Here is a 60,948-nt window from a genome sequence, read left to right as displayed (position 1 = left end):
AACTACGGTCGGACATTCAAACCTTCTTGTAGCCGAACACATCCACTCCTGCTTTTGATGATGTATGGTTGGGCATTCGCACCTTTTCTTACCCATTTTTCAGTAATTATGGGTGGATATTCACACCTTCTTGCAGCGGAACACCTCCTCTCCCGCTTATGATTATGTGCGGTTTGATATTCGAAAATTTTCTTTCATGTTTTATAGCAATTATTGATGGACATTCATACCTTCTTGAAGCCGAACACATCCACTCCTGCTTTTGATGATGTATGGTTGGGCATTCTAACCTACTTGTTGCCCGTTTTTCATTAATTATGGGTGGACATTCACACCTTGTCGCAGCCAAACACCTCCGCTCCCTGTTTTGATCATGTATGTTTTGACATTCGCACCTTTTCTCACCTGCTTTTTACTATTGTCGGCCAATCACAGCTTCCTCTCCACCATACTCGTATGGTAGGAAATTCTCACCCACTCTCATCCGAAGACCTCTCCTCCCGCTTTTGTTAATATTTAGTCGGGCATTCGAACCTTTTCTTACCCACTTTTTACAAATTATGGTCGAACATTCACACCTACTTGCAGCTGAATACTTCCGCTCCACCTTTTAGCGATGTATGGTTGGCATTTGCACCTTTTGTTACCCTATTTTTATACTGATTGCTGAAGATTAAGTTGTTCTTTCTCAAACTACAATTTTTTTTTAATTGTTGAAACTTGATTTGAAGTGGATAAATAAGGAGGACAAACAGTTTTAAGTCACGCTGATAGAAGAAATTAATTTTATAGCAAAATCTGTATTTCGTCATATGTCGAGAGATGCTTATTGCTGAAGAAGTTCTTTCTCATTCTACAAAGTACAACGTTGTTTATCGTTGAAACTTGATTAGACATGAATAAATATGAAGGACAAAGCAGTCTTAACTTGGTTTGAGTTAATTAATTCGTTTTATAGGAGAATCCGAATTCGTGCTTATTTTCGGATTCCTGAAGAATGAGTCTGGTTCTTTCTCATAATACAAAGTTTGTTGTTTATTGTTGAAACTTCATCAGAAGTGAAGAAATAAATGAATGCCTATCAACAAATTTGGGATCTAAACTCTACTGCTTCCTCTAAAATAATTTCTTTTCTCAATTCAGAAATGTGTGTGTGTAAGTCACAACACCCGTGACACCAAAACGGCTTTCTTTTCTCTCTTTTCTCTACACTCTGCACTATGAGCACACACACCAAATCAGAAAGGCTTTTTTCTCTCTTTTCTACATTATGGACTGTGGGGACACAAAACCGCTCTCTCTTTTTTTTTTTTGATTGTGTGCCAGGGCGTTGTCTCACGTATTAGATTATGCTTACGATACGAATGGGTTTATCAGTCACATCAGAATCCATACATACTGATCCTCCCGTAATAAAATGGTCGGATCTTATCAAACACACTTTGTTTCTTGTGACAATCAAGTCAGCGAAACAGCGTATACACGTCAAGACACTGAATCAAGTTTGTCACAAGAACTCATAAGTTTGGCAGTATTGCTCTGCCGTCAGCAATCATACACCCATTTTATTTTCGTGAGACGTGCAGGCACCTGTTCATCTACTGTTCTATCACTATGAATTAGTTTATCTATTATCAATAAGGATACTTCTACAACTACTATCAAAGTATGTCCAGACTTCTTATGTTGTCAGTTGCTATATATGAATAAGTGGGTAGCTACTGACAAGCATTAAGCATGTCACACAGCCCAAACATATAACATTTCAGGACACACCACACAGTTAACAACCACAGTGAAGTGTCAAAGCCCAAACATTCAACAGGACACTTACACAACACATTTAAATCAAACAGTCAGACAACATACAAGAACATATACCCCAGCCGGCATTGCTCCCTGCCTATTTTCCTACAGCTCACTATGTGTGCGCACACCTTTATTCACAAACTCTTCAACTTATACTCTTTTACCGAAGCTGCTACAGCTCGATTGGCAGAATACCCTTAGATCCTATTTCGGTGAATTTGACATCTGCCTTACATGTAACAGATTAGCGGTTTAGCAGTTTTAATTTAGTTTGAGTGAAGGAATTCATTTTATAGCAAAATCCGAAATCGTGAAGCACTCATGAAAGTAAGCTTATTCTCGGATTCCTGAAACTTTAGATTTGCTCTTTCTTTTACTGCAAAGTACAACGTTGTTTTTTTTGTTTAAATCTTTCTAGACATGGTAAATATGAACGACAAAGCAGTTTTAACATAGTTTGAGTGAAGGAATTCATTTTATAGATAAAATCCCAAGAGTCTGCAGAGAAAAGAGAGTGAATGCGAAGTAGACTTTAACACGGCTATGGGAGCGAGCCGAGTGTCGGCTAACCGGGAGAATTGCTTGAAAGAAACGCGACACCGAATGAGCGGTCAGAACAAAGCCTCAATACGGGATTCTCGTGGTGTTTTTGTTGCTGCCTTGTCTTTTGCATAGAGTAAAAGACAAGGCAGCCATCGAATAGGGCCTGATTGTTCCTAGTTGGTCAGCCGAGGAGCAAGGGGGGGGGGGGGGCAAGCGTCTCAACCAAGCAAAGCTCACCATGGGGAAGGTGGCTATACCAACTAGCCTCATGCCCTGCTCCCGCAGTGACGGATAATCGTACTCTGGTTTCTTTTCATAACATACAAGTCTTTCGCCTTTTACTAAAGACTTCCGTGGAGAGCAGCATTAATGAGTTGTTTCTATTATTGGCAGAATTTACCTTTGCGGGTGAAGCCCTTTCTGGCTGTGCAAAAGAAATCTTGCTACTTTGCAGAGTTACTTCTCTGAGTAGAGTCGCCTTACTTGTTGCGACTGTGCCGATGTTCGAAGCTGGAGTGCAAAGTTGTTGCTTGAATGGTGCTTGCTGGAGCATGCGGGAGTGCAAAGTTATACCATTTAAAAGGGCTGAAGAGTGCTCAGTGCAGCGGGTGGGCGGAGGTGCAACGTGACACTCTGGCCACCTATGGCCATAAAAAGAACACTGCTACAAGTGCGCATTGTGCCAGCAAGGGCCCTCGGACCTGAAACAGTGGACAGTTATCGCTTCTCGGCCTTTTGGCTAAGATCAAGTGTAGTATCTGTTCTTATCAGTTTAATATGTCCTCTATACGAGGACAACATATTAAATGGATTTTTAAGAATAGGAGTTGAAAAAGAAGCTTGCTCCGTTCACTCCAAGCCTCGACCCGGTACTGCAGTGCCGCTGGGAACGGTGCACTCTACTCTGCTCTTGTGAAAAAGCAAACAGCGGTGCAGGATGGAAGTTTCAGGGAGCCCAAGATGAAACTTTCTTTTAATCTGCTGAGAAAAGAGAGTGAATGCGAAGTGGACTTTAACACGGCTCTGGGAGCGAGCCGAGTGCGGGCTAACCGGGAGAATTGCTTGAAAGAAACGCGACACCGAATGAGTGGTCGGAACAAAGCCTCAATACGGTGTTCCCGTGGTGTTTGTGGCTGCCTTGTCTTTTGCACAGAGTATAAGACAAGGCAGCCATCGAATAGATTGTTTCTACTTGGTCAGCCGAGGAGCAGGGGGGGGGGGGCAAGCGTCTCAACCAAGCAAAGCTCACCAAGTAGGAACAATCGGGCCCTTTTCGATGGCTGCAACACCTGAAAGAGATATTGATGCGAGACCCGATCAAATGCTTTTTCAAAGTCTAAATTTAAGATGACAAGCCGGGTGTTTCTGTCTCTAGCGTAATCAATGATGTCTCGAATCAGTACGAGGCTGTCGGTGAGTTGTCTCCCTGAGATGGCACAAGCTTGGTCTGGGTGAATTACCTCCTCTAAAACAGAGGACATCCGTGTCGCTAAAACCTTGCTAAAAAGTTTACAGTCAAAGTTTAAAAGTGTGATGGGCCTCCAATTCTTTAGGTCAGTCTTATAATTTTTTTTATAAAGTAGAGTCACTATTCCCACTCTAAAACTGTCAGGCAGTCGGTCGAGTTTTTCAAAATCTTTAAAAACATCTAAAATGTCTGATGATAAAAGGTCCCAATAGGTCAGATAGAATTCTGCAGGAAGCCCGTCTAAACCCGGAGCTCGACTTCTCTTAAAACCTGTTAGGCATTTTTTTAACTCTAAAGCAGTAAAATTCTGTGTCAAGTGTGCATTCTCTTTTACGGTTTTGTCAACGAATTTTAAGATTTCTGCCGATGTTTCCAAGTGCACTGGTTTCTCTTTGTACATGTTACTATAAAAGGTATGTACAGTTTCAATCATCTCTTGTGTGGATTTTGTTAAAAACCCATCTTCTCTTTTTAGATTTTGAATACACTCCTTTTTATTTATAACTTTCTTTCTTTTTCACCTTCCTCAATTTCCTGCTCCCTGCTTCTTACAAAAATTCCTTTACTCTTTATTTCTGCTAAAACTGACATTTCCTTTTTGACATCTTTGATTTCTTCTTTAAAGTCTATGCCACACTGATTTAGTTTAAAGTAGCGCTGTAAGCGTTTATGTAGTCCCATCATACATCTATTCTCTTTCCTTTTTTTACGTTTACCTTGCTGTTTAAAAAAAGTCTGGGTCGTTTCCTTCACCATTTCCCACCATTGTGCATGTGTTTCGTAGAGGTCTTGAAGGGTCTGCCACTCTTTATAACATTCCCTGTACTGACTGACTATGATTTCATCCTCCAACAGGGAACAGTTGAGTTTCCACAGACCACTTCCTACCGTCACACCAGAAGGGGGTGAAAGGGTGCAGGAGAGCATAAGGTGGTCTGAAAAGAAAACAGTGGTTAATCTAACATCAGTGGGTGGGCAATCTCTAGTAAAGAAATAATCAATGCGAGAGGCTCTGGTGCCATCATGACTAAACCAGGTGAAGCCCTCCTCTCTGGGATGCATGGTTTTAAAACAGTCAGTAAGCTTAAAATCCCTGCATATGCCCTGAAGTAAAATCGAAGTCTTATCCACTTTAAAATCTACCCCTGCTCTTTTTCTATCTTTCCTGCTCAAGATACAGTTAAAATCCCCTCCTACAACTAAAGGTACTTGCCCTAGCATGTAAAGCTGTATATCTTCTAAAAGGTCATACCTTTCATTTTTTCCATTGAAACCATAAATATTTAAGAGGTTAAAGTCTTGCCCCATAAAATTCAAGTGTGCTAAAAGTGCCCGTCCGTCTCTCACCACTGTGCTACCTTTCACCAGAACATGCGGATTTTTAATTAGAATGGCCACACCATCATTTTTATTTTGATTTGAGCCACTCCATATCGATAAATGGGGCCACATTTCCTCCCATTGTCTATGGTTTTTTAAAAAAGGTAGTCCACATTCTTGTATTAAAAACACATCTGATTTTATGGAGTCTAAGAAGGATAAAATACTCTGGGCTCTTGTCTTTGATTTCACACTTCTCACATTTAGTGTTGAGAAGGTGAGAACCATTAAAAGCATAAAGGAAAGTAGGTATGTCATTTTCGTTTTTCTAAGTTATCAAAACAAATTACACACAGGTTATTTCTTGGGAAACTAGCTCTTCCTTCATTTCTTTAGGTGAAAAGTGAGTAGGGTGATCTATATTTCCTTTTCGGACTCTCGGTGTTGGCCTCTGACGCAATGTTGCATTTAACTTTGAGTCCCTGGGGGTTGATTGCAGAGCTGAAGTTAAAAAGGAGACCTCATTTGGTGAAGACTCTAGGTTCTTCCACTGAAGAACTGTCTGAAAGGGACCTAACCCTTCCCCTCTTCTCTGATACCACTGGGGAATCAGAGGCTCAGATGCCGTCCTCTTCGGCTGTTGACCTTCGGGGAGGTGAGTATCTTCACTAGACTCACCTGTCTGCTCTTCCTCCTCATTTAGCGTAGCTCCACCCTCTGCCTGTGAATTCTCACAGACTTCAACACTGAGTGGTGAGGCCTCTACAGGCCCCTCCCCTTTTTGCTCCTCACTTCCAATCCAAGCTTTTGGCGGGAAGTTTGAATTTATTGGGTCAACCTCTTCACTTTGTTCACCAACTGCCACCTTTGGTCCTTCTCTTTGTTGGCTTGACTGTGGCTTTACCGTCTTTAATTTGTTGGCAAAAGATTTAGGGCAATCTCTGAAGAGGTGATTTATTTCTCCACAGAGATTACATTTCCTGCCATTTGGACACTCTCCAAAAGTTTGCCCAATTTCTCTGCTCTTCCCACATAACACCTTGGTACAAGCCTCAACCAGGTGCCCATGCTCACAACACTTGCGGCAGAACTTGGGCAGCCCCTGGTAGTGGATGTAACCTCGGTTTTCAAGGTGGCCAGAGTGTCGCCCACCCGCTGCACTGAGCACTCTTCAGCCCTTTTAAATGGTATAACTTTGCACTCCCGCACGCTCCAGCAAGCACCATTCAAGCAACAACTTTGCACTCCAGCTTCGAACATCGGCACAGTCGCAACAAGTAAGGCGACTCTACTCAGAGAAGTCACTCTGCACAGTAAGAAGATTTCTTTTGCACAGACAGAAAGGGCTTCACCCGCAAAGGTAAAGCCTGCCAAAAATAGAAACAACTCATTAGTGCTGCTCTCCACAGAAATCTTTAGTAAAAGGCGAAAGACTTACGTTATGAAGAGAAACCAGAGTACGATTATCCGTCACTGCGGGAGCAGGGCATCAGGCTAGTTGGCATAGCCACCTTCCCCATGGTGAGCTTTGCTTGGTTGAGACGCTTGCTCCCCCCCCCCCCTTGCTCCTCGGCTGACCAACTAGGAACAATCGGGCCCTATTCGATGGCTGCCTTGTCTTTTACTCTGTGCAAAAGACAAGGCAGCAACAAAAACACCACGAGAATCCCGTATTGAGGCTTTGTTCTGATCACTCATTCGGTGTCGCGTTTCTTTCAAGCAATTATCCCGGTTAGCCCGCACTCGGCTCGCTCCCATAGCCGTGTTAAAGTCTACTTCGCATTCACTCTCTTTTCTCAGCAGACTCTTGGGATTTTATCTATAAAATGAATTCCTTCACTCAAACTATGTGAAAACTGCTTTGTCCTTAATATTTACCATGTCTAGAAAGATTTAAACAAAAAAAAACAACGTTGTACTTTGCAGTAAAAGAAAGAGCAAATCTAAAGTTTCAGGAATCCGAGAATAAGCTTACTTTCATGAGTTCTTCACGATTTCGGATTTTGCTATAAAATGAATTCCTTCACTCAAACTAAATTAAAACTGCTAAACCGCTAATCTGTTATATGTAAGGCAGATGTCAAATTCACCGAAATAGGATCAAAGGGTATTCGGCCAATCGAGCTGTAGCAGCTTCGGTAAAAGAGTATAAGTTGAAGAGTTTGTGAATAAAGGTAAAAAAATAGGAAATAGGCAGGGAGCAATGCCGGCTGGGGTATATGTTCTTGTATGTTGTCTGACTGTTTGATTTGAATGTGTTGTGTAAGTGTCCTGTTGAATGTTACATGTTTGGGCTTTGACACGCTTCACTGTGGTTGTTAACTGTGTGGTGTGTCCTGAAATGTTATATGTTTGGGCTGTGTGACATGCTTAATGCTTGTCAGTAGCTACCCACTTATTCATATATAGCAACTGACAACATAAGAAGTCCGGACATACTTTGATAGTAGTTGTAGAAGTATCCTTATTGATAATAGATCACTAATTCATAGTGATAGAACAGTAGATGAACAGGTGCTTGCACATGTCTCACGAAAATAAAATGGGTGTATGATTGCTGACGGCAGAGCAATACTGCCAAACTTATGAGTTCTTGTGGCAAACTTGATTCAGTGTCTTGACGTGTATACGCTGTTTCGCTGACTTGATTGTCACAAGAAACAAAGTGTGTTTGATAAGATCCGACCATTTTATTACGGGAGGATCAGTATGTATGGATTCTGATGTGACTGATAAACCCATTCGTATCTTAAGCATAATCTAATACGTGAGACAACGCCCTGGCACACGATAAAAAAAAAAAAAGAAAGAGAGTGGTTTTGTGTCCCCACAGTCCATAATGTAGAAAAGAGAGAAAAAAGCCTTTCTGGTTTGGTGTGTGTGCTCATAGTGCAGAGTGTAGAGAAAAGAGAGAAAAGAAAGCCGTTTTGGTGTCACGGGTGTTGTGACTTACACACACACATTTCTGAATTGAGAAAGGAAATTATTTTAGAGGAAGCACTAGAGTTTAGATCCCACATTTGTTGATAGGCATTCATTTATTTCTTCACTTCTGATGAAGTTTCAACAATAAACAACAAACTTTGTATTATGAGAAAGAACCAGACTCATTCTTCAGGAATCCGAAAATAAGCTCTATTTTATGAGTTATGCACGAATTCGGATTCTCCTATAAAACGAATTTATTAACTCAAACCAAGTTAAGACTGCTTTGTCCTTCATATTTATTCATGTCTAATCAAGTTTCAACGATAAACAACGTTGTACTTTGTAGAATGAGAAAGAATTTCTTCAGCAATAAGCATCTCTCGACATATGACGAAATACAGATTTTGCTATAAAATTAATTCCTTCTATCAGCCTGACTTAAAACTGTTTGTCCTCCTTATTTATCCACTTCAAATCAAGTTTCAACAATTAAAAAAAAATTGTAGTTTGAGAAAGAACAACTTAATCTTCAGCAATCAGTATAAAAAGAGGTGCAAATGCCAACCATACATACCTAAAAGTTGGAGCGGAAGTATTCAGCTGCAAGTAGGTGTGAATGTTCGACCATAATTTGTAAAAAGTGGGTAAGAAAAGGTTCGAATGCCCGACTAAATATTAACAAAAGCGGGAGGAGAGGTCTTCGGATGAGAGTGGGTGAGAATTTCCAACCATAATCTATAAAATACGGTGAAAAAAAATATGTGAATGCCTCATAGAACACTAAAAGCGGAAGTGTTCGGCTGCAAGAAGGTGTGAATGTCCGACTATATTTGGTGAAAAGCAGGTGAAGCAAGGTCTGAATGCCCAACCTTACATCATCAAAAGCGAGATCAGAGGTGTTTGGCTGCAAGAAGGCCATAGTTTGCCAAAAGCGGGTAAGGTGCGAATGACCGACTAAATATCAACAAAAGTGGGGGCGGAGGTCTTCGGATGCAAGTGGGTGTGAATATCCCACCATACAAGTATGGTGGAGAGGAAGCTGTGAATGGCCGACCATAGTAAAAGGCGGGTGAGAGAAGGTGCGAATGTCAAAACCATACATAATCAAAACAGGGAGCGGAGGTGTTCTGCTGTAAGAAGGTGTGAATGTCCAACCATAGTTGGTAAAAAGCGGGTAAGAAAAGGTTAAAATACCCGACTGTACACAATCAATAGCGGGAGCGGAGTTGTTCGGCTACTAAAAGGTGTGAAAGTCCGACCATGGTTTGTAAAAAGCGGGTAAGAAAAGGTGCGAATGCCCGACAATGTATGATCAAAAGAGGGAGTGGAGGTTTTCGGCTGCAAGAAGGTCTGAATGTCCAACCATAATTTGTAAAAACCAGGGAAGAAAAGGCTCGAAAGCCCGACTATACACCATCAAAAGTGGGAGCGGAGTTGTTCAGCTGCAAGACGGTCTGAATGTCCATCAATAATTGCTAGAAAACATGAAAGAAAATTTTCGAATATCAAACTGCACATGATCATAAGCGGGAGAGGAGGTGTTCAGCTGCAAGAAGGTGTGAATGTCTACCCATAATTACTGAAAAATGGGTAAGAAAAGGTGCGAATGCCTAACCATACATCATCAAAAGAGGGAGCAGAGGTGTTCCGCTGTAAGACGGTGTGAATGTCCGACCATAGATGGTAAAAAGCGGGTAAGAAAAGGTTAAATTACCCGACTGTACACAATCAAAAGAGGGAGCGGAGTTGTTCAGCTAAGAGAAGGTGTGAAAGTCCGACCTTGGTTTGTAAAAAGCGGGTAAGAAAAGGTTTGTATGCCCGAATATACACCATCAAAAGCGGAAGCGGAGGTGTTCGGCTGCAAGATATTGTGAACGTCCGACCAAAGTTTGTAAAAAGCAGTTAAGAAAAGGTTCGAATATCTAACCAAACATAATCAAAAGCGGGAGCAGAGCTGTTCGACTGGAAGTAGGTGTGAATGTCAGATCATAATTTGCAAAAAGCTGATGAGAAAGGGTGAGAATGCCCGACTATACACTATCAAATGTGGGAGCGGAGGTGTTCGTCTGTGAGTAGGTGTGAATGTCCGACCATAATTGCTGAAAAATGTGTTAAAAAAGGTAAGAATGCCGGACCATATATCATCAAAGGTTGTGTTCGGCTGCAAGTAGGTGTGAATGTCCAGCCATAATTACTCACAAACGGGTAAGAAAAGGTACTATTGCCAGACCATATATGATCAAAACAGGGAGTAGAGGTGGTTCAGCTGCAAGAAGGTTTGAATGTCCGACTAAAGTTTGTAAAAAGCGGGTAAGACAAGGTGTGAATGCCCGACAATGTATGATCAAAAGAGGAGCGGAGGTTTTCGGCTGCAAGAAGGTCTGAATGTCCACCCATAATTACTGAAAAATGGGTAAGAAAAGGTGCGAAAGCCCAACCGCACATGATCATAAGTGGATGAGAAGGTGTTCGACTGCAAGTAGGTGTGAATGTAAGATCATGATTTGTAAAAAGCGGGTAAGAAAAGGTAAGAATGCCCAACCATAAATTATCAAAAGCGGCAGCAGTATCGGCTGGTATTTATCAATGTCTCGATAGATTTAAACAAAAAAAACAACGTTGTACTTTGCAATAAAAGAAAGAGCAAATCAAAAGTTTTAGGAATCCGAGAATAAGCTTATTTTCATGAGCTGCACGATTTCGGATTTTATGTATAAAATGAATTCATTCACTCAAACCAAGTTAAAACTGCTTTTTCCTTCATATTTATCAATGTCTAGATCGACTTCAACAAAGAACAACATTGCATTTTGCAGTAGAAGAAAGAGCAAAACTGAAGGATCAGGAATCCGAGAATAAGCTTCTTTTCATACGTTCTGCATGATTTGGGATTTTATGTATAAAATGAATTCCTTCACTCAAACTAAGTTAACACTGCTTTGTCCTTCATATGTACCCATTTCTACATATATTTCAAGCATAAACTTCCTCATACTACCGTGAATGAGAAAGAACCACACTTGTGATTAAGCCATACGCCCCTTTTGAGGAGTTCTGCATGATTTGGGATTTTATCTATAAAATCAATTCCTTCACTCAAACTATGTTAAAACGGCGTTTACCTTCATATTTATCAATGTCTCGATAGATTTAAACAAAAAAACAACGTTGTACTTTGCAGTAAAAGAAAGAGCCAATCAAAAGTTTTAGGAATCCGAGAATAAGCTTATTTTCATGAGTTCTGCACGATTTCGGATTTTATGTATAAAATGAATTCATTCACTCAAACCAAGTTAAAACTGCTTTTTCCTTCATATTTATCAATGTGTAGATGGATTTCAACTTCTTCTACTGCAAAGTCCAATGTTTTTCTTTGTTGAAGTCGATCTAGACATTGATGAATATGGAAGGACAAAGCAGTTTTAACTTGGTTTGAGCAAAGCAATTCATTTCATAGCAAAATCCGAAATCGTGCAGAACTCATGAAAGCAGGCCTATACTCGGATTCCTGAAACTTTAGATTTGCTCTTTCTTTTACTGCAAAGTACAACGTTGTTTTTTTGTTTAAATATTTCTAGACATGGTAAATATGAAGGACAAATCAGTTTTAACATAGTTTGAGTGAAGTAATGCATTTTATAAGCAAAATCCCAAATCATGCAGAACTCACGAAATGCTTTTTCTCGCTTTTCACTGCTTTTTACAAACTTTGGTCGGACGTTCACACCTTCTTGCATCCGAACACCTCCGCTTCCGCTTTTGATGATGTATATTCGGGCATTCGAACCTTTTTTTACCCGCTTTTTAAAAACCATTGTCGGACTTTCACACCTTCTTGCAGCCGAACACCACCTCTCCCGCTTTTGATGATGTATGGTCCAGTATTCTTACCTTTTCTAACACATTTTTCAGCAATTATGGTCGGACATTCACACCTACTCACAGCTGGACACCTCCGCTCCCGCTTTTGATCATACAATGTCGGGACATCGCTCCTTGTCTTACCAGCTTTTTACAAACTTTAGTCGAACATTCACACCTTCTTTCAGCTGAACACCTCCGCTCCCGCTTTTGATGATGTATAGTCGGGCTTTCGAGCCTTTTCTTACCCGGTTTTTACAAATTATGGTTGGACATTCAGACCTTGCAGCCGAACACCTCCGCTCTCTCTTTTGATCATACATTGTTGGGCATTCGCACCTTGTCTTACCCGCTTTTTACAAACTATAGTCAGACATTAACACCTTGCAGCTGAACCTCCGCTCCCTGTTTTGATCATGTATGGTCTGGCAATACTACCTTTTCTTCCCCCGTTTGTGAGTAATTATGGCTGGACATTCACACCTACTTGCAGTTGAACAGCTCTGCTCCCGCTTTTGATTATGTTTGGTTGGATATTCGAACCTTTTCTTAACTGCTTTTTACAAACCATGGTCGGACTTTCACACCTTCTTGTAGCCGAACAACTCCGCTCCCGCTATTGATTGTGTACAGTCGGGTATTTTAACCTTTTCTTACCCGCTTTTTACCAACTATGGTCGGACATTCACACCGTCTTACAGCGGAACACCTCCGCTCCCGCTTTTTATGGTGTATAAGTCGGGCATTCGAACCTTTTCTTACCCGCTATTTACAAACTATGGTAGGACATTCAAACCTTCGTGTATCCGAAAACCTCCGCTCTCTCTTTTGATCATACATTGTCGGACATTCGCACCTTTTCTTACCTGCTTTTTACAAACCATGGTCGGACTGTCACACCTTCTTGTAGCCGAACACATCCGCTACCGCTATTGATTGTGTACAGTTGGGTATTTTAACCTTTTCTTACCCGCTTTTTACCAAGTATGGTCGGACATTCACACCTTCGTACAGCGGAACACCTCCGCTCCCTCTTTTGATGGTGTATGTTCGGGCATTCAAACCTTTTCTTACCCGCTTTTTCCAAACTATGGTCGGCTATTCACAGCTTCCTCTCCACCATACTTGTATGGTGGGATATTCACACCCACTTGCATCCGAAAACCTCCGCCCCAAATTTTGTTGATATTTAGTCGGACATTCGCACCTTACCCGCTTTTGGCAAACTATGGCCTTCTTGCAGCCTAACAACTCTGATCTTGCTTTTGATGATGTAAGGTTGGGCATTCAGACCTTGCTTCACCTGCTTTTCACCAAATATAGTCGGACATTCACACCTTCTTGCAGCCGAACACTTCCGCTCCACCTTTTAGTGTTCTATCACACCTTTTTTTCACCGCATTTTATACATTTTGGTTGGAAATTTTCAACCACTTTCATCCGAAGACCTCTCCTCCCGCTTTTGTTAATATATTTGAACTTTAGTTTGACATTCAAACCTTCTTGCAGCTGAACCACCTCCGCTCCCTGTTTTGATCATATATGGTCTGGCAATACTACCTTTTCTTACCCGTTTGTGAGTAATTATGGCTGGACATTCACACCTACTTGCAGCCGAACACAACCTCTCTCGCTTTTGATGATGTATGGACCGGCATTTTTACCTTTTCTAACACATTTTTCAGCAATTATGGTCGGAGATTCACACCTACTCACAGCCGAACAACTCCGCTCCCGCATTTGATGATGTATAGTCGGGCATTCTCACCCTTTCTCATCAGCTTTTTGCAAATTATGATCTGACATTCACACCTACTTGCAGTCGAACAGCTCTGCTCCCGCTTTTGATTATGTTTGGTTGGATATTCGAACCTTTTCTTAACTTCTTTTTACATATTTTGGTTGGACGTTCACACCTTCTTGTAGCCGAACACTTCCACTCCTGCTTTTGATGATGTATGGTTGGGCATTCACACCTTTTTTTGCCCATTTTTCAGGAATTATGGGTGGACATTCACACCTTGCAGCTGAACACCTCCTATCCCACTTATGATCATGTGCGGTTTGATTTTCGAAAAGTTTCTTTCATGTTTTCTAGCAATTATTGATGGACATGTAGACCTTGTTGCAGCTGAACACCTCCGCACCCGCTTTTGATCATACATTGTCAGGCATTCGCACCTTGTCTTACCCACTTTTTACAAACTTTAGTCGAACAGTCACACCTTTTTGCAGCCGAACACCACCTCTACCGCTTTTGATGATGTATGGTCCAGCATTCTTACCTTTTCTAACACATTCTTCAGCAATTATGGTCGGACATTCACACCTACTCAAAGCCGAACACCTCCACTCCCGCATTTGATGGTCTATAGTCGGGCATTCTACAGCGGAAAAGACTCATTCTTATGTTTGGTTAGATATTCAAACCTTTTCTTAACTGCTTTTTACAAACTTTGGTCGGACGTTCACAATATCTTGCAGCCGAACACCTCCGCTTCCGCTTTTGATGGTGTATATTCGGGCATACGAACCTTTTCTTACCCGCTTTTTACAAACCAAGGTCGGACTTTCACACCTTCTCTTAGCTGAACAACTCCGCTCCCTCTTTTGATTGTGTACCAACTATGGTTGGACATTCACACCTTCTTACAGCAGAACACCTCCGCTCCCTGTTTTGATTATGTATGGTTTGACATTCGCACATTCTCTCACCCGCCTTTTACTATGGTCGGCCATTCACAGCTTCCTCTCCACCATACTTGTATGGTGGGATATTCACACCCACCTGCATCCGAAGGCCTCCGCCCCCACTTTTGTTGATATTTAGTCGGTCATTCGCACCTTACCCGCTTTTGGCAAACTATGGCCTTCTTGCAGCCAAACACCTCTGATCTCGCTTTTGATGATGTAAGGTTGGGCATTCAGACCTTGCTTCACCTGCTTTTCACCAAATATAGTCGGACATTCACACCCACTTGCATCCGAAGACCTCCGCCCCAAATTTTGTTGATATTTAGTCGGACATTCGCACCTTACCCGCTTTTGGCAAACTATGGCCTTCTTGCAGCCAAACACCTCTGATCTCGCTTTTGATGATGTAAGGTTGGGCATTCAGACCTTGCTTCACCTGCTTTTCACCAAATATAGTCGGACATTCACACCTTCTTGCAGCCGAACACTTCCGCTCCACCTTTTAGTGTTCTATCACACCTTTTTTTCACCGCATTTTATACATTATGGTTGGAAATTTTCAACCACTTTCATCCGAAGACCTCTCCTCCCGCTTTTGTTAATATATTTGAACTTTAGTCAGACATTCAAACCTTCTTGCAGCTGAACCACCTCCGCTCCCTGTTTTGATCATATATGGTCTGGCAATACTACCTTTTCTTACCCGTTTGTGAGTAATTATGGCTGGACATTCACACCTACTTGCAGCCGAACACAACCTCTCTCGCTTTTGATGATGTATGGACCGGCATTCTTACCTTTTCTAACACATTTTTCAGCAATTATGGTCGGAGATTCACACCTACTCACAGCCGAACAACTCCGCTCCCGCATTTGATGGTGTATAGTCGGGCATTCTCACCCTTTCTCATCAGCTTTTTGCAAATTATGATCTGACATTCACACCTACTTGCAGTCGAACAGCTCTGCTCCCGCTTTTGATTATGTTTGGTTGGATATTCGAACCTTTTCTTAACTGCTTTTTACAAACTTTGGTTGGACGTTCACACCTTCTTGTAGCCGAACACATGCACTCCTGCTTTTGATGATGTATGGTTGGGCATTCGCACCTTTTTTTTTTACCCATTTTTCAGGTATTATGGGTGGACATTCACACCTTCTTACAGCTGAACACCTCCTCTCCCACTTATGATCATGTGTGGTTTGATTTTCGAAAATTTTCTTTCATGTTTTCTAGCAATTATTGATGGACATTTAGACCTTCTTGCAGCTGAACACCACCTCTCCCGATTTTGATTATGTATGCACCGGCATTTTTACCTTTTCTAACACATTTTTCAGCAATTATGGTTGGAGATTCACACCTACTCACAGCCGAACAACTCCGCTACCGCATTTGATGGTGTATAGTCGGGCATTCTCACCCTTTCTCATCAGCTTTTTGCAAATTATGATCTGACATTCACACCTACTTGCAGTCGAACAGCTCTGCTCCCGCTTTTGATTATGTATGGTTGGATATTCGAACCTTTTCTTAACTGCTTTTTACAAACTTTGGTCGGACTTTCACACCTTTTAGTAGCGTAACAACTCTGCTCCCGCTATTGATTGTGTACAATCGGGTATTTTAACCTTTTCTTAACTGCTTTTTGCCAACTATGGTCGGACATTCACACCTTCTTACAGCGGAACACCTCCGCTCCCTCCTTTGATGGTGTATGTTTGGGCATTCGAACCTTTTCTTACCCGCTTTTTCAAACTATGGTCAGACATTCACACCTTCTTGCAGCCAAACACTTCCGCTCTACCTTTTAGTGTTCTATGGGGTATTCACACCTTTTTTTTCACTGCATTTTATAGATTATGGTTGTAAATTCTCACCCACTCTTATCCGAAGACCTCTCCTCCTGCTTTTGTTAATATATAGTCGGGCATTCGAACCTTTTCTTACCCGCTTTTTACAAATTATGGTCGAACCTTCACACCTACTTGCAGCCGAACACCTCCGCTCCCGCTTTTGATGGTGTATAGTCGGGCTTTCGAGCCTTTTCTTCCCCGGTTTTTACAAATTATGGTTGGACATTCAGACCTTGCAGCCGAAAACCTCCGCTCCCTCTTTTGATCATACATTGTCAGGCATTCGCACCTACTTGCAGCCGAATACTTCCGCTCCACCTTTTAGTGATGTATGGTTGGCATTTGCACCTTTTCTTACCCTTTCTTACCCTACTGATTGCTTAAGATGAAGTTGTTTTTTCTCAAACTACAACATTTTTTTAATTGTTGAAACTTGATTTGAAGTGGATAAATAAGGAGGACAAACAGTTTTAAGTCAGGCTGATAGAAGGAATTAATTTTATAGCAAAATCTGTATTTCGTCATATGTCGAGAGATGCTTATTGCTGAAAAAGTTCTTTCTCATTCTACAAAGTACAACGTTGTTTATCGTTGAAACTTGATTAGACATGAATAAATATGAAGGACAAAGCAGTCTTAACTTGGTTAGAGTTAAGGAATTCGTTTTATAGGAGAATCCGAATTCGTGCATAACTCGTCAAATAGAGCTTATTTTCGGATTCCTGAAGAATGAGTCTGGTTCTTTCTCATAATACAAAGTTTGTTGTTTATTGTTGAAACTTCATCAGAAGTGAAGAAATAAATGAATGCCTATCAACAAATGTGGGATCTAAACTCTAGTGCTTCCTCTAAAATAATTTCCTTTCTCAATTCAGAAATGTGTGTGTGTAAGTCACAACACCCGTGACACCAAAACAGCTTTCTTTTCTCTCTTTTCTCTACACTCTGCACTGTGAGCACACACACCAAATCAGAAAGGCTTTTTTCTCTCTTTTCTACATTATGGACTGTGGGGACACAAAACCGCTCTCTCTTTTTTTTTTTTTGATTGTGTGCCAGGGCGTTGTCTCACGTATTAGATTATGCTTATGATACGAATGGGTTTATCAGTCACATCAGAATCCATACATACTTATCCTCCCGTAATAAAATGGTCGGATCTTATCAAACACACTTTGTTTCTTGTGACAATCAAGTCAGCGAAACAGCGTATACACGTCAAGACACTGAATCAAGTTTGCCACAAGAACTCATAAGTTTGGCAGTATTGCTCTGCCGTCAGCAATCATACACCCATTTTATTTTCGTGAGACATGTGCAGGCACCTGTTCATCTACTGTTCTATCACTATGAATTAGTTTATCTATTATCAATAAGGATACTTCTACAACTACTATCAAAGTATGTCCAGACTTCTTATGTTGTCAGTTGCTATATATGAATAAGTGGGTAGCTACTGACAAGCATTAAGCATGTCACACAGCCCAAACATATAACATTTCAGGACACACCACACAGTTAACAACCACAGTGAAGTGTCAAAGCCCAAACATGTAACATTCAACAGGACACTTACACAACACATTCAAATCAAACACTCAGACAACATACAAGAACATATACCCCAGCCGGCATTGCTCCCTGCCTATTTTCCTACAGCTCACTATGTGTGCGCACACCTTTATTCACAAACTCTTCAACTTATACTCTTTTACCAAAGCTGCTACAGCTCGATTGGCCGAATACCCTTAGATCCTATTTCGGTGAATTTGACATCTGCCTTACATGTAACAGATTAGCGGTTTAGCAGTTTTAATTTAGTTTGAGTGAAGGAATTCATTTTATAGCAAAATCCGAAATCGTGAAGAACTCATGAAAGTAAGCTTATTCTCGGATTCCTGAAACTTTAGATTTGCTCTTTCTTTTACTGCAAAGTACAACGTTGTTTTTTTTTGTTTAAATCTTTCTAGACATGGTAAATATGAAGGACAAAGCAGTTTTAACATAGTTTGAGTGAAGGAATTCATTTTATAGATAAAATCCCAAGAGTCTGCTGAGAAAAGAGAGTGAATGCGAAGTAGACTTTAACACGGCTCTGGGAGCGAGCCGAGTGTGGGCTAACCGGGAGAATTGCTTGAAAGAAACGCGACACCGAATGAGCGGTCAGAACAAAGCCTCAATACGGTGTTCCCGTGGTGTTTTTGTTGCTGCCTTGTCGATTGCACAGGGGCAAGCATTTCAACCAAGCAACGCTCACCATGGGGAAGGTGGCTATGGCAACTAGCCTGATGCCCTGCTCCCGCAGTGATGGATAATCGTACTCTGGTTTCTCTTCATAACATACAAGTCTTTCGCCTTTTACTAAAGACTTTCGTGGAGAGCAGCACTAATGAGTTGTTTCTATTTTTGGCAGGCTTTACCTTTGCGGGTGAAGCCCTTTCTGTCTGTGCAAAAGAAATCTTGTTACTGTGCAGAGTGACTTCTCTGAGTAGAGTCGCCTTACTTGTTGCGATTGTGCTGATGTTCGAAGCTGGAGTGCAAAGTTGTTGCTTGAATGGTGCTTGCTGGAGCGTGCGGGAGTGCAAAGTTATACCATTTAAAAGGGCTGAAGAGTGCTCAGTGCAGCAGGTGGGCGGAGGTGCAAAGTGACACTCTGGCCACCTATGGCCATAAAAAGAACAGGGGTGTTAGCGGACAAGTGCGCATTGTGCCAGGAAGGGCCCTCGGACGTGAACCAGTGGACAGTTGTCGCTTCTCGGCCTTTTGGCTAAGATCAAGTGTAGTATCTGTTCTTATCAGTTTAATATCTGATATGTCCTCTATACGAGGACTACATATTAAATGGATTTTTAGCAATAGGAGTTGAAAAATTAGCTTGCTCCGTTCACTCCAAGCATTGACCCCGTACTGCAGTGCCGCTGGGAACGGTGCGCTCTTCTCTACTCTTGTGAAAAAGCAAACAGCGGTGCAGGATGCAAGTTACAGGGAGCCCAAGATGAAACTTTCTTTTAGTCTGCTGAGAAAAGAGAGTGAATGCGAAGTAGACTTTAACACGGCTCTGGGAGCGAGCCGAGTGCGGGCTAACCGGGAGAATTGCTTGAAAGAAACGCCATACCAAATGAGCGGTCAGAACAAAGCCTCAATACGGTGTTCCCGTTGTGTTTTTGTTGCTGCCGCTGTTTGCTTTTTCACAAGAGCGCACCTGTTGAGGGGGGGCCTGGGGGGGCCTGGGTGATGGTGGGTCTCAGGCCCGGGCTGCTGCGACTGGTGTGACCGGGTGGTTTGTTTGTTTGTTTTTTGTTGTTGTTTGTTTGTTTTTTGTAGAGGTCCTCCGGAGTGGGGTTGGGTTGAGTGGGGTGGGGCGGGATGGGTACCTTCTGGGGGTACAGTAGCTCCCAGAATATCGTCGCTGCAGGCCCCGAGCCTGGTGGACATCAGGCCCTCCTGTCCTGTGTTGGCTCCCTGGTAGCGGGGATGCCTATTGCAGCCAGTCCCTGGCTGCCCCCAGTGTATATCCCCATACCCCTCTCCCTTCTGGCTCCTGTACACAGCACACACTCACACATGAAGGGTTTTGGGGGCGTGTGTGTTCGGTGGGGTGTAGTGGACTCTGCAGTAGTTGCACTCTGCAGTTCCCACCCCTGTTTTAATTACACCTTAGACATTACTACTTATCAAACACACTCACACACACACATTAGGTCTTGGGGGGTGGTTACACTGAGTGGCATCTGGTGGGCGGGGCTCTTTGGGTATGTAGGCTGCCCAGAGGGCCACGCTCCCAGTTCTACAAGTTTGGCTGCCCCTCAATTTTAATTGCTCACTATTAGAAAATATTGAAGAGCCAGAAGGGTGAGGGGAGGGGTCTTCTTCGCACACCCCTGCTTCCTGGTTGCTGCTCGGGGCGGGAGGGGCCAGGAGGATTAATTAATTGTTCTGCTGGTTTGGGGTCTGTGGTGGCTGGGGGGCTGCTGGCCCCCTGGTGTGCCCGCTGCACTACACCCCAGCGGAGTCGAGGGAGGGAGGACGTGTGGATGTATGGGACATGAAAGTGTGTGTGGTAATGATTGGGCCTGGATCTTGGACTTGCTGTCGCCTGGCCTGCCTGTGCTTCTCCCGATGGGGGGGGCGGCGTGGCCTCTCTCCGCTGCTCGCGACTTCACCCACCTGTGGGCACGTCTTGACTCCCAGGGCACTTGGCCCGGGGTGCTGGGGCAGGCGCTGACCCACTGTGTGGCTGTCTGGGGCGCTTGGCCCTCCTGGGTATTGGGTGGGGTTTGGGGGCGCTCGGGCTCCTGGGGCCCGGATCCAGTGCACGGCCCATGTCTGGGCGGCTGGGGCCTGGCGACATCGGTGGGCTGTTGCCCCTGGCTCCCGGAGGGCCTCTGCGGACCCCCCCCCCCCCCCCAACCCCCCCCCCCCCCCCCCCCCCGCATTCACTCTCTTTTCTCAGCAGACTCTTGGGATTTTATCAATAAAATGAATTCCTTCACTCAAACTATGTTAAAACTGCTTTGTCCTTCATATTTACCATGTCTTGAAAGATTTAAACAAAAAAACCAACGTTGTACTTTGCAGTAAAAGAAATAGCAAATCTAAAGTTTCAGGAATCCGAGAATAAGCTTACTTTCATGAGTTCTTCACGATTTCGGATTTTGCTATAAAATGAATTCCTTCACTCAAACTAAATTAAAACTGCTAAACCGCTAATCTGTTACATGTAAGGCAGATGTCAAATTCACCGAAATAGGATCTAAGGGTATTCGGCCAATCGAGCTGTAGCAGCTTTGGTAAAAGAGTATAAGTTGAAGAGTTTGTGAATAAAGGTGTGCGCACACATAGTGAGCTGTAGGAAAATAGGCAGGGAGCAATGCCGGCTGGGGTATATGTTCTTGTATGTTGTCTGACTGTTTGATTTGAATGTGTTGTGTAAGTGTCCTGTTGAATGTTACATGTTTGGGCTTTGACACGCTTCACTGTGGTTGTTACTGTGTGGTGTGTCCTGAAATGTTATATGTTTGGGCTGTGTGACATGCTTAATGCTTGTCAGTAGCTACCCACTTATTCATATATAGCAACTGACAACATAAGAAGTCTGGACATACTTTGATAGAGTAGTTGTAGAAGTATCCTTATTGATAATAGATAAACTAATTCATAGTGATAGAACAGTAGATGAACAGGTGCCTGCACATGTCTCATGAAAATAAAATGGGTGTATGATTGCTGACGGCAGAGCAATACTGCCAAACTTATGAGTTATTGTGGCAAACTTGATTCAGTGTCTTGACGTGTATACGCTGTTTCGCTGACTTGATTGTCACAAGAAACAAAGTGTGTTTGATAAGATCCGACCATTTTATTACGGGAGGATCAGTATGTATGGATTCTGATGTGACTGATAAACCCATTCGTATCGTAAGCATAATCTAATACGTGAGACAACGCCCTGGCACACAATCAAAAAAAAAAAGAGAGTCCCCACAGTCCATAATGTAGAAAAGAGAGAAAAAAGCCTTTCTGATTTGGTGTGTGTGCTCACAGTGCAGAGTGTAGAGAAAAGAGAGAAAAGAAAGCCGTTTTGGTGTCACGGGTGTTGTGACTTACACACACACATTTCTGAATTGAGAAAGGAAATTATTTTAGAGGAAGCACTAGAGTTTAGATCCCACATTTGTTGATAGGCATTCATTTATTTCTTCACTTCTGATGAAGTTTCAACAATAAACAACAAACTTTGTATTATGAGAAAGAACCAGACTCATTCTTCAGGAATCCAAAAATAAGCTCTATTTTACGAGTTATGCACGAATTCGGATTCTCCTATTAAACGAATTCCTTAACTCTAACCAAGTTAAGACTGCTTTGTCCTTCATATTTATTCATGTCTAATCAAGTTTCAACGATAAACAACGTTGTACTTTGTAGAATGAGAAAGAACTTCTTCAGCAATAAACATCTCTCGACATATGACGAAATACAGATTTTGCTATAAAATTAATTCCTTCTATCAGCCTGACTTAAAACTGTTTGTCCTCCTTATTTATCCACTTCAAATCAAGTTTCAACAATTAAAAAAATGTTGTAGTTTGAGAAAAAACAACTTAATCTTAAGCAATCAGTAGGGTAAGAAAGGGTAAGAAAAGGTGCAAATGCCAACCATACATCACTAAAAGGTGGAGCGGAAGTATTCGGCTGCAAGTAGGTGCGAATGCCTGACAATGTATGATCAAAAGAGGGAGCGGAGGTTTTCGGCTGCAAGGTCTGAATGTCCAACCATAATTTGTAAAAACCGGGGAAGAAAAGGCTCGAAAGCCCGACTATACACCATCAAAAGTGGGAGCGGAGGTGTTCGGCTGCAAGTAGGTGTGAATGTCTGACCATAGTTTGTAAAAAGCGGGTAAGAAAAGGTTCGAATGCCCGAACATACACCATCAGAGGAGGGAGCGGAGGTGTTCCGCTGTAAGAAGGTGTGAATGTCCGACCATAGTTGGCAAAAAGCAGGTAAGAAAAGGTTAAAATACCCGATTGTACACAATCAATAGCGGGAGCAGAGTTGTTCCGCTACTAAAAGGTGTGAAAGTCCGACCATGGTTTGTAAAAAGCGGGTAAGAAAAAGTGCGAATGCCCGACAATGTATGATCAAAAGAGGGAGTGGAGGTTTTCGGCTGAAACAAGGTCTGAATGTCCATCCATATTTTGTAAAAATCTGGGAAGAATAGGCTCGAAAGCCCGACTATACACCATCAACAGCTGGAGCGGAGGTGTTCAGCTGCAAGAAGGTCTGAATGTCCATCAATAATTGCTAGAAAACATGGAAGAGAATTTTCGAATATCAAACCGCACATGATCATTAGCGAGAGAGGAGGTGTTCAAATGCAAGAAGGTGTGAATGTCCACCCATAATTACTGCAAAATGGGTAAGAAAAGGTACGAATGCCCAACCATACATTATCCTAACAGGGAGCGGAGGTGTTTGGCTGCGACAAGGTGTGTATGTCCACCCATAATTAATGAAAAGCGGGCAACAAGTAGGTTTGAATACCCATCATCAAAAGCAGGAGTGGATGTGTTCGGCTACAAGAAGGTTTGAATGTCTGACCATAGTTTGTAAAAAGCGGGTAAGAAAAGGTTCGAATGCCCGAACATACACCATCAAAAGAGGGAGCGGAGGTGTTCCACTGTAAGACAGTGTGAATGTCCAACAATAGTTGGTAAAAAGCGGGTAAGAAAAGGTTAAAATACCCGACGGTACACAATATATAGCGGGAGCGGAGTTGTTCGGCTACAAGAAGGTGTGAAAGTCCGACCATGGTTTGTAAAAAGCGGGTAAAAAAAGGTTCGAATGCCCGAATATACATCATCAAAAGCGGGAGCGGAGGTGTTCGGATGCAAGAAGGTGTGAACGTCCGACCAAAGTTTGTAAAAAGCAGTGAAAAGCGAGAAAAAGCATTTCGTGAGTTCTGCATGATTTGGGATTTTGCTTATAAATGCATTACTTCACTCAAACTATGTTAAAACTGATTTGTCCTTCATATTTACCATGTCTAGAAATATTTAAACAAAAAAACAACGTTGTACTTTGCAGTAAAAGAAAGAGCAAATCTAAAGTTTCAGGAATCCGAGTATAAGCCTGCTTTCATGAGTTCTGCACGATTTCGGATTTTGCTATAAAATGAATTGCTTTGCTCAAACCAAGTTAAAACTGATTTGTCCTTCCATATTCATCAATGTCTAGATCGACTTCAACAAAGAAAAACATTGGACTTTGCAGTAGAAGAAGTTGAAATCCATCTACACATTGATAAATATGAAGGACAAAGCAGTTCCCACTTGCCCATAAGAAAAGAAGCTTATTCTCGGATTCCTGATCCTTCAGTGTTGCTCTTTCTTCTACTGCAAAATACAATGTTGTTCTTTGTTGAAGTCGATCTAGACATCGATAAATATGAAGGAAAAAGCAGTTTTAACTTGGTTTGAGTGAATGAATTCATTTTATACATAAAATCCGAAATCATTCAGAACTCATGAAAATAAGCTTATTCTCGGATTCCTAAAACTTTTGATTGGCTCTTTCTTTTACTGCAAAGTACAACGTTGTTTTTTTGTTTAGATCTATCGAGACATTGATAAATATGAAGGTAAAAGCCGTTTTAACATAGTTTGAGTGAAGGAATTAATTTTATAGATAAAATCCCAAATCATGCAGAACTCCTCAAAAGGGAGGTATGGCTTAATCACAAGTGTGGCTCTTTCTCATTCAGGGTAATATGAGGAAGTTTATGCTTGAAATATATGTAGAAATGGGTACATATGAAGGACAAAGCAGTGTTAACTTAGTTTGCGTGAAGGAATTCATTTTATACATAAAATCCGAAATCGTGCAGAACTCATGAAAATAAGCTTATTCTCGGATTCCTAAAACTTTTGATTTGCACTTTCTTTTACTGCAAAGTACAACGTTGTTTTTTGTTGAAATCTATCTAGACATTGATAAATACCAGCCGAAACTCTGCTGCCGCTTTTGATAATTTATGGTTGGGCATTCTTACCTTTTCTTACCCGCTTTTTACAAATTATGATCTTACATTCACACCTACTTGCAGTCGAACACCTTCTCATCCACTTATGATCATGTGCGGTTGGGCTTTCGCACCTTTTCTTACCCATTTTTCAGTAATTATGGGTGGACATTCAGACCTTCTTGCAGCCGAAAACCTCCGCTCCTCTTTTGATCATACATTGTCGGGCATTCACACCTTGTCTTACCCGCTTTTTACAAACTTTAGTCGGACATTCAAACCTTCTTGCAGCTGAACCACCTCCGCTCCCTGTTTTGATCATATATGGTCTGGCAATAGTACCTTTTCTTACCCGTTTGTGAGTAATTATGGCTGGACATTCACACCTTCTTGCAGCCGAACACAACCTCTCCCGCTTTTGATGATATATGGTCCGGCATTCTTACCTTTTCTAACACATTTTTCAGCAATTATGGTCGGACATTCACACCTACTCACAGACGAACACCTCCGCTCCCACATTTGATAGTGTATAGTCGGGCATTCTCACCCTTTCTCAACAGCTTTTTGCAAATTATGATCTGATATTCACACCTACTTGCAGCCGAACTGCTCTGCTCCCGCTTTTGATTATGTTTGGTTTGATATTCGAAAATTTTCTTTCATGTTTTAAAGTAATTATTAATGGACATTCACACCTACTTGCAGCCGAACACCACCTCTCCCGCTTTTGATGATGTATGGACCGGCATTCTTACCTTTTCTTACACATTTTTCAGCAATTATCGTTGGAGAATCACACCTACTCACAGCCGAACAACTCCGCTACCGCATTTGATGGTGTATAGTCGGGATTTCTCACCCTTTCTCATCAGCTTTTTGCAAATTATTCTCTGACATTCACACCTACTTGCAGTCGAACTGCTCTGCTCCCGCTTTTGATTATGTTTGGTTAGATATTCGAACCTTTTCTTAACTGCTTTTTTACAAACTTTGGTCGGACGTTCACACCTTCTTGCAGCCGAACACCTACGCTTCCGGTTTTGATAGTGTATATTCGGGCATACGAACCTTTTCTTACCCGCTTTTTACAAACCATGGTTGGACTTTCACACCTTCTCTTAGCTGAACAACTCCGCTCCCTCTTTTGATTGTGTACAGTCGGGTATTTTAACCTTTTCTTACCCGCTTTTTACCAACTATGATAGGACATTCACACCGTCTTACAGCGGAACACCTCCGCTCCCTCTTTTGATGGTGTATGTTCGGGCATTCGAACCTTTTCTTACCCGCTTTTTACAAACCATGGTCGGACTTTCACACCTTTTAGTAGCCGAACAACTCCGCTCCCGCTATTGATTGTGTACAGTCGGGTATTTTAACCTTTTCTTACCCGCTTTTTACCAACTATGGTCGGACATTCACACCGTCTTACAGCAGAACACCTCTGCTCCCGCTTTTGATGGTGTATAGTCGGGCATTCGAACCTTTTCTTACCCGCTTTTTACAAACTATGGTGGGACATTCAAACCTTCTTGTATCCGAACACCTCCGCTCTCTCTTTTGATCATACATTGTCGGACATTCGCACCTTTTCTTACCCGCTTTTTACAAACCATGGTCGGACTTTCACACCTTCTTGTAGCCGAACACATCCGCTCCCGCTATTGATTGTGTACAGTCGGGTATTTTAACCTTTTCTTACCCGCTTTTTACCAACTATGGTCAGACATTCACACCTTCGTACAGCGGAACACCTCCGCTCCCTCTTTTGATGGTGTATGTTCGGGTATTCAAACCTTTTCTTACCCGCTTTTTCCAAACTATGATCGGCTATTCACAGCTTCCTCTCCACCATACTTGTATGGTTGGATATTCACACCCACTTGCATCCGAAGACCTCTGACCCAAATTTTGTTGATATTTAGTCGGACATTCGCACCTTACCCGCTTTTGGCAAACTATGGCCTTCTTGCAGCCAAACAACTCTGATCTCGCTTTTGATGATGTAAGGTTGGGCATTCAGACCTTGCTTCACCTGCTTTTCACCAAATATAGTCGGACATTCACACCTTCTTGCAGCCGAACACTTCTGCTCCACCTTATAGTGTTCTATCACACCTTTTTTTCACCGCATTTTATACATTATGGTCAGAAATTTTCAAACACTCTCATCCGAAGACCTCTCCTCCCGCTTTCTTTAATATATTTGAACTTTAGTCGGACATTCAAACCTTCTTGCAGCTGAACCACCTCCGCTCCCTGTTTTGATCATATATGGTCTGGCAATACTACCTTTTCTTACCCGTTTGTGAGTAATTATGGCTGGACATTCACACCTACTTGCAGCCGAACACAACCTCTCTCGCTTTTGATGATGTATGGACCGGCATTCTTACCTTTTCTAACACATTTTTCAGCAATTATGGTCGGAGATTCACACCTACTCACAGCCGAACAACTCCGCTCCCGCATTTGATGGTGTATAGTCGGGCATTCTCACCCTTTCTCATCAGCTTTTTGCAAATTATGATCTGACATTCACACCTACTTGCAGTCGAACAGCTCTGCTCCCGCTTTTGATTATGTATGGTTGGATATTCGAACCTTTTCTTAACTGCTTTTTACAAACTTTGGTTGGACGTTCACACCTTCTTATAGCCGAACACTTCCACTCCTGCTTTTGATGATGTATGGTTGGGCATTCGCACCTTTTTTTTACCCATTTTTCAGGGATTATGGGTGGACATTCACACCTTCTTGCAGCTGAACACCTCCTCTCCCACTTATGATCATGTGTGGTTTGATTTTCGAAAATTTTCTTTCATGTTTTCTAGCAATTATTGATGGACATTTAGACCTTTTTGCAGCTGAACACCACCTCTCCCGATTTTGATGATGTATGGACCGGCATTTTTACCTTTTCTAACACATTTTTCAGCAATTATGGTTGGAGATTCACACCTACTCACAGCCGAACAACTCCGCTATCGCATTTGATGGTGTATAGTCGGGCATTCTTACCCTTTCTCATCAGCTTTTTGCAAATTATGATCTGACATTTACACCTACTTCCAGTCGAACAGCTCTGCTCCCGCTTTTGATTATGTTTGGTTAGATATTCGAACCTTTTCTTAACTGCTTTTTACAAACTTTGGTCGGACGTTCACAATATCTTGCAGCCGAACACCTCCGCTTCCGCTTTTGATGGTGTATATTCGGGCATACGAACCTTTTCTTACCCGCTTTTTACAAACCAAGGTCGGACTTTCACACCTTCTCTTAGCTGAACAACTCCGCTCCCTCTTTTGATTGTGTACAGTCGGGTAATTTAACCTTTTCTTACCCGCTTTTTACCATCTATGGTTGGACATTCACACCGTCTTACAGCGGAACACCTCCGCTCCCTCTTTTGATGATGTATGGTTAGGCATTCGCACCTTTTCTTACCCATTTTTCAGTAATTATGGGTAGACATTCACACCTTCTTGCAGCTGAACACCTCCTCTCCCGCTTATGATCATGTGCAGTTTGATATTCGAAAATTTTCTTTCATGTTTTCTAGCAATTATTGATGGACATTCAGACCGTCTTGCAGCTGAACACCTCCGCTCCCACTTTTGATGGTGTATAGTCGGGCTTTCGAGCCTTTTCTTCCCCGGTTTTTACAAATTATGGTTGGACATTCAGACCTTCTTGCAGCCGAAAACCTCCACTCCCTCTTTTGATCATACATTGTCGGGCATTCGCACCTTTTCTTACCCGCTTTTTACAAACCATGGTCGGACTTTCACACCTTTTAGTAGCCAAACAACTCCACTCCCGCTATTGATTGTGTACAGTCGGGTATTTTAACCTTTTCTTACCCGCTTTTTACAAACCATGGTCGGACTTTCACACCTTTTAGTAGCCAAACAACTCCACTCCCGCTATTGATTGTGTACAGTCGGGTATTTTAACCTTTTCTTACCCGCTTTTTACCAACTATGGTTGGACATTCACACCTTCTTACAGCAGAACACGTCCGCTCCCTGTTTTGATTATGTATGGTTTGACATTCGCACCTTCTCTCACCCGCCTTTTACTATGGTCGGCCATTCACAGCTTCCTCTCCACCATACTTGTATGGTGGGATATTCACACCCACTTGTATCCGAAGACCTCCGCCCCCACTTTTGTTGATATTTAGTCGGTCATTCGCACCTTACCCGCTTTTGGCAAACTATGGCCTTCTTGCAGCCAAACACCTCTGATCTCGCTTTTGATGATGTAAGGTTGGGCATTCAGACCTTGCTTCACCTGCTTTTCACCAAATATAGTCAGAGATTCACACCTTCTTGCAGCCGAACACTTCCGCTTTTAGTGTTCTATGAGGCATTCACATATTTTTTTTCACCGTATTTTATAGATTATGGTTGGAAATTCTCACCCACTCATCCGAAGACCTCTCCTCCCGCTTTTGTTAATATATAGTCGGGCATTCGAACCTTTTCTTACCCGCTTTTTACAAATTATGGTCGAACATTCACACCTACTTGCAGCTGAATACTTCCGCTCCACCTTTTACGTATGTATGGTTGGCATTTGCACCTCTTTTTATACTGATTGCTGAAGATTAAGTTGTTCTTTCTCAAACTACAAATTGTTTTTAATTGTTGAAACTTGATTTGAAGTGGATAAATAAGGAGGACAAACAGTTTTAAGTCAGGCTGATAGAAGGAATTAATTTTATAGCAAAATCTGTATTTCGTCATATGTCGAGAGATGCTTATTGCTGAAGAAGTTCTTTCTCATTCTTCAAAGTACAACGTTGTTTATCGTTGAAACTTGAATAGACATGAATAAATATGAAGGACAAAGCAGTCTTAACTTGGTTTGAGTTAATGAATTCGTTTTATAGGAGAATCCGAATTCGTGCATAACTCATAAAATAGAGCTTATTTTCGGATTCCTGAAGAATGAGTCTGGTTCTTTCTCATAATACAAAGTTTGTTGTTTATTGTTGAAACTTCATCAGAAGTGAAGAAATAAATGAATGCCTATCAACAAATGTGGGATCTAAACTCTAGTGCTTCCTCTAAAATAATTTCCTTTCTCAATTTAGAAATGTGTGTGTGTAAGTCACAACACCCGTGACACCAAAACGGCTTTCTTTTCTCTACACTCTGCACTATGAGCACACACACCAAATCAGAAAGGCTTTTTTTCTCTCTTTTCTACATTATGGACTGTGGGGACACAAAACCGCTCTCTCTCTTTTTTTTTTTTTATCGTGTGCCAGGGCGTTGTCTCACGTATTAGATTATGCTTAAGATACGAATGGGTTTATCAGTCACATCAGAATCCATACATACTGATCCTCCCGTAATAAAATGGTCGGATCTTATCAAACACACTTTGTTTCTTGTGACAATCAAGTCAGCGAAACAGCGTATACACGTCAAGACACTGAATCAAGTTTGCCACAAGAACTCATAAGTTTGGCAGTATTGCTCTGCCGTCAGCAATCATACACCCATTTTATTTTCGTGAGACATGTGCAAGCACCTGTTCATCTACTGTTCTATCACTATGAATTAGTGATCTATTATCAATAAGGATACTTCTACAACTACTATCAAAGTATGTCCGGACTTCTTATGTTATCAGTTGCTATATATGAATAAGTGGGTAGCTACTGACAAGCATTAAGCATGTCAAACAGCCCAAACATATAACATTTCAGGACACACCACACAGTTAACAACCACAGTGAAGCGTGTCAAAGCCCAAACATGTAACATTCAACAGGACACTTACACAACACATTCAAATCAAACAGTCAGCCAACATACAAGAACATATACCCCAGCCGGCATTGCTCCCTGCCTATTTTCGTACAGCACACTATGTGTGCGCACACCTTTATTCACAAACTCTTCAACTTATACTCTTTTACTGAAGCTGCTACAGCTCGATTGGCCGAATACCCTTTGATCCTATTTCGGTGAATTTGACATCTGCCTTACATATAACAGATTAGCGGTTTAGCAGTTTTAATTTAGTTTGAGTGAAGGAATTCATTTTATAGCAAAATCCGAAATCGTGAAGAACTCATGAAAGTAAGCTTATTCTCGGATTCCTGAAACTTTAGATTTGCTCTTTCTTTTACTGCAAAGTACAACGTTGTTTTTTTTTGTTTAAATCTTTCTAGACATGGTAAATATGAAGGACAAAGCAGTTTTCACATAGTTTGAGTGAAGGAATTCATTTTATTGATAAAATCCCAAGAGTCTGCTGAGAAAAGAGAGTGAATGCGAAGTAGACTTTAACACGGCTATGGGAGCGAGCCGAGTGTGGGCTAACCGGGAGAATTGCTTGAAAGAAACGCGACACCGAATGAGCGATCAGAACAAAGCCTCAATATGGGATTCTCGTGGTGTTTTTGTTGCTGCCTTGTCTTTTGCACAGAGTAAAAGACAAGGCAGCCATCGAATAGGGCCCGATTGTTCCTAGTTGGTCAGCCGAGGAGCAAGGGGGGGGGAGCAAGCGTCTCAACCAAGCAAAGCTCACCATGGGGAAGGTGGCTATGCCAACTAGCCTGATGCCCTGCTCCCGCAGTGACGGATAATCGTACTCTGGTTTCTCTTCATAACGTACAAGTCTTTCGCCTTTTACTAAAGATTTCTGTGGAGAGCAGCACTAATGAGTTGTTTCTATTTTTGGCAGGCTTTACCTTTGCGGGTGAAGCCCTTTCTGTCTGTGCAAAAGAAATCTTGTTACTGTGCAGAGTGACTTCTCTGAGTAGAGTCGCCTTACTTGTTGCGACTGTGCCGATGTTCGAAGCTGGAGTGCAAAGTTGTTGCTTGAATGGTGCTTGCTGGAGCATGCGGGAGTGCAAAGTTATACCATTTAAAAGGGCTGAAGAGTGCTCAGTGCAGCGGGTGGGCGACACTCTGGCCACCTTGAAAACCGAGGTTACATCCACTACCAGGGGCAGCCCAAGTCCTGCCGCAAGTGTGGTGAGCATGGGCACCTGGTTGAGGCTTGTACCAAGGTGTTATGTGGGAAGAGCAGAGAAATTGGGCAAACTTTTGGAGAGTGTCCAAATGGCAGGAAATGTAATCTCTGTGGAGAATTAAATCACCTCTTCAGAGATTGCCCTAAATCTTTTGCCAACAAATTAAAGACGGTAAAGCCACAGTCAAGCCAACAAAGAGAAGGACCAAAGGTGGCAGTTGGTGAACAAAGTGAAGAGGTTGACCCAATAAATTCAAACTTCCCGCCAAAAGCTTGGATTGGAAGTGAGGAGCAAAAAGGGGAGGGGCCTGTAGAGGCCTCACCACTCAGTGTTGAAGTCTGTGAGAATTCACAGGCAGAGGGTGGAGCTACGCTAAATGAGGAGGAAGAGCAGACAGGTGAGTCTAGTGAAGATACTCACCTCCCCGAAGGTCAACAGCCGAAGAGGACGGCATCTGAGCCTCTGATTCCCCAGTGGTATCAGAGAAGAGGGGAAGGGTTAGGTCCCTTTCAGACAGTTCTTCAGTGGAAGAACCTAGAGTCTTCACCAAATGAGGTCTCCTTTTTAACTTCAGCTCTGCAATCAACCCCCAGGGACTCAAAGTTAAATGCAACATTGCGTCAGAGGCCAACACCGAGAGTCCGAAAAGGAAATATAGATCACCCTACTCACTTTTCACCTAAAGAAATGAAGGAAGAGCTAGTTTCCCAAGAAATAACCTGTGTGTAATTTGTTTTGATAACTTAGAAAAACGAAAATGACATACCTACTTTCCTTTATGCTTTTAATGGTTCTCACCTTCTCAACACTAAATGTGAGAAGTGTGAAATCAAAGACAAGAGCCCAGAGTATTTTATCCTTCTTAGACTCCATAAAATCAGATGTGTTTTTAATACAAGAATGTGGACTACCTTTTTTAAAAAACCATAGACAATGGGAGGAAATGTGGCCCCATTTATCGATATGGAGTGGCTCAAATAAAAATAAAAATGATGGTGTGGCCATTCTAATTAAAAATCCGCATGTTCTGGTGAAAGGTAGCACAGTGGTGAGAGACGGACGGGCACTTTTAGCACACTTGAATTTTATGGGGCAAGACTTTAACCTCTTAAATATTTATGGTTTCAATGGAAAAAATGAAAGGTATGACCTTTTAGAAGATATACAGCTTTACATGCTAGGGCAAGTACCTTTAGTTGTAGGAGGGGATTTTAACTGTATCTTGAGCAGGAAAGATAGAAAAAGAGCAGGGGTAGATTTTAAAGTGGATAAGACTTCGATTTTACTTCAGGGCATATGCAGGGATTTTAAGCTTACTGACTGTTTTAAAACCATGCATCCCAGAGAGGAGGGCTTCACCTGGTTTAGTCATGATGGCACCAGAGCCTCTCGCATTAATTATTTCTTTACTAGAGATTGCCCACCCACTGATGTTAGATTAACCCCTGTTTTCTTTTCAGACCACCTTATGCTCTCCAGCACCCTTTCACCCCCTTCTGGTGTGACGGTAGGAAGTGGTCTGTGGAAACTCAACTGTTCCCTGTTGGAGGATGAAATCATAGTCAGTCAGTACAGGGAATGTTATAAAGAGTGGCAGACCCTTCAAGACCTCTACGAAACACATGCACAATGGTGGGAAATGGTGAAGGAAACGACCCAGACTTTTTTTAAACAGCAAGGTAAACGTAAAAAAAGGAAAGAGAATAGATGTATGATGGGACTACATAAACGCTTACAGCGCTACTTTAAACTAAATCAGTGTGGCATAGACTTTAAAGAAGAAATCAAAGATGTCAAAAAGGAAATGTCAGTTTTAGCAGAAATAAAGAGTAAAGGAATTTTTGTAAGAAGCAGGGAGCAGGAAATTGAGGAAGGTGAAAAAGAAAGAAAGTTATAAATAAAAAGGAGTGTATTCAAAATCTAAAAAGAGAAGATGGGTTTTTAACAAAATCCACACAAGAGATGATTGAAACTGTACATACCTTTTATAGTAACATGTACAAAGAGAAACCAGTGCACTTGGAAACATCGGCAGAAATCTTAAAATTCGTTGACAAAACCGTAAAAGAGAATGCACACTTGACACAGAATTTTACTGCTTTAGAGTTAAAAAAATGCCTAACAGGTTTTAAGAGAAGTCGAGCTCCGGGTTTAGACGGGCTTCCTGCAGAATTCTATCTGACCTATTGGGACCTTTTATCATCAGACATTTTAGATGTTTTTAAAGATTTTGAAAAACTCGACCGACTGCCTGACAGTTTTAGAGTGGGAATAGTGACTCTACTTTATAAAAAAAATGATAAGACTGACCTAAAGAATTGGAGGCCCATCACACTTTGAAACTTTGACTGTAAACTTTTTAGCAAGGTTTTAGCGACACGGATGTCCTCTGTTTTAGAGGAGGTAATTCACCCAGACCAAGCTTGTGCCATCTCAGGGAGACAACTCACAGACAGCCTCGTACTGATTCGAGACATCATTGATTACGCTAGAGACAGAAACACCCGGCTTGTCATCTTAAATTTAGACTTTGAAAAAGCATTTGATCGGGTCTCGCATCAATATCTCTTTCAGGTGTTGCAGCCATCGAAAAGGGCCCGATTGTTCCTACTTGGTGAGCTTTGCTTGGTTGAGACGCTTGCCCCCCCCCCCTGCTTTAGAAACAATCAATTCGAAGGCTGCCTTGTCTTTTACTCTGTGCAAAAGACAAGGCAGCCACAAACACCACGGGAACACCGTATTGAGGCTTTGTTCTGACCACTCATTCGGTGTCGCGTTTCTTTCAAGCAATTCTCCCGGTTAGCCCGCACTCGGCTCGCTCCCAGAGCCGTGTTAAAGTCCACTTCGCATTCACTCTCTTTTCTCAGCAGATTAAAAGAAAGTTTCATCTTGGGCTCCCTGAAACTTGCATCCTGCACCGCTGTTTGCTTTTTCACAAGAGTAGAGAAGACCGCACCGTTCCCAGCGGCACTGCAGTACGGGGTCAATGCTTGGAGTGAACGGAGCAAGCTAATTTTTCAACTCCTATTCTTAAAAATCCATTTAATATGTTGTCCTCGTATAGAGGACATATTAAACTGATAAGAACAGATACTACACTTGATCTTAGCCAAAAGGCTGAGAAGCGATAACTGTCCACTGTTTCAGGTCCGAGGGCCCTTGCTGGCACAATGCGCACTTGTAGCAGTGTTCTTTTTATGGCCATAGGTGGCCAGAGTGTCACGTTGCACCTCCGCCCACCCGCTGCACTGAGCACTCTTCAGCCCTTTTAAATGGTATAACTTTGCACTCCCGCATGCTCCAGCAAGCACCATTCAAGCAACAACTTTGCACTCCAGCTTCGAACATCGGCACAGTCGCAACAAGTAAGGCGACTCTACTCAGAGAAGTCACTCTGCAAAGTAGCAAGATTTCTTTTGCACAGACAGAAAGGGCTTCACCCGCAAAGGTAAAGCCTGCCAATAATAGAAACAACTCATTAGTGCTGCTCTCCACGGAAGTCTTTAGTAAAAGGCGAAAGACTTGTATGTTATGAAGAGAAACCAGAGTACGATTATCCGTCACTGCGGGAGCAGGGCATCAGGCTAGTTGGTATAGCCACCTTCCCCATGGTGAGCTTTGCTTGGTTGAGACGCTTGCCCCCCCCCTCTTGCTCCTCGGCTGACCAAGTAGGAACAATCGGGCCCTATTCGATGGCTGCCTTGTCTTTTACTCTATGCAAAAGACAAGGCAGCAACAAAAACACCACGAGAATCCCGTATTGAGGCTTTGTTCTGACCGCTCATTCGGTGTCGCGTTTCTTTCAAGCAATTCTCCCGGTTAGCCGACACTCGGCTCGCTCCCATAGCCGTGTTAAAGTCTACTTCGCATTCACTCTCTTTTCTCTGCAGACTCTTGGGATTTTATCTATAAAATGAATTCCTTCACTCAAACTATGTTAAAACTGCTTTGTCGTTCATATTTACCATGTCTAGAAAGATTTAAACAAAAAAAACAACGTTGTACTTTGCAGTAAAAGAAAGAGCAAATCTAAAGTTTCAGGAATCCGAGAATAAGCTTACTTTCATGAGTGCTTCACGATTTCGGATTTTGCTATAAAATGAATTCCTTCACTCAAACTAAATTAAAACTGCTAAACCGCTAATCTGTTACATGTAAGGCAGATGTCAAATTCACCGAAATAGGATCTAAGGGTATTCGGCCAATCGAGCTGTAGGAGCTTCGGTAAAAGAGTATAAGTTGAAGAGTTTGTGAATAAAGGTGTGCGCACACATAGTGAGCTGTAGGAAAATAGGCAGGGAGCAATGCCGGCTGGGGTATATGTTCTTGTATGTTGTCTGACTGTTTGATTTGAATGTGTTGTGTAAGTGTCCTGTTGAATGTTTGGTTTTTGACACTTCACTGTGGTTGTTAACTGTGTGGTGTGTCCTGAAATGTTATATGTTTGGGCTGTGTGACATGCTTAATGCTTGTCAGTAGCTACCCACTTATTCATATATAGCAACTGACAACATAAGAAGTCTGGACATACTTTGATAGTAGTTGTAGAAGTATCCTTATTGATAATAGATAAACTAATTCATAGTGATAGAACAGTAGATGAACAGGTGCCTGCACGTCTCACGAAAATAAAATGGGTGTATGATTGCTGACGGCAGAGCAATACTGCCAAACTTATGAGTTCTTGTGGCAAACTTGATTCAGTGTCTTGACGTGTATACGCTGTTTCGCTGACTTGATTGTCACAAGAAACAAAGTGTGTTTGATAAGATCCGACCATTTTATTACGGGAGGATCAGTATGTATGGATTCTGATGTGACTGATAAACCCATTCGTATCTTAAGCATAATCTAATACGTGAGACAACGCCCTGGCACACAATCAAAAAAAAAAACACACATTACACACACACATTTCTGAATTGAGAAAAGAAATTATTTTAGAGGAAGCAGTAGAGTTTAGATCCCACATTTGTTGATAGGCATTCATTTATTTCTTCACTTCTGATGAAGTTTCAACAATAAACAACAAACTTTGTATTATGAGAAAGAACCAGACTCATTCTTCAGGAATCCGAAAATAAGCACGAATTCGGATTCTCCTATAAAACGAATTAATTAACTCAAACCAAGTTAAGACTGCTTTGTCCTTCATATTTATTCATGTCTAATCAAGTTTCAACGATAAACAACGTTGTACTTTGTAGAATGAGAAAGAACTTCTTCAGCAATAAGCATCTCTCGACATATGACGAAATACAGATTTTGCTATAAAATTAATTTCTTCTATCAGCGTGACTTAAAACTGTTTGTCCTCCTTATTTATCCACTTCAAATCAAGTTTCAACAATTAAAAAAAAATTGTAGTTTGAGAAAGAACAACTTTATCTTCAGCAATAAGTATAAAAAGAGGGTAACAAAAGGTGCAAATGCCAACCATACATGACTAAAAGGTGGAGCGGAAGTATTCAGCTGCAAGTAGGTGTGAATGTTCGACCATAATTTGTAAAAAGCGGGTAAGAAAAGGTTCGAATGCCCGACTAAATATTAACAAAAGCGGGAGGAGAGGTCTTCGGATGAGAGTGGGTGAGAATTTCCTACCATACAAGTATGGTGGAGAGGAAGCTGTGATTGGCCGACAATAGTAAAAAGCAGGTGAGAAAAGGTGCGAATGTCAAAACATACATGATCAAAACAGGGAGCGGAGGTGTTTGGCTGCGACAAGGTGTGAATGTCCACCCATAATTAATGAAAAACGGGCAACAAGTAGGTTCGAATGCCCAACCATACATCATCAAAAGCAGGAGTGGATGTGTTCGGCTTCAAGAAGGTATGAATGTCCATCAATAATTGCTATAAAACATGAAAGAAAATTTTCGAATATCAAACCGCACATAATCATAAGCGGGAGACGAGGTGTTCCGCTGCAAGAAAGTGTGAATATCCACCCATAATTACTGACAAATGGGTAAGAAAAGGTGCGAATGCCCAACCATACATCATCAAAAGCAAGAGTGGATGTGTTCGGCTACAAGAAGGTTTGAATGTCCGACCATAGTTTGTAAAAAGCGGGTAAGAACAGGTTTGTGTACCCGACTGTACACAATCAAAAGAGGGAGCGGAGTTGTTCAGCTACAAGAAGGTGTGAAAGTCCGACCATGGTTTGTAAAAAGCGGGTAAGAACAGGTTCGTATGCCCGAATATACACCATCAAATGCGGGAGCGGAGGTGTTCGGCTGTGAGTAGGTGTGAATCTCCAACCATAATTGCTGAAAAATGTGTTAGAAAAGGTAAGAATGCCGGTCCATACATCATCAAAAGCGGGAGAGGTGGTGTTCGGCTGCAAGTAGGTGTAAATGTCCAGCATTAATTACTCACAAATGGGTAAGAAAAGGTAGTATTGCCAGACCATACATGATCAAAACAGGGAGCGGAGGTGGTTAAGCTGCAAGAAGGTGTTAATGTCCGACTAAGGTTTATAAAAAGCGGGTAAGAAAAGGTGCGAATGCCCGACAATGTATGATCAAAAGAGGGAGCGGAGGTTTTCGGCTGAAAGAAGGTCTGAATGTCCAACCATAATTTGTAAAAACCGGGGAAGAAAAGGCTCGAAAGCCCGACTATACACCATCAAAAGCTGGAGCGGAGGTGTTCAGCTGCAAGAAGGTCTGAATGTCCATCAATAATTGCTAGAAAACATGAAAGAGAATTTTCGAATATCAAACCGCACATGATAATAAGCGGGAGAGGAGGTGTTCAGCTGCAAGAAGGTGTGAATGTCCACCCATAATTACTGAAAAATGGGTAAGAAAAGGTGCGAATTCCCAACCATACATCATCAAATGCACGAGTGGATGTGTTCGGCTACAAGAAGGTTTGAATGTCCGACCATAGTAAGTAATAGGCGGGTAAGAAAAGATTCGAATGCCCAAACATACACCATCAAAAGAGGGAGCGGAGGTGTTCCGCTGTAAGAAGGTGTGAATGTCCGACCATAGTTGGTAAAAAGCGGGTAAGAAAAGGTTAAAATACCCGACTGTACACAATCAATAGCGGGAGCGGAGTTGTTCGGCTACTAAAAGGTGTGAAAGTCCGACCCTGGTTTTAAAAAGCGGGTAAGAAAAGGTTCGAATGCCCGAACATACACCATCAAAAGAGGTAGCGGAGGTGTTCCGCTGTAAGACGGTGTGAATGTCCGATCATAGTTGGTAAAAAGCGGGTAAGAAAAGGTTAAAATACCCGACTGTACACAATCAAAAGAGGGAGCGGAGTTGTTCAGCTAAGAGAAGGTGTGAAAGTCCGACCATGGTTTGTAAAAAGCGGGTAAGAAAAGGTTCGTATGCCCGAATATACACTATCAAAACAGGGAAGCGTAGGTGTTCGGCTGCAAGAAGGTGTGAACGTCCGACCAAAGTTTGTGAAAAAGCAGTTAAGAAAAGGTTCGAATATCTAACCAAACATAATCAAAAGCGGGAGCAGAGCTGTTCGACTGCAAGTAGGTGTGAATGTCAGAGAATAATTTGCAAAAAGCTGATGAGAAAGGGTGAGAAATCCCGACTATACACCATCAAATGCGGTAGCGGAGTTGTTCGGCTGTGAGTAGGTGTGATTCTCCAACCATAATTGCTGAAAAATGTGTTAGAAAAGGTAAGAATGCCGGTCCATACATCATCAAAAGCGGGAGAGGTGGTGTTCGGCTGCAAGTAGGTGTGAATGTCCATTAATAATTGCTTTAAAACATGAAAGAAAATTTTCGAATATCAAACCTTACATGATCATTAGCGGGAGAGGAGGTGTTCAGCTGCAAGAAGGTGTGAATATCCACCCATAATTACTGAAAAATGGGTAGGAAAAGATGCGAATGTCCAACCATAAATCATCAAAAGCAGGAGTGGAGTTGTTCAGCTACAAGACGGTATGAAAGTCCAACCATGGTTTGTAAAAAGCGGGTAAGAGAAGGTTCGAATACCCGAATATATACCATCAAAAGCGGAAGCGGAGGTGTTCGGCTGCAAGACGGTGTGAACGTCCGACCAAAGTTTGTAAAAAGCAGTTAAGAAAATGTTCGAATATCCAACCAAACATAATCAAAAGCGGGAGCAGAGCTGTTCGACTGCAAGTAGGTGTGAATATCAGATCATAATTTGCAAAAAGCTGTTGAGAAAGGGTGAGATATCCCGACTATACACTATCAAATGTGGGAGCGGAGGTGTTCGTCTGTGAGTAGGTGTGAATGTCCGACCATAATTGCTGAAAAATGTGTTAGAAAAGGTAAGAATGCCGGACCATATATCATCAAAGGTTGTGTTCGGCTGCAAGTAGGTGTGAATGTCCAGCCATAATTACTCACAAACGGGTAAGAAAAGGTACTATTGCCAGACCATATATGATCAAAACAGGGAGCGGAGGTGGTTCAGCTGCAAGAAGGTTTGAATGTCCGACTAAAGTTTGTAAAAAGCGGGTAAGACAAGGTGTGAATGCCCGACAATGTATGATCAAAAGAGGAGCGGAGGTTTTCGGCTGCAAGAAGGTCTGAATGTCCACCCATAATTACTGAAAAATGGGTAAGAAAAGGTGCGAAAGCCCAACCGCACATGATCATAAGTGGATGAGAAGGTGTTCGACTGCAAGTAGGTGTGAATGTAAGATCATAATATTTAAAAAGCGGGTAAGAAAAGGTAAGAATGCCCAACCATAAATTATCAAAAGCGGCAGCAGAGTTTCGGCTGGTATTTATCAATGTCTAGATAGATTTCAACAAAAAACAACGTTGTACTTTGCAGTAAAAGAAAGTGCAAATCAAAAGTTTTAGGAATCCGAGAATAAGCTTATTTTCATGAGTTCTGCACGATTTCGGATTTTATGTATAAAATGAATTCCTTCACGCAAACTAAGTTAACACTGCTTTGTCCTTCATATGTACCCATTTCTACATATATTTCAAGCATAAACTTTCTCATACTACCCTGAATGAGAAAGAGCCACACTTGTGATTAAGCCATACGACCCTTTTGAGGAGTTCTGCATGGTTTGGGATTTTATCTATAAAATTAATTCCTTCACTCAAACTATGTTAAAACGGCTTTTACCTTCATATTTATCAATGTCTCGATAGATTTAAACAAAAAAACAACGTTGTACTTTGCAATAAACGAAAGAGCAAATCAAAAGTTTTAGGAATCCGAGAATAAGCTTATTTTCATGAGTTCTGCACGATTTCGGATTTTATGTATAAAATGAATTCATTCACTCAAACCAAGTTAAAACTGCTTTTTCCTTCATATTTATCAATGTCTAGATCGACTTCAACAAAGAACAACATTATATTTTGCAGTAGAAGAAAGAGCAAAACTGAAGGATCAGGAATCCGAGAATAAGCTTCTTTTCATACGTTCTGCATGATTTGGGATTTTATGTATAAAATTAATTTCTTCACTCAAACTAAGTTAACACTGCTTTGTCCTTCATATGTACCCATTTCTACATATATTTCAAGCATAAACTTCCTCATACTACCCTGAATGAGAAAGAGCCACACTTGTGATTAAGCCATACGCCCCTTTTGAGGAGTTCTGCATGATTTGGGATTTTATCTATAAAATCAATTCCTTCACTCAAACTATGTTAAAACGGCTTTTACCTTCATATTTATCAATGTCTCGATAGATTTAAACAAAAAAACAACGTTGTACTTTGCAGTAAAAGAAAGAGCCAATCAAAAGTTTTAGGAATCCGAGAATAAGCTTATTTTCATGAGTTCTGCACGATTTCGGATTTTATGTATAAAATGAATTCATTCACTCAAACCAAGTTAAAACTGCTTTTTCATTCATATTTATCAATGTCTAGATCGACTTCAACAAAGAAAAACATTGTATTTTGCAGTAGAAGAAAGAGCAAAACTGAAGGATCAGGAATCCGAGAATAAGCTTATTTTCTTATGGGCAAGTGGGAACTGCTTTGTCCTTCATATTTATCAATGTGTAGATGGATTTCAACTTCTTCTACTGCAAAGTCCAATGTTTTTCTTTGTTGAAGTCGATCTAGACATTGATGAATATGGAAGGACAAAGCAGTTTTAACTTGGTTTGAGCAAAGCAATTCATTTTATAGCAAAATCCGAAATCGTGCAGAACTCATGAAAGCAGGCTTATACTCGGATTCCTGAAACTTTAGATTTGCTCTTTCTTTTACTGCAAAGTACAACGTTGTTTTTTTGTTTAAATCTTTCTAGACATGGTAAATATGAAGGACAAATCAGTTTTAACATAGTTTGAGTGAAGTAATGCATTTTATAAGCAAAATCCCAAATCATGCAGAACTCACGAAAAGCTTTTTCTCGCTTTTCACTGCTTTTTACAAACTTTGGTCGGACGTTCACACCTTCTTGCATCCGAACACCTCCGCTTCCGCTTTTGATGATGTATATTCGGGCATTCGAACCTTTTATTACCCGCTTTTTACAAACCATTGTCGGACTTTCACACCTTCTTGCAGCCGAACACCACCTCTACCGCTTTTGATGATGTATGGTCCAGTATTCTTACCTTTTCTAACACATTTTAACAGCAATTATGGTCGGACATTCACACCTACTCACAGCTGGACACCTCCGCTCCCTCTTTTGATCATACATTGTCGGGCATTCGCACCTTGTCTTACCCGCTTTTTACAAACTATAGTCAGACATTCACACCTTGCAGCTGAACCTCCGCTCCCTGTTTTGATCATGTATGGTCTGGCAATACTACCTTTTCTTCCCCCGTTTGTGAGTAATTATGGCTGGACATTCACACCTACTTGCAGTCGAACAGCTCTGCTCCCGCTTTTGATTATGTTTGGTTGGATATTCGAACCTTTTCTTAACTGCTTTTTACAAACCATGGTCGGACTTTCATACCTTCTTGTAGCCGAACAACTCCGCTCCCGCTATTGATTTTGTACAGTCGGGTATTTTAACCTTTTCTTACCCGCTTTTTACCAAGTATGGTTGGACATTCACAACTTCGTACAGCGGAACACCTCCGCTCCCTCTTTTGATGGTGTATGTTCGGGCATTCAAACCTTTTCTTACCCGCTTTTTCCAAACTATGGTCGGCTATTCACAGCTTCCTCTCCACCATACTTGTATGGTGGGATATTCACACCCACTTGCATCCGAAGACCTCCGCCCCAAATTTTGTTGATATTTAGTCGGACATTCGCACCTTACCCGCTTTTGGCAAACTATGGCCTTCTTGCAGCCAAACAACTCTGATCTTGCTTTTGATGATGTAAGGTTGGGCATTCAGACCTTGCTTCACCTGCTTTTCACCAAATATAGTCGGACATTCACACCTTCTTGCAGCCGAACACTTCCGCTCCACCTTTTAGTGTTCTATCACACCTTTTTTTTCACCGCATTTTATAGATTATGGTTGGAAATTTTCAACCACTCTCATCCGAAGACCTCTCCTCCCGCTTTTGTTAATATATTTGAACTTTAGTTTGACATTCAAACCTTTTTGCAGCTGAACCACCTCCGCTCCCTGTTTTGATCATATATGGTCTGGCTACTACCTTTTCTTACCCGTTTGTGAGTAATTATGGCTGGACATTCACACCTACTTGCAGTCGAACACAACCTCTCTCGCTTTTGATGATGTATGGACCGGCATTTTTACCTTTTCTAACACATTTTTCAGCAATTATGGTCGGAGATTCACACCTACTCACAGCCGAACAACTCCGCTCCCGCATTTGATGATGTATAGTCGGGCATTCTCACCCTTTCTCATCAGCTTTTTGCAAATTATGATCTGACATTCACACCTACTTGCAGTCGAACAGCTCTGCTCCCGCTTTTGATTATGTTTGGTTGGATATTCGAACCTTTTCTTAACATCTTTTTACATATTTTGGTTGGACGTTCACACCTTCTTGTAGCCGAACACTTCCACTCCTGCTTTTGATGATGTATGGTCCAGCATTCTTACCTTTTCTAACACATTCTTCAGCAATTATGGTCGGACATTCACACCTACTCAGAGCCGAACACCTCCGCTCCCGCATTTGATGGTGTATAGTCGGGCATTCTCACCCTTTCTCATCAGCTCTTTACAAATTATGATCTGACATTCACACCTGCTTTTGATAATGTATTGTTAGGCATTCGCACCTTTTTTTTTACCCATTTTTCATGAATTATGGGTGGACATTCACACCTTCTTGCAGCCGAACACCTCCTCTCCCGCTTATGATCATGTGCGGTTTGATATTCGAAAATTTACTTTCTTGTTTTAAAGCAATTATTGATGGACATTCAAACCTTCTTTTTGATGGTGTATAGTCGGGCTTTCGAGCCTTTTCTTCCCGGTTTTTACAAACCATGGTCGGACTTTCACACCTTCTTGTAGCCGAACAACTCCGCTCCCGCTATTGATTGTGTACAGTCGGGTATTTTAACCTTTTCTTACCCGCTTTTTACCAACTATGGTCGGACATTCACACCGTCTTACAGCGGAACACCTCTGCTCCCGCTTTTGATGGTGTATAGTCGGGCATTCGAACCTTTTCTTACCCGCTTTTTACAAACTATGGTGGGACATTCAAACCTTCTTGTATCCGAAAACCTCCGCTCTCTCTTTTGATCATACATTGTCGGACATTCGCACCTTTTCTTACCCGCTTTTTACAAACCATGGTCGGACTTTCACATCTTCTTGTAGCCGAACACATCCGCTCCCGCTATTGATTGTGTACAGTCGGGTATTTTAACCTTTTCTTACCCGCTTTTTACCAAGTATGGTCGGACATTCACACCTTCGTACAGCGGAACACCTCCGCTCCCTCTTTTGATGGTGTATGTTCGGGCATTCAAACCTTTTCTTACCCGCTTTTTCCAAACTATGGTCGGCTATTCACAGCTTCCTCTCCACCATACTTGTATGGTGGGATATTCACACCCACTTGCATCCGAAGACCTCCGCCCCAAATTTTGTTGATATTTAGTCGGACATTCGCACCTTACCCGCTTTTGGCAAACTATGGCCTTCTTGCAGCCAAACACCTCTGATCTCGCTTTTGATGATGTAAGGTTGGGCATTCAGACCTTGCTTCACCTGCTTTTCACCAAATATAGTCGGACATTCACACCTTCTTGCAGCCGAACACTTCCGCTCCACCTTTTAGTGTTCTATCACACCTTTTTTTCACCGCATTTTATACATTATGGTCGAAAATTTTCAACCACTCTCATCCGAAGACCTCTCCTCCCGCTTTTGTTAATATATTTGAACTTTAGTCGGACATTCAAACCTACTTGCAGCTGAACCACCTCCGCTCCCTGTTTTGATCATATATGGTCTGGCAATACTACCTTTTCTTACCCGTTTGTGAGTAATTATGGCTGGACATTCACACCTACTTGCAGCCGAACACAACCTCTCTCGCTTTTGATGATGTATGGACCGGCATTTTTACCTTTTCTAACACATTTTTCAGCAATTATGGTCGGAGATTCACACCTACTCACAGCCGAACAACTCCGCTCCCGCATTTGATGGTGTATAGTCGGGCATTCTCACCCTTTCTCATCAGCTTTTTGCAAATTATGATCTGACATTCACACCTACTTGCAGTCGAACAGCTCTGCTCCCGCTTTTGATTATGTTTGGTTGGATATTCGAACATTTTCTTAACTTCTTTTTACATATTTTGGTTGGACGTTCACACCTTCTTGTAGCCGAACACTTCCACTCCTGCTTTTGATGATGTATGGTTGGGCATTCACACCTTTTTTTTGCCCATTTTTCAGGAATTATGGGTGGACATTCACACCTTGCAGCTGAACACCTCCTATCCCACTTATGATCATGTGCGGTTTGATTTTCGAAAAGTTTCTTTCATGTTTTCTAGCAATTATTGATGGACATGTAGACCTTCTTGCAGCTGAACACCTCCGCTCCCGCTTTTGATCATACATTGTCAGGCATTCGCACCTTGTCTTACCCTCTTTTTACAAACTTTAGTCGAACAGTCACACCTTTTTGCAGCCGAACACCACCTCTCCCGCTTTTGATGATGTATGGTCCAGCATTCTTACCTTTTCTAACACATTCTTCAGCAATTATGGTCGGACATTCACACCTACTCAGAGCCGAACACCTCCGCTCCCGCATTTGATGGTGTATAGTCGGGCATTCTCACCCTTTCTCATCAGCTTTTTACAAATTATGATCTGACATTCACACCTGCTTTTGATAATGTATTGTTAGGCATTCGCACCTTTTTTTTTACCCATTTTTCATGAATTATGGGTGGACATTCACACCTTCTTGCAGCCGAACACCTCCTCTCCCGCTTATGATCATGTGCGGTTTGATATTCGAAAATTTACTTTCTTGTTTTAAAGCAATTATTGATGGACATTCAAACCTTCTTATTGATGGTGTATAGTCGGGCTTTCGAGCCTTTTCTTCCCGGTTTTTACAAATCATGGTCGGACTTTCACACCTTCTTGTAGCCGAACAACTCCGCTCCCGCTATTGATTGTGTACAGTCGGGTATTTTAACCTTTTCTTACCCGCTTTTTACCAACTATGGTCGGACATTCACACCGTCTTACAGCGGAACACCTCTGCTCCCGCTTTTGATGGTGTATAGTCGGGCATTTGAACCTTTTCTTACCCGCTTTTTAAAAACTATGGTGGGACATTCAAACCTTCTTGTATCCGAAAACCTCCGCTCTCTCTTTTGATCATACATTGTCGGACATTCGCACCTTTTCTTACCCGCTTTTTACAAACCATGGTCGGACTTTCACACCGTCTTACAGCGGAACACCTCTGCTCCCGCTTTTGATGGTGTATATTCGGGCATACGAACCTTTTCTTACCCGCTTTTTACAAACCATGGTCGGACTTTCACACCTTCTCTTAGCTGAACAACTCCGCTCCCTCTTTTGATTGTGTACAGTCGGGTAATTTAACCTTTTCTTACCCGCTTTTTACCATCTATGGTCGGACATTCACACCGTCTTACAGCGGAACACCTCTGCTCCCTCTTTTGATGATGTATGGTTAGGCATTCGCACCTTTTCTTACCCATTTTTCAGTAATTATGGGTAGACATTCACACCTTCTTGCAGCTGAACACCTCCTCTCCCGCTTATGATCATGTGCAGTTTGATATTTGAAAATTTTCTTTCATGTTTTCTAGCAATTATTGATGGACATTCAGACCGTCTTGAAGCTGAACACCTCCGCTCCCACTTTTGATGGTGTATAGTCGGGCTTTCGAGCCTTTTCTTCCCCGGTTTTTACAAATTATGGTTGGACATTCAGACCTTCTTGCAGCCGAAAACCTCCACTCCCTCTTTTGATCATACATTGTCGGGCATTCGCACCTTTTCTTACCCGCTTTTTACAAACCATGGTCGGACTTTCACACCTTCTTGTAGCCGAACAACTCCGCTCCCGCTATTGATTGTGTACAGTCGGATATTTTAACCTTTGCTTACCCGCTTTTTACCAAATATTGTTTGACATTCACACCGTCTTACAGCGGAACACCTCCGCTCCCTCTTTTGATGGTGTATGTTCGGGCACTCGAACCTTTTCTTACCCGCTTTTTACAAACTATGGTCAGACATTCAAACCTTCTTGTAGCCGAACACATCCACTCCTGCTTTTGATGATGGGTATTCAAACCTACTTGTTGCCCGCTTTTCATTAATTATGGGTGGACATACACACCTTGTCGCAGCCAAACACCTCCGCTCCCTGTTTTGATCATGTATGATTGGACATTCGCACCTTTTCTCACCCGCTTTTTACTATGGTCGGCCATTCACAGCTTCCTCTCCACCATACTTGTATGGTGGGATATTCACACCCACTTGCATCCGAAGACCTCTGCCCCAAATTTTGTCTATATTTAGTCGGACATTCGCACCTTACCCGCTTTTGGCAAACTATGGCCTTCTTGCAGCCAAACACCTCTGATCTCGCTTTTGATGATGTAAGGTTGGGCATTCAGACCTTGCTTCACCTGCTTTTCACCAAATATAGTCGGACATTCACACCTTCTTGCAGCAGAACACTTCCGCTCCACCTTTTAGTGTTCTATCACACCTTTTTTTCACCGCATTTTATACATTATGGTCGGAAATTTTCAACCACTCTCATCCGAAGACCTCTCCTCCCGCTTTCTTTAATATATTTGAACTTTAGTCGGACATTCAAACCTTCTTGCAGCTGAACCACCTCCGCTTCCTGTTTTGATCATATATGGTCTGGCAATACTACCTTTTCTTTCCCGTTTGTGAGTAATTATGGCTGGACATTCACACCTACTTGCAGCCGAACACAACCTCTCTCGCTTTTGATGATGTAAGGACCGGCATTTTTACCTTTTCTAACACATTTTTCAGCAATTATGGTCGGAGATTCACACCTACTCACAGCCGAACAACTCCGCTCCCGCATTTGATGATGTATAGTCGGGCATTCTCACCCTTTCTCATCAGCTTTTTGCAAATTATGATCTGACATTCACACCTACTTGCAGTCGAAAAGCTCTGCTCCCGCTTTTGATTATGTTTGGTTGGATATTCGAACCTTTTCTTAACTGCTTTTTACATATTTTGGTTGGACGTTCACACCTTCTTGTAGCCGAACACTTCCACTCCTGCTTTTGATGATGTATGGTTGGGCATTCACACCTTTTTTTTGCCCATTTTTCAGGAATTATGGGTGGACATTCACACCTTGCAGCTGAACACCTCCTATCCCACTTATGATCATGTGCGGTTTGATTTTCGAAAAGTTTCTTTCATGTTTTCTAGCAATTATTGATGGACATGTAGACCTTCTTGCAGCTGAACACCTCCGCTCCCGCTTTTGATCATACATTGTCAGGCATTCGCACCTTGTCTTACCCACTTTTTACAAACTTTAGTCGAACAGTCACACCTACTTGCAGCCGAACACAACCTCTCTCGCTTTTGATGATGTATGGACCGGCATTCTTACCTTTTCTAACACATTCTTCAGCAATTATGGTCGGAGATTCACACCTACTCACAGCCGAACAACTCCGCTCCCGCATTTGATGGTGTATAGTCGGGCATTCTCACCCTTTCTCATCAGCTTTTTGCAAATTATGATCTGACATTCACACCTACTTGCAGTCGAATCCGAGAATAAGCTTATTTTCTTATGGGCAAGTGGGAACTGCTTTGTCCTTCATATTTATCAATGTGTAGATGGATTTCAACTTCTTCTACTGCAAAGTCCAATGTTTTTCTTTGTTGAAGTCGATCTAGACATTGATGAATATGGAAGGACAAAGCAGTTTTAACTTGGTTTGAGCAAAGCAATTCATTTTATAGCAAAATCCGAAATCGTGCAGAACTCATGAAAGCAGGCTTATACTCGGATTCCTGAAACTTTAGATTTGCTCTTTCTTTTACTGCAAAGTACAACGTTGTTTTTTTGTTTAAATCTTTCTAGACATGGTAAATATGAAGGACAAATCAGTTTTAACATAGTTTGAGTGAAGTAATGCATTTTATAAGCAAAATCCCAAATCATGCAGAACTCACGAAAAGCTTTTTCTCGCTTTTCACTGCTTTTTACAAACTTTGGTCGGACGTTCACACCTTCTTGCATCCGAACACCTCCGCTTCCGCTTTTGATGATGTATATTCGGGCATTCGAACCTTTTATTACCCGCTTTTTACAAACCATTGTCGGACTTTCACACCTTCTTGCAGCCGAACACCACCTCTACCGCTTTTGATGATGTATGGTCCAGTATTCTTACCTTTTCTAACACATTTTAACAGCAATTATGGTCGGACATTCACACCTACTCACAGCTGGACACCTCCGCTCCCTCTTTTGATCATACATTGTCGGGCATTCGCACCTTGTCTTACCCGCTTTTTACAAACTATAGTCAGACATTCACACCTTGCAGCTGAACCTCCGCTCCCTGTTTTGATCATGTATGGTCTGGCAATACTACCTTTTCTTCCCCCGTTTGTGAGTAATTATGGCTGGACATTCACACCTACTTGCAGTCGAACAGCTCTGCTCCCGCTTTTGATTATGTTTGGTTGGATATTCGAACCTTTTCTTAACTGCTTTTTACAAACCATGGTCGGACTTTCATACCTTCTTGTAGCCGAACAACTCCGCTCCCGCTATTGATTTTGTACAGTCGGGTATTTTAACCTTTTCTTACCCGCTTTTTACCAAGTATGGTTGGACATTCACAACTTCGTACAGCGGAACACCTCCGCTCCCTCTTTTGATGGTGTATGTTCGGGCATTCAAACCTTTTCTTACCCGCTTTTTCCAAACTATGGTCGGCTATTCACAGCTTCCTCTCCACCATACTTGTATGGTGGGATATTCACACCCACTTGCATCCGAAGACCTCCGCCCCAAATTTTGTTGATATTTAGTCGGACATTCGCACCTTACCCGCTTTTGGCAAACTATGGCCTTCTTGCAGCCAAACAACTCTGATCTTGCTTTTGATGATGTAAGGTTGGGCATTCAGACCTTGCTTCACCTGCTTTTCACCAAATATAGTCGGACATTCACACCTTCTTGCAGCCGAACACTTCCGCTCCACCTTTTAGTGTTCTATCACACCTTTTTTTTCACCGCATTTTATAGATTATGGTTGGAAATTTTCAACCACTCTCATCCGAAGACCTCTCCTCCCGCTTTTGTTAATATATTTGAACTTTAGTTTGACATTCAAACCTTCTTGCAGCTGAACCACCTCCGCTCCCTGTTTTGATCATATATGGTCTGGCTACTACCTTTTCTTACCCGTTTGTGAGTAATTATGGCTGGACATTCACACCTACTTGCAGTCGAACACAACCTCTCTCGCTTTTGATGATGTATGGACCGGCATTTTTACCTTTTCTAACACATTTTTCAGCAATTATGGTCGGAGATTCACACCTACTCACAGCCGAACAACTCCGCTCCCGCATTTGATGATGTATAGTCGGGCATTCTCACCCTTTCTCATCAGCTTTTTGCAAATTATGATCTGACATTCACACCTACTTGCAGTCGAACAGCTCTGCTCCCGCTTTTGATTATGTTTGGTTGGATATTCGAACCTTTTCTTAACATATTTTTACATATTTTGGTTGGACGTTCACACCTTCTTGTAGCCGAACACTTCCACTCCTGCTTTTGATGATGTATGGTCCAGCATTCTTACCTTTTCTAACACATTCTTCAGCAATTATGGTCGGACATTCACACCTACTCAGAGCCGAACACCTCCGCTCCCGCATTTGATGGTGTATAGTCGGGCATTCTCACCCTTTCTCATCAGCTCTTTACAAATTATGATCTGACATTCACACCTGCTTTTGATAATGTATTGTTAGGCATTCGCACCTTTTTTTTTACCCATTTTTCATGAATTATGGGTGGACATTCACACCTTCTTGCAGCCGAACACCTCCTCTCCCGCTTATGATCATGTGCGGTTTGATATTCGAAAATTTACTTTCTTGTTTTAAAGCAATTATTGATGGACATTCAAACCTTCTTTTTGATGGTGTATAGTCGGGCTTTCGAGCCTTTTCTTCCCGGTTTTTACAAACCATGGTCGGACTTTCACACCTTCTTGTAGCCGAACAACTCCGCTCCCGCTATTGATTGTGTACAGTCGGGTATTTTAACCTTTTCTTACCCGCTTTTTACCAACTATGGTCGGACATTCACACCGTCTTACAGCGGAACACCTCTGCTCCCGCTTTTGATGGTGTATAGTCGGGCATTCGAACCTTTTCTTACCCGCTTTTTACAAACTATGGTGGGACATTCAAACCTTCTTGTATCCGAAAACCTCCGCTCTCTCTTTTGATCATACATTGTCGGACATTCGCACCTTTTCTTACCCGCTTTTTACAAACCATGGTCGGACTTTCACATCTTCTTGTAGCCGAACACATCCGCTCCCGCTATTGATTGTGTACAGTCGGGTATTTTAACCTTTTCTTACCCGCTTTTTACCAAGTATGGTCGGACATTCACACCTTCGTACAGCGGAACACCTCCGCTCCCTCTTTTGATGGTGTATGTTCGGGCATTCAAACCTTTTCTTACCCGCTTTTTCCAAACTATGGTCGGCTATTCACAGCTTCCTCTCCACCATACTTGTATGGTGGGATATTCACACCCACTTGCATCCGAAGACCTCCGCCCCAAATTTTGTTGATATTTAGTCGGACATTCGCACCTTACCCGCTTTTGGCAAACTATGGCCTTCTTGCAGCCAAACACCTCTGATCTCGCTTTTGATGATGTAAGGTTGGGCATTCAGACCTTGCTTCACCTGCTTTTCACCAAATATAGTCGGACATTCACACCTTCTTGCAGCCGAACACTTCCGCTCCACCTTTTAGTGTTCTATCACACCTTTTTTTCACCGCATTTTATACATTATGGTCGAAAATTTTCAACCACTCTCATCCGAAGACCTCTCCTCCCGCTTTTGTTAATATATTTGAACTTTAGTCGGACATTCAAACCTACTTGCAGCTGAACCACCTCCGCTCCCTGTTTTGATCATATATGGTCTGGCAATACTACCTTTTCTTACCCGTTTGTGAGTAATTATGGCTGGACATTCACACCTACTTGCAGCCGAACACAACCTCTCTCGCTTTTGATGATGTATGGACCGGCATTTTTACCTTTTCTAACACATTTTTCAGCAATTATGGTCGGAGATTCACACCTACTCACAGCCGAACAACTCCGCTCCCGCATTTGTTGGTGTATAGTCGGGCATTCTCACCCTTTCTCATCAGCTTTTTGCAAATTATGATCTGACATTCACACCTACTTGCAGTCGAACAGCTCTGCTCCCGCTTTTGATTATGTTTGGTTGGATATTCGAACATTTTCTTAACTTCTTTTTACATATTTTGGTTGGACGTTCACACCTTCTTGTAGCCGAACACTTCCACTCCTGCTTTTGATGATGTATGGTTGGGCATTCACACCTTTTTTTTGCCCATTTTTCAGGAATTATGGGTGGACATTCACACCTTGCAGCTGAACACCTCCTATCCCACTTATGATCATGTGCGGTTTGATTTTCGAAAAGTTTCTTTCATGTTTTCTAGCAATTATTGATGGACATGTAGACCTTCTTGCAGCTGAACACCTCCGCTCCCGCTTTTGATCATACATTGTCAGGCATTCGCACCTTGTCTTACCCTCTTTTTACAAACTTTAGTCGAACAGTCACACCTTTTTGCAGCCGAACACCACCTCTCCCGCTTTTGATGATGTATGGTCCAGCATTCTTACCTTTTCTAACACATTCTTCAGCAATTATGGTCGGACATTCACACCTACTCAGAGCCGAACACCTCCGCTCCCGCATTTGATGGTGTATAGTCGGGCATTCTCACCCTTTCTCATCAGCTTTTTACAAATTATGATCTGACATTCACACCTGCTTTTGATAATGTATTGTTAGGCATTCGCACCTTTTTTTTTACCCATTTTTCATGAATTATGGGTGGACATTCACACCTTCTTGCAGCCGAACACCTCCTCTCCCGCTTATGATCATGTGCGGTTTGATATTCGAAAATTTACTTTCTTGTTTTAAAGCAATTATTGATGGACATTCAAACCTTCTTATTGATGGTGTATAGTCGGGCTTTCGAGCCTTTTCTTCCCGGTTTTTACAAATCATGGTCGGACTTTCACACCTTCTTGTAGCCGAACAACTCCGCTCCCGCTATTGATTGTGTACAGTCGGGTATTTTAACCTTTTCTTACCCGCTTTTTACCAACTATGGTCGGACATTCACACCGTCTTACAGCGGAACACCTCTGCTCCCGCTTTTGATGGTGTATAGTCGGGCATTTGAACCTTTTCTTACCCGCTTTTTAAAAACTATGGTGGGACATTCAAACCTTCTTGTATCCGAAAACCTCCGCTCTCTCTTTTGATCATACATTGTCGGACATTCGCACCTTTTCTTACCCGCTTTTTACAAACCATGGTCGGACTTTCACACCGTCTTACAGCGGAACACCTCTGCTCCCGCTTTTGATGGTGTATATTCGGGCATACGAACCTTTTCTTACCCGCTTTTTACAAACCATGGTCGGACTTTCACACCTTCTCTTAGCTGAACAACTCCGCTCCCTCTTTTGATTGTGTACAGTCGGGTAATTTAACCTTTTCTTACCCGCTTTTTACCATCTATGGTCGGACATTCACACCGTCTTACAGCGGAACACCTCTGCTCCCTCTTTTGATGATGTATGGTTAGGCATTCGCACCTTTTCTTACCCATTTTTCAGTAATTATGGGTAGACATTCACACCTTCTTGCAGCTGAACACCTCCTCTCCCGCTTATGATCATGTGCAGTTTGATATTTGAAAATTTTCTTTCATGTTTTCTAGCAATTATTGATGGACATTCAGACCGTCTTGAAGCTGAACACCTCCGCTCCCACTTTTGATGGTGTATAGTCGGGCTTTCGAGCCTTTTCTTCCCCGGTTTTTACAAATTATGGTTGGACATTCAGACCTTCTTGCAGCCGAAAACCTCCACTCCCTCTTTTGATCATACATTGTCGGGCATTCGCACCTTTTCTTACCCGCTTTTTACAAACCATGGTCGGACTTTCACACCTTCTTGTAGCCGAACAACTCCGCTCCCGCTATTGATTGTGTACAGTCGGATATTTTAACCTTTGCTTACCCGCTTTTTACCAAATATTGTTTGACATTCACACCGTCTTACAGCGGAACACCTCCGCTCCCTCTTTTGATGGTGTATGTTCGGGCACTCGAACCTTTTCTTACCCGCTTTTTACAAACTATGGTCAGACATTCAAACCTTCTTGTAGCCGAACACATCCACTCCTGCTTTTGATGATGGGTATTCAAACCTACTTGTTGCCCGCTTTTCATTAATTATGGGTGGACATACACACCTTGTCGCAGCCAAACACCTCCGCTCCCTGTTTTGATCATGTATGATTGGACATTCGCACCTTTTCTCACCCGCTTTTTACTATGGTCGGCCATTCACAGCTTCCTCTCCACCATACTTGTATGGTGGGATATTCACACCCACTTGCATCCGAAGACCTCTGCCCCAAATTTTGTCTATATTTAGTCGGACATTCGCACCTTACCCGCTTTTGGCAAACTATGGCCTTCTTGCAGCCAAACACCTCTGATCTCGCTTTTGATGATGTAAGGTTGGGCATTCAGACCTTGCTTCACCTGCTTTTCACCAAATATAGTCGGACATTCACACCTTCTTGCAGCCGAACACTTCCGCTCCACCTTTTAGTGTTCTATCACACCTTTTTTTCACCGCATTTTATACATTATGGTCGGAAATTTTCAACCACTCTCATCCGAAGACCTCTCCTCCCGCTTTCTTTAATATATTTGAACTTTAGTCGGACATTCAAACCTTCTTGCAGCTGAACCACCTCCGCTTCCTGTTTTGATCATATATGGTCTGGCAATACTACCTTTTCTTTCCCGTTTGTGAGTAATTATGGCTGGACATTCACACCTACTTGCAGCCGAACACAACCTCTCTCGCTTTTGATGATGTAAGGACCGGCATTTTTACCTTTTCTAACACATTTTTCAGCAATTATGGTCGGAGATTCACACCTACTCACAGCCGAACAACTCCGCTCCCGCATTTGATGATGTATAGTCGGGCATTCTCACCCTTTCTCATCAGCTTTTTGCAAATTATGATCTGACATTCACACCTACTTGCAGTCGAAAAGCTCTGCTCCCGCTTTTGATTATGTTTGGTTGGATATTCGAACCTTTTCTTAACTGCTTTTTACATATTTTGGTTGGACGTTCACACCTTCTTGTAGCCGAACACTTCCACTCCTGCTTTTGATGATGTATGGTTGGGCATTCACACCTTTTTTTTGCCCATTTTTCAGGAATTATGGGTGGACATTCACACCTTGCAGCTGAACACCTCCTATCCCACTTATGATCATGTGCGGTTTGATTTTCGAAAAGTTTCTTTCATGTTTTCTAGCAATTATTGATGGACATGTAGACCTTCTTGCAGCTGAACACCTCCGCTCCCGCTTTTGATCATACATTGTCAGGCATTCGCACCTTGTCTTACCCACTTTTTACAAACTTTAGTCGAACAGTCACACCTACTTGCAGCCGAACACAACCTCTCTCGCTTTTGATGATGTATGGACCGGCATTCTTACCTTTTCTAACACATTCTTCAGCAATTATGGTCGGAGATTCACACCTACTCACAGCCGAACAACTCCGCTCCCGCATTTGATGGTGTATAGTCGGGCATTCTCACCCTTTCTCATCAGCTTTTTGCAAATTATGATCTGACATTCACACCTACTTGCAGTCGAATCCGAGAATAAGCTTATTTTCTTATGGGCAAGTGGGAACTGCTTTGTCCTTCATATTTATCAATGTGTAGATGGATTTCAACTTCTTCTACTGCAAAGTCCAATGTTTTTCTTTGTTGAAGTCGATCTAGACATTGATGAATATGGAAGGACAAAGCAGTTTTAACTTGGTTTGAGCAAAGCAATTCATTTTATAGCAAAATCCGAAATCGTGCAGAACTCATGAAAGCAGGCTTATACTCGGATTCCTGAAACTTTAGATTTGCTCTTTCTTTTACTGCAAAGTACAACGTTGTTTTTTTGTTTAAATCTTTCTAGACATGGTAAATATGAAGGACAAATCAGTTTTAACATAGTTTGAGTGAAGTAATGCATTTTATAAGCAAAATCCCAAATCATACAGAACTCACGAAAAGCTTTTTCTCGCTTTTCACTGCTTTTTACAAACTTTGGTCGGACGTTCACACCTTCTTGCATCCGAACACCTCCGCTTCCGCTTTTGATGATGTATATTCGGGCATTCGAACCTTTTATTACCCGCTTTTTACAAACCATTGTCGGACTTTCACACCTTCTTGCAGCCGAACACCACCTCTACCGCTTTTGATGATGTATGGTCCAGTATTCTTACCTTTTCTAACACATTTTAACAGCAATTATGGTCGGACATTCACACCTACTCACAGCTGGACACCTCCGCTCCCTCTTTTGATCATACATTGTCGGGCATTCGCACCTTGTCTTACCCGCTTTTTACAAACTATAGTCAGACATTCACACCTTGCAGCTGAACCTCCGCTCCCTGTTTTGATCATGTATGGTCTGGCAATACTACCTTTTCTTCCCCCGTTTGTGAGTAATTATGGCTGGACATTCACACCTACTTGCAGTCGAACAGCTCTGCTCCCGCTTTTGATTATGTTTGGTTGGATATTCGAACCTTTTCTTAACTGCTTTTTACAAACCATGGTCGGACTTTCATACCTTCTTGTAGCCGAACAACTCCGCTCCCGCTATTGATTTTGTACAGTCGGGTATTTTAACCTTTTCTTACCCGCTTTTTACCAAGTATGGTTGGACATTCACAACTTCGTACAGCGGAACACCTCCGCTCCCTCTTTTGATGGTGTATGTTCGGGCATTCAAACCTTTTCTTACCCGCTTTTTCCAAACTATGGTCGGCTATTCACAGCTTCCTCTCCACCATACTTGTATGGTGGGATATTCACACCCACTTGCATCCGAAGACCTCCGCCCCAAATTTTGTTGATATTTAGTCGGACATTCGCACCTTACCCGCTTTTGGCAAACTATGGCCTTCTTGCAGCCAAACAACTCTGATCTTGCTTTTGATGATGTAAGGTTGGGCATTCAGACCTTGCTTCACCTGCTTTTCACCAAATATAGTCGGACATTCACACCTTCTTGCAGCCGAACACTTCCGCTCCACCTTTTAGTGTTCTATCACACCTTTTTTTTCACCGCATTTTATAGATTATGGTTGGAAATTTTCAACCACTCTCATCCGAAGACCTCTCCTCCCGCTTTTGTTAATATATTTGAACTTTAGTTTGACATTCAAACCTTCTTGCAGCTGAACCACCTCCGCTCCCTGTTTTGATCATATATGGTCTGGCTACTACCTTTTCTTACCCGTTTGTGAGTAATTATGGCTGGACATTCACACCTACTTGCAGTCGAACACAACCTCTCTCGCTTTTGATGATGTATGGACCGGCATTTTTACCTTTTCTAACACATTTTTCAGCAATTATGGTCGGAGATTCACACCTACTCACAGCCGAACAACTCCGCTCCCGCATTTGATGATGTATAGTCGGGCATTCTCACCCTTTCTCATCAGCTTTTTGCAAATTATGATCTGACATTCACACCTACTTGCAGTCGAACAGCTCTGCTCCCGCTTTTGATTATGTTTGGTTGGATATTCGAACCTTTTCTTAACATATTTTTACATATTTTGGTTGGACGTTCACACCTTCTTGTAGCCGAACACTTCCACTCCTGCTTTTGATGATGTATGGTCCAGCATTCTTACCTTTTCTAACACATTCTTCAGCAATTATGGTCGGACATTCACACCTACTCAGAGCCGAACACCTCCGCTCCCGCATTTGATGGTGTATAGTCGGGCATTCTCACCCTTTCTCATCAACTCTTTACAAATTATGATCTGACATTCACACCTGCTTTTGATAATGTATTGTTAGGCATTCGCACCTTTTTTTTTACCCATTTTTCATGAATTATGGGTGGACATTCACACCTTCTTGCAGCCGAACACCTCCTCTCCCGCTTATGATCATGTGCGGTTTGATATTCGAAAATTTACTTTCTTGTTTTAAAGCAATTATTGATGGACATTCAAACCTTCTTTTTGATGGTGTATAGTCGGGCTTTCGAGCCTTTTCTTCCCGGTTTTTACAAACCATGGTCGGACTTTCACACCTTCTTGTAGCCGAACAACTCCGCTCCCGCTATTGATTGTGTACAGTCGGGTATTTTAACCTTTTCTTACCCGCTTTTTACCAACTATGGTCGGACATTCACACCGTCTTACAGCGGAACACCTCTGCTCCCGCTTTTGATGGTGTATAGTCGGGCATTCGAACCTTTTCTTACCCGCTTTTTACAAACTATGGTGGGACATTCAAACCTTCTTGTATCCGAAAACCTCCGCTCTCTCTTTTGATCATACATTGTCGGACATTCGCACCTTTTCTTACCCGCTTTTTACAAACCATGGTCGGACTTTCACATCTTCTTGTAGCCGAACACATCCGCTCCCGCTATTGATTGTGTACAGTCGGGTATTTTAACCTTTTCTTACCCGCTTTTTACCAAGTATGGTCGGACATTCACACCTTCGTACAGCGGAACACCTCCGCTCCCTCTTTTGATGGTGTATGTTCGGGCATTCAAACCTTTTCTTACCCGCTTTTTCCAAACTATGGTCGGCTATTCACAGCTTCCTCTCCACCATACTTGTATGGTGGGATATTCACACCCACTTGCATCCGAAGACCTCCGCCCCAAATTTTGTTGATATTTAGTCGGACATTCGCACCTTACCCGCTTTTGGCAAACTATGGCCTTCTTGCAGCCAAACACCTCTGATCTCGCTTTTGATGATGTAAGGTTGGGCATTCAGACCTTGCTTCACCTGCTTTTCACCAAATATAGTCGGACATTCACACCTTCTTGCAGCCGAACACTTCCGCTCCACCTTTTAGTGTTCTATCACACCTTTTTTTCACCGCATTTTATACATTATGGTCGAAAATTTTCAACCACTCTCATCCGAAGACCTCTCCTCCCGCTTTTGTTAATATATTTGAACTTTAGTCGGACATTCAAACCTACTTGCAGCTGAACCACCTCCGCTCCCTGTTTTGATCATATATGGTCTGGCAATACTACCTTTTCTTACCCGTTTGTGAGTAATTATGGCTGGACATTCACACCTACTTGCAGCCGAACACAACCTCTCTCGCTTTTGATGATGTATGGACCGGCATTTTTACCTTTTCTAACACATTTTTCAGCAATTATGGTCGGAGATTCACACCTACTCACAGCCGAACAACTCCGCTCCCGCATTTGTTGGTGTATAGTCGGGCATTCTCACCCTTTCTCATCAGCTTTTTGCAAATTATGATCTGACATTCACACCTACTTGCAGTCGAACAGCTCTGCTCCCGCTTTTGATTATGTTTGGTTGGATATTCGAACATTTTCTTAACTTCTTTTTACATATTTTGGTTGGACGTTCACACCTTCTTGTAGCCGAACACTTCCACTCCTGCTTTTGATGATGTATGGTTGGGCATTCACACCTTTTTTTTGCCCATTTTTCAGGAATTATGGGTGGACATTCACACCTTGCAGCTGAACACCTCCTATCCCACTTATGATCATGTGCGGTTTGATTTTCGAAAAGTTTCTTTCATGTTTTCTAGCAATTATTGATGGACATGTAGACCTTCTTGCAGCTGAACACCTCCGCTCCCGCTTTTGATCATACATTGTCAGGCATTCGCACCTTGTCTTACCCTCTTTTTACAAACTTTAGTCGAACAGTCACACCTTTTTGCAGCCGAACACCACCTCTCCCGCTTTTGATGATGTATGGTCCAGCATTCTTACCTTTTCTAACACATTCTTCAGCAATTATGGTCGGACATTCACACCTACTCAGAGCCGAACACCTCCGCTCCCGCATTTGATGGTGTATAGTCGGGCATTCTCACCCTTTCTCATCAGCTTTTTACAAATTATGATCTGACATTCACACCTGCTTTTGATAATGTATTGTTAGGCATTCGCACCTTTTTTTTTACCCATTTTTCATGAATTATGGGTGGACATTCACACCTTCTTGCAGCCGAACACCTCCTCTCCCGCTTATGATCATGTGCGGTTTGATATTCGAAAATTTACTTTCTTGTTTTAAAGCAATTATTGATGGACATTCAAACCTTCTTATTGATGGTGTA

General features: G+C 42.1%; 8 non-coding genes across 8 annotated transcripts; 5 read left to right on the top strand and 3 right to left on the bottom strand.

The window, feature by feature from the left end:
• Positions 1-2,649: 2,649 nt before the first annotated feature.
• LOC140286369 (U5 spliceosomal RNA) lies at positions 2,650-2,763 on the top strand. The gene has a single exon (XR_011911199.1). It is a non-coding gene; the product is annotated as a U5 spliceosomal RNA (small nuclear RNA).
• Positions 2,764-3,071: 308 nt separating this feature from the next.
• Positions 3,072-3,255, top strand: LOC140286363 (U2 spliceosomal RNA). The gene has a single exon (XR_011911194.1). It is a non-coding gene; the product is annotated as a U2 spliceosomal RNA (small nuclear RNA).
• A 3,234-nt stretch (positions 3,256-6,489) lies between these two features.
• On the bottom strand, positions 6,490-6,601 carry LOC140286372 (U5 spliceosomal RNA). The gene has a single exon (XR_011911202.1). It is a non-coding gene; the product is annotated as a U5 spliceosomal RNA (small nuclear RNA).
• A 12,196-nt stretch (positions 6,602-18,797) lies between these two features.
• Positions 18,798-18,911, top strand: LOC140286368 (U5 spliceosomal RNA). The gene has a single exon (XR_011911198.1). It is a non-coding gene; the product is annotated as a U5 spliceosomal RNA (small nuclear RNA).
• A 316-nt stretch (positions 18,912-19,227) lies between these two features.
• Positions 19,228-19,418, top strand: LOC140286350 (U2 spliceosomal RNA). Its single transcript, XR_011911183.1, has one exon. It is a non-coding gene; the product is annotated as a U2 spliceosomal RNA (small nuclear RNA).
• A 12,196-nt stretch (positions 19,419-31,614) lies between these two features.
• On the top strand, positions 31,615-31,728 carry LOC140286360 (U5 spliceosomal RNA). The gene has a single exon (XR_011911191.1). It is a non-coding gene; the product is annotated as a U5 spliceosomal RNA (small nuclear RNA).
• A 3,219-nt stretch (positions 31,729-34,947) lies between these two features.
• LOC140286352 (U2 spliceosomal RNA) lies at positions 34,948-35,131 on the bottom strand. The gene has a single exon (XR_011911185.1). It is a non-coding gene; the product is annotated as a U2 spliceosomal RNA (small nuclear RNA).
• A 308-nt stretch (positions 35,132-35,439) lies between these two features.
• On the bottom strand, positions 35,440-35,553 carry LOC140286357 (U5 spliceosomal RNA). Its single transcript, XR_011911188.1, has one exon. It is a non-coding gene; the product is annotated as a U5 spliceosomal RNA (small nuclear RNA).
• Positions 35,554-60,948: the final 25,395 nt, after the last annotated feature.

The sequence above is a fragment of the Leuresthes tenuis genome, unplaced genomic scaffold (assembly GCF_036924035.1).
Source record: "Leuresthes tenuis unplaced genomic scaffold, fLeuTen1.0.hap1 SCAF_86, whole genome shotgun sequence".
NCBI lineage: Eukaryota > Metazoa > Chordata > Actinopteri > Atheriniformes > Atherinopsidae > Leuresthes > Leuresthes tenuis.
The sequence above is the reverse complement of the archived record's forward strand: the minus strand, read 5'-3'. Positions and strand labels throughout refer to the sequence as shown.